The 72089-nt window shown below is 38.8% G+C and overlaps 5 protein-coding genes across 5 annotated transcripts; 2 read left to right on the top strand and 3 right to left on the bottom strand.

Moving 5' to 3' along the window:
* Window positions 1-10184: 10184 nt before the first annotated feature.
* On the top strand, window positions 10185-11404 carry LOC104448891. The gene is made up of 2 exons (XM_010062829.3): window positions 10185-10427; window positions 10638-11404. Exons 1-2 carry the CDS (start codon window positions 10241-10243, stop codon window positions 11402-11404), a joined length of 954 nt encoding a protein of 317 aa, XP_010061131.2. The 5' UTR covers window positions 10185-10240.
* Window positions 11405-12221: 817 nt separating this feature from the next.
* On the bottom strand, window positions 12222-13268 carry LOC120294369 (pentatricopeptide repeat-containing protein At5g40410, mitochondrial-like). The gene has a single exon (XM_039314423.1). The coding sequence runs from the start codon at window positions 13266-13268 to the stop codon at window positions 12222-12224; it is 1047 nt and encodes a 348-aa protein (XP_039170357.1).
* A 486-nt stretch (window positions 13269-13754) lies between these two features.
* On the bottom strand, window positions 13755-17117 carry LOC104448888 (pentatricopeptide repeat-containing protein At5g40410, mitochondrial). The gene is given in 3 exon segments (XM_039314198.1): window positions 13755-14286; window positions 14517-16173; window positions 16175-17117. Coding segments are annotated over 2 exon segments (1902 nt in total). The 5' UTR covers window positions 17081-17117; the 3' UTR covers window positions 13755-14286; window positions 14517-15177.
* On the bottom strand, window positions 17030-20281 carry LOC104448889 (mechanosensitive ion channel protein 6). Its single transcript, XM_010062828.3, has 5 exons — window positions 18859-20281; window positions 18609-18726; window positions 18172-18465; window positions 17884-18086; window positions 17030-17696 (listed from the first exon to the last, which is right to left on the bottom strand). Exons 1-5 carry the CDS (start codon window positions 20136-20138, stop codon window positions 17348-17350), a joined length of 2244 nt encoding a protein of 747 aa, XP_010061130.2. The 5' UTR covers window positions 20139-20281; the 3' UTR covers window positions 17030-17347.
* An 18488-nt stretch (window positions 20282-38769) lies between these two features.
* Window positions 38770-47370, top strand: LOC104448887 (serine/threonine-protein kinase STY46). The gene is given in 16 exon segments (XM_010062817.3): window positions 38770-39346; window positions 39941-39965; window positions 39967-40056; window positions 40705-40802; window positions 40906-41025; window positions 41671-41725; window positions 42290-42400; window positions 42495-42542; window positions 42881-43056; window positions 43133-43240; window positions 43703-43776; window positions 43905-44080; window positions 44800-44895; window positions 46345-46425; window positions 46695-46748; window positions 46907-47370. Coding segments are annotated over 16 exon segments (1785 nt in total). The 5' UTR covers window positions 38770-39020; the 3' UTR covers window positions 47054-47370.
* The last annotated feature ends 24719 nt before the right edge of the window (window positions 47371-72089 follow it).

Genomic DNA, 72089 nt, shown 5'->3' with positions numbered 1-72089 from the left:
TAAGAGAGAGAGGGGCGTACAAGGGGAGAGGGAAATGAGAGGAAATGGTGTGTGAGGGATGATAGGTTGGTGCCTCTATTTATAGGCAAACCTCCCATCATTACTCTTCCAATTGGACCAATAAGAATTCTTGAAGTGGCACCCTAGATTGAGGAGGTGGCGTGCCTAGGTTTTAGGAAGACACTTGCCCTCTTTATATTGAACCACCTAAGGTACGAATCATCTTGTGGTTAGTGAAGGATAATGATGTTGAAGACACATAAGCCTTGTGACTCATCCTTCTCATTTAATGCCTAGATTTGGTGCAATCATTGGCTTTGGATTTGTTCTTATCCATTGCTTACTCTCCAAGATAAGCCTTTCCTTCTAGAATTTTCTACTAAGTTTTTCCATTGAATTTTTATTTTCAAAATCATTTATTGATTGCTTGAGACACCTAAGGAAAACTTGTCTTCCAAGGCTAACTCTAGGGTCATGATACCCTAGGTTTTTAGGGACACCTAAAACCATAACTCATCCCTTTTATTGAATGAGCATTGGACAACTAAGCTCATGAGTCACCTTCTTGCATTTATGGTCAAGACAACAAGGCACATGACTCACCCCCTTCATTAATAGACAAGGGACAACAAACATATTGAGTCATCTTCTTGCATTAATGATCAAGGGACAACAAGGCTTATGATTTACCCATTCATCAAATTACAAACTTCCAAAAGTCATTATGGCATTCCTAAGAATTAAGCTAATATGGATGCTTCTACTATTGGGTGAGATTTTTTCGCGTTTATCTACGATCAACTATCTTATTTAGGCCGAAGTTCGAGACTAATTCATGGCTGGGCTCAAGACTGGTTCAGAGGCCATTTTCCTTGACCAATTGGGGGCCCGAATTATAAATGTCACAAGGTTCCTCGGTACAATGTGAATCACGAGGCTCTTGAGCCTCTTTAAGGGCACCGGGTTTGGTGGTCAGTAGGTCATATGTAAGGTTGAGATAGGAGAGTAGTTCCCTTTATAGAGCAATGAAATGACAGTCGTAGTAGGGAGAAGAGGAGGAGAAAGAAGAAGATTTTGGCACCATTTCGATTTGGTGAAGATGCATAAAGATTTGACGGCTGAAGTGGTGGATGGAAGTCTAGCGGCCACGAACCACACTATTTATAGACCGAGTTTATAAGCCAAACAGTCACAACCTTTGATGAACCAATGTGATAAAGGAACGGATGAACATACATAACTGTAGTATAGCCGGGAAAATAAGAATTTGTGCATCGTGGAACAATGGATTAATATGACGCATGTAATTAAGATTATGTTGGAAATCGAAATGATGGAAGGTTAACCAATGTAGATTGTGCTCCTTCATTAAAGTGTCACAATTATTGAAGGATTGAGATAAGCGAGGAACCTCTGGTCATTAAATGCAACAAAGACAGCCGATTGCAAGTGATTTAGATGAATCTTGATTCATGATGAAGGATAAGAATATGATTACTTTAATTACAGTGACAGGATGTCGGAGATATTATGGAAAGTCGAACAATGCTAGAGATACTAAAATTGTGATAACAAGGAGCCAAGGGATAAAGAAAAAGGTACAATAAACGGGTGCCAAAATGGAAATTATATTTACAAGATAGAGCTAAAATATAAAGTTTATGAAAGCCACAAATACGAACAAGAATATATGCAAAATTACATTAAGTGTTGCCTAATCCCTAGCACAAAGCTATGGAGTTGCACTTTATTGTTACAATTGATTTCAAAGTACTCATCCCTTTTGCTCCCAAACTCTTATAGTATAAGCTCTGAGGAAATGCAGGTTGCCTCCAGGTCAGTGATTAACCTTAATTGAATTAGTAATGTCTGTAAGGGAGCATGATCATTCACCTTCAAAATGTCGAAAATGGTGCGGTGCCGAGACAGCTCCTCCCTTTTGAAGAAGACTTTCTCCTCTCACTTTTCAATGTTCTCTATATACTTTAACCATGCCTCGTATGACTCTAAAGTGGAGTTAAAAGAATTAGAATCTACCCTTTCTTATGAAATAGCTGGGAAAAGTAAACACGTAGCCAATCATGTAGAATCCATAAAGGACCAAAGAAGGTTTCAGGATGACCTCCAGATAATGAGGTTTGTGCATCCATTAAACCTCGATATAACGCTACAAGAACCATACAACCTAATCCTATGTCGATACCTTTCGACAATACATAAGCCATATCAATGAATTCACAAGATACAGTTAGCAAAGGGTGACAAAAGATATATCGACAAAACCAACATAACAAAAAAATGACATGTTCTTTAGCAAAGTTGGGTCTACTAGTCTTGGTGAATCTATCCATGAACACATCATAAGAAAAATCCAGGCAAGGAATTTTGTCAAAGAACGGACAAGTACTTATATATTGACCGTCGAATTCCATGAAAGGAGATAGGCCAATCAAAGACCATATGTCTAGCAAAGTAATGGTCACTGCACCAATTGGAAGGAAAAAAACAATTAGTCGAAGGTGACCAAAAACAACAGAGACTACCAATCAATCTGTACTCCAAAGGATCAATAGACACACAACAAAACTTCAAACATTCATCGATCTTGGCATTATTCCACATGCTTGAAACTTCCTTCTTCAATCTTTTATATCAGCTAAAAACTTGACCATCGAAAGGAAGATAGGAGCTGAGATTATTGGGAATTGACCAGGCAAAAGTACATATTGAAGACTAGTGTATGGGCATAATTTCTCTATGGTAGCAAGGAAAGCACTCTGCAAGGAGAGATGGAGGAGGCAAGAGCTTAAGATGAGGACCCAAGGTAATATAACTAGTCCTAATACTTTGGTCCATAAACATCAAGGAAAGCTTTTCCATCTTTTCACGGACATGGAGTGCATCTCAGCGTAATAAGTGTAAGGGCGCCTCGACATCCATGGAATTTGAGAACAGCCTACCATTGTATGTAAGTAGAGGTGTTGGTGAAAGAGCATGACTATTGGGTAAAATAGGCTATGAAGATAACTAACTTAGCCCATTATCCTACATTTGACAAACGTGGATGAGCTCGTGACATTTGAAGATCTTGCCATAGTTTTGTTTGGTGTGCAATAGAGGAAGTTAAGAATGACGGCATTGCAAAGTAATTTTTTTTTAAAGGGATTGAATATGTCAATTAAATGATTCTCTCTAAAGATTTTGGGTACAAGAATGATTTTACATCCTGCTGAAGATAACACATGAGTTGGTTGAAACCAAGGTTCTGGTTTAAATATTCATTTATGACATGACGACATTTTGAATTTAATTGCTTTTGATGAGCATAGTCTTCTATCTTCGTTCCCCTGAGGATAACTACAGATTTGCACAGTCGATCTTCACTCTAAGCTCGGCCATTGAACTTGATTTCTAACGTCTGGCGAACTTCCTGCAATCTCATTTCAATGGCTACTTTCTGTTTCTCAAGAGTACACTATTTCCTTTCAAGGTCAACAATTTCATTCATGATAGCTTGCAGAGATTGGTGATCTTCTTTTACCTATTGTTCTACCTCTTTCACTTGATTACTTAACTCAAAAGGAGTTTCTTCAGGGATGGTTAATGTTGTCAATTGAGTATAGTTTATATATAAAGAGAATATTTTGTAAAAATCCCAAAGCTTAGACTTAAGATTTGAAGGCAGGAGATCACCAATATCATCATCATTCAATTCACCCATCAATGACTTAAGCTAAGAAAGGATAGGCTGGCCATTCATTATCATAAGTAATACACCATTGAGAGAAATAGAAATTGTGCTAGCTTATCCTTCGGATTATTGAGTTTGACCACTTCTGAGGAAATTCCTTGGGTCAAACCACCAGTATCAGCAGCTAGGACAAGAATGGCTTCATCCAAAGCATTGATAGTACGAGCTAGAATGGCTGGAGGAGTCCTGTTCTCTTTGTGGGTGAATGACTCAACGAGAATGGAAAGAGAAATTTGGGGCAGAGTGACATCAACTATCGAAGATGCAATGGTTGATTAAGGAGTAGATATTGTCATATTCAAAGAAGTTAAGGTCAGAGTTAAGCCATTTGCTAAAAACAGAGTAATGAGACCTCATACATACCAAGTTGTGTAATAGCATCTTTGATTAAAGGATGAGGAGAAGTATACTGGGGTGAGTCCCTGCCATTAGATAATGCATTAGCAGCTGTCATTTTAAAATAATGTCAATACCTAAAAGTAGAATAAACAAACAAAGACATGACAGAAATCAGAAACATACTTGCTACAAATTGCTAAAGGAACATGGGTAGGCACAACTCCAGCATTCTCAGGAGTCAAAAGGCGGGGCTTCTGCACCTTGGAAGTCTTCTATTATGGCCTTGAGTGAATTGTCGAAATTATCAAGTTCGTTCGGAGACATGAGGCTATCCTGGACACTAACTAAGGCCAGATCTTCAATAGTTAGTCGATGTTGTTTCCTCATCAAAGGGGGAGAAGTATCTTTCTTCCGCTTGAGTTGAGACATTATAATACTAAGCATATCTCCATCATTGATATGCAATAAAGGATCAAACGTATCTAAACAATAATGGAAGAGGAGTAAGCAAAAGCACAACGGGACTAAAGAAGAGCAACCGAATATACCTTTGACAGCTCTAGGCCGATGCTTGACTAGCCTATCTCCAATGTCTTCCTCCTATGGTTCTTCTTCTTCTTCTAGATCTTCTTGCTTTGGCGCTAGATTCTCTCCTAGATTTTCCTACTCTGGATCTTCTTGTGGTGATGGAGTTGGTATATGAACATCAATCCCTTCTTAGGCCCTAATTTTGAGTGTTGTAAATACAATTGGAAGATCAAGTTTGAGAGGATATTCCAACACTTCTTTACCTTTCTTAGTATACCTTGATAAAGACAAAATTGCTTGACGCAATATTGTGGAGAGTAGGCTTCATACCCACGGTAGAATCTCCCCTTCTTACAGAGCCATATTCGAAAGGTCAATCGAAGTAAGTACACACAACTGAAATGTATCAAAATCATCTAGATATTGACTATATGCATAGAAAATGTAATAGAACTAAGGAGTTTCATAAGAAAAGATTTTGAAATGCTCACGATCGAAATTTAAAATCTCCTGGAGGTAGTAAATAAATGGAGGATTGTCATCAGGGACCTTCCTAGGAGATAAGGTGAGTAATTGACAATCCAAGCTTTGAGGCTTTGACTGTTTAGATTTTGATGATGGACCGAACAAAAAAGCACAAGGAATTTTGCTAAATAAGAAGGCAAAATGAGGGCCATCTATGCTTGTAAAATTCAAAATGGACTAGATAGAAATCTAGTTTCTTTAGACGTCATTGAAAGGGCAGCATGGGTGAGACTCTTGTACGAGATATCTAAGACGAGTGGACCAAGAGCTACTTCCTTTCCACTTGCAAGATTGACAGCAAGTTAAAGAAATCCTTTCAGACTTTAAGAGCTGGACAAAAGAATACAAATTTTGACAGCTAATAAAGCAAAAAAGTAGTTTGTTCTTTGAAGCGAATAAGACTTGAGATTTTATGGTATTCATCGAGGAAAGTCCCATAAGCGAGGACATCATTGGGAATTGGAAAGTCCTCGAGGGCTTCGATTTCATTTATAGGAATACCATCTAGAATAAACCCAGAGACAGTGAAAACATCCAAAAGGATTACAGATATGGAACCCTAAAGGAAAAAGAAACAATTAGTAGATGGGGACTTGAAGTAACGACAAAACCCACTAAACCTCTACTTAGGTCATGAGATAGCATGCTAACCTCCAGTGCCATCTCTATGCCCACATTCATCCATGTTAATTGGGTCAGTAAATCGTCTTCCAATTGCAAATACCAAGCATGGAATTTTTTTTCGAATGTAAGGAAGCTTCGAAGCTTGATAGGAGTAGATGTCTAGATATCCTTGATGGAGGGAAACTGTATCGGGAGTTTCTCATTCCTCCCGGTTGAAAAGCAAGGCTTGAGAGGAGGTGGAACATGATTGTGGTTCAAAAGGATAGGCCTAAGGAGTAATGCTTTTGTGTGCTCTTTTACAATGCTCAACAGTCGAAATTGACAATACCTGGCTTCCTCAATATGAAAAAGGACCGAGGTTCGAAATATAGAATTTATATTTGAATTTGGGAGCTTTAGTAGACATGGAAAGCTTACAAGCAGAGTATAAAGGATAGAGGGTTTAAGAAAAAAGACAAAAGTACCAAAAGAGACGATGATTCTTCTATTTGGAGTACGAGATGACGATTCCAAATTAAGAATATCTACCAAAAGCCAAAGCGATGTGTTAACATACAATAGGAGCCGTTGATTCGTATCAGCTGGGAGTATGTCAGAGAATAGAAATATATAATGATTATCTGTAGCGGACTGTGCATAGAACAAGGTATGTTTTTTTAACGAAGGCATATGTTGACACCCAAAAATACTCCTGCAAGCACATGTTGGTCATATGGAGCAGAAAGTTCTAAAATCACCCTCATTGTCATATGTGGGCTATAATTTACATCAACTTAGCTTAAAAGTGGTGATGAAACAAAGGATATTCAAAGCAGTTGGTTGCCATGTGTCGAAGCCGAGGGTCACTATTGAAGACACAACATTCACAGTGGAATTAGGCGAGAACGGTTGAAAGGGCGCCAAATTCAAGAGGAACATTCAATCCTTGCTGATCAAGCCATGGGAATATTGTCAAATAAGATATGACTAAGGTAGTTCAAAAAAGAACGTGAAGCGACTCTTAAATTAACCGGCCATTGATGGTTATCAAATTGGCCTATAAATATCGCAGGCATTCCAACAAAGGACTCGCCCGAACAACACACAAAATTACTTTATCTTTACTTAGTCTAGCTTAGCTGTAACTTAAGATTTCCATCGTAGATTCAATTTCGATGAGTGTCTATATCCCAGGTAGTGCCGTCAATTAAATTCCAGTGCTAACTCACTGTCTAGCATCGTTGATTAGATTCCAACGTTGCATTCTCATATGCATCTAGGAGCAGTGTGTGCTAGGTGTTATTTACTATTATCCAATGACGTCGATTACATTTTGATGTTGTGTCTTCATACACATCTAGGAGCAGTGTGTACTAGGTGTTATTACTACTATCCAACGTCATCGATCAAAGTTTAATGTTGTGTCCTCATATCCATCTAAGAGTAGCGTCTACTAGGTGTTATTCTCATTGTCCAACATCATTAATTAAATTTTGATGTTGTGTCCTCGAACTTAGTAGAGAGTAGTGCTTTCTATTCATTCTATTAATATCCAGCATTGTTAAAACATCTCTGATGTTGTATAAACCACTTTAATTTTAATGGGCTTCCATCATTATGTTAAAGTGAGTTTAGATGTCATCACTGATTAGGTTTCAACATTGATTATCATTAATATTAAGCTCGTGTTAAGTCAGCGACTTCTTTGAATTCGAGATTATGTGGTGTATAGTCTCATTTGTATTTGACTCTCTCTGTCCAAAACTAATATAGAACCTAAGCCTTATTTAATAAAAACCAAAATATAACACTTAGTGAAAGATATTTCATTGCGGGATCCAAAACCGACGAAACAACTAGTGAATGCAAATAATACCCTTTAGGATAATGATCATCTTCATGCATCTAAAGTATTGTCTGCTTTGGCTTGACCCTTATCGAACTTCACAGTTTTGTCAAATGATTTACAAACATACATTTTTCTAGGAGGTCACCCATCCTGGTAGTTCTCTAACTTGGGCTTGCTTAACTTTGGAGTTTTAAAGCAAAGCTCGTCGTTACGTTAAAAGGCGTCTCCGTGAATTAATTTTAATTTTCAACACACACACATACGCACACACACGCGCGCACACACACACACACACACACACACATTTCAAAACCGCTCTTCTCTTATTCGATGCATAGTTTGTTTCATTATTGCTCCCTTTGCCATCCTAGAAGTCCGATAGGAGTCGCTCCTTGTCTGGGCCCTCTGATTCCAACAACCACTCCCTGCCCTCATTGGACCAGGTTGTTACAAGTCCACTAGCTTTCGCCTGATTCGTCCTTAAACCACACACCTACTAGAAGGGTTCCCACTCTCATGCCATAATGTGACATCCCTAGATTAATTCACTTGAGGTATTGTCCACTTTGGCCTAATTTATACTAAGCCTCACGGTTTTGTCCTTTGATGTACTAATAGGTACGTTCCTAAGAGGTCACTTAGGGTGCGTTTGGTTCAATATTCCCAAAGAGCTTTCAGCTTTCAAAGCCCCTTAGGGAAATACTAGTTCGTTTGACAACTATTTTGAAGTAGCTTTCAAGTAAAAGTCAGCATTGGGAAAGCTGAAAGCCCAATGCTAGTAAGGACTAGCTTTGAGCTTTCAGCATTTGGCCAAATATTCAAACTTATTTTTTTTTTCCAAAACTATAATCACTCATTCTTTAAATGCCAAAATAATGCTAAAAAAAAATCAAATTTACATAAATGCTAAAAAAAATTAAAAAAATTTGGTCTTTTAAAAAAATAATTTATATATTTGATTTTTTTTTTAGCATTATTGTCAAATTTTATATTTAAAAAGTTGCATACATTATTTTTCAGTTATAAACAAATAAAAATTTAAAAAGTTCCGACAAAGGGTTTGGTCTTTTTAAAAAAAAATTATATATATGTATTTGATTTTTAGCATTATTTTCAAATTTATATTTAAAAAGTTACATACATTTTTTTTTCAATTTTAAAAAATAAAATTAAAAAATTTTGACAAAGGATTTTTTTAAATTATATATGTATCTGATTTTTTTAGCATTATTGTCAAAATTTATTTTTAAAAAGTTGCATACATTATTTTTTCAATCTTAAAAAATAAAAATTAAAAAAATTCCAATGAAGGGTTTGATCTGTTATATAAAATATATATATATATATATTTTAAACAAATAAAAATATATATATATGTATTTGATTTTTAGCATTATTTTCAAATTTATATTTAAAAAGTTGCATACATTATTTTTTTTTTTTCAGTTTTAAGCAAGTAAAAATTAAAAAATTTCGATAAAGGGTTTGGTCTTTTATATATATATATTAGTGTTATTGTCAAAACTTATATTTAAAAAGTTGCATACATTATTTTTTTTTTCAATTTTAAACAAATGAAATTAAAAAAAACTAATATTAAACACTAAAAGGGCTTTTCAAATATGTTTTTAACTAAACAATATTTTTCTCAAAGTTACTTCTCAAAACATAATTTATCAAACGGCCTTTGCATTTACCTAAAGTCCTTTAGGTTAAACTACTTTGTATTTTCCCAATGGGTTTTCAAAATGCTGAATCAAACGTACCCTTATCCTAGTTGTGCTCTAGCTTGGACTTGATTAGCTTTGGACTTTGAAAGGAAAATTTGTTGTTGCATCAAAAAATGTCTTCAAGAGTTAATTTTAGTTTTCACACACACACACACACACATATATCTCCAGATTGCTCTCTCCTTGTTCGGTGCATGATTCAGTTTGTTCCTACCCCATTTGCCATCTTATAAGCCTGTCAGTTTGGTTCAAACCCTTTGGCCCCGACCACTACTCCTTGCTTTCATTGGACTGGGGTTATTACAAAATATCTAACCAAATGCTGAAGTCGGGATTGACGCGCAAGTTGTGGCATATTACTAGACAAGAGGATCGATTCACTAAGAACATGTCCACATAAGTTCCTTCGAGAATTTCGAGTGTCAGTACACATCGAAACTAGTTCCAATCTACGTACACTGATCACAATGAAACCATGGAAAAAGTCTGGAGTGCAATAAATCCTCGCGAGGATCCCACATGGAGAGAGTCGTCCAACTCTCGTCCCTAGACATTGGATCCATCCAACGGCGGACGAATGTTAAAATATACAATTGACAGCTTTCGTAACACCACTGGTTTTCTGCTCATGGAAGACTGCGAACATTGACTACAGCACGCTCAGAATCTCGATGCGTACTCGCAAACTGCATTGCTTCCATGTGCCCGATCGAATGCTCAGAAAAACAAGGGAGTTGACCTCGTTCCAATTTATCAGAGTTCTCGCGCAAGCAGCCACCTAACCTCGCTCTCCTACTTCACAGTATTAGTTCAGTGTTTAGTGCTGCCAAGCACTTCAAGTGCATCCGATGGTGTTTAAGTACTGACCCTTCTCTTGAGCTGAACTCAGGCTGCAAGGAAGAGAGTGAGGAAAACATGGGAGGCCCGTCGCTGCTTTTCGGCATGCTGTGCTTCCTTGGTGTCATGACCATCGGAGCGAGCGCGGGGAAAGCGGCGTGCCACGATCCGTTCTTCGGCCAGTGTTATGGAATCCTCCACACTTGTCCGGCCGCTTGTCCTAGACTCTGTGAAGTAGATTGCAGACTTTGTAAACCTTACTGCGGTAAGAAATGGATTCTTTGCCGCTTCACCATCTCTCTTATGAAAGTTCGTGCGTAATTGGTACCTATTTGCACTGCCTATTTCCTTGGAATGAACAAGATTCACTAAACTCATTACGTTCTCGCATTGCTGTTCCTAACTTGTTATAGTCCCAATCAAAATATCGCTTACATAGTAATGTTTTAATGAACTTCTTTTGGATCAAAATTAGCTTGTGATAGGCCAGGGGCTGTCTGCCAAGATCCACGATTCATCGGAGGTGATGGGGTCATGTTCTACTTTCACGGCAAGAAGGACAAAGACTTCTGCTTGGTTTCTGATCCTAGCATTCACATCAATGCCCATTTCATTGGCAAGAGTAGCAGCAGGGGAAGGGACTTCACCTGGGTTGAGTCTGTCGGCATCTTGTTTGGGTCCCATAAGCTTTATATCGGGGCACGGCGAGTTTCAAAGTGGGAAGAGCTGGCGAACAATATGCTGATCCGTTTTGATGGAGAAGAAATCAAGGTGCCGATGGACGAGGGCCAAAGATGGTGGTCACCGGAGACAGGACTGGAGATCCGACGGCCCGTGACGAATAACAAGGTGGAGGTCAAAATGGAAGATTTGTTCGCGATAGTTGCTCGGGTAGTACCCATTACAGCAGAGGAATCTCGGGTGCACGGATACAATGTGACAAAGGACAACTGCTATGCCCATTTGGAGCTCAACTTCAAATTCTACTCGCTGAGCCCGAGCGTCGATGGAGTGCTTGGCCAGACCTACAAGACAAATTACCAGAGTAGAGTCAAAATAACAGCACCAATGCCGATTATGGGAGGAGCGGACAGATTTGCTGCTTCTGGTCTCTTCGCAAGGGATTGCGCAGTTTCGAGCTTTGGGTCGGAAGTGAAACCTGATTTAGCGGGCAATGAAGAATCATTTGAGGTTGCATGTGGAAGTGCACATGGAGGGAGGGGAATTGTATGCAGAAGGTAAGCAGTGATGTAAGAAAATAAAATGACTGTTAGATCTGTTTGGATCGCTTATCTTCTTCTGAAAACCAGTGAATTGTAATCCCTTCCAAAGAGACTCTTGAGTTTTTTCTTAGATATCTTCCACATATCTCATTGCTCTAAGGCTACGACAGGAAATGATGCCCAAAGACATTTTTGGAGATCATCTCCATCCATGAAAACCCAGTTTTTTCGTTTGCTATGGTAGTTGAATAATAAAGGTAACTTGTCATTAGAGGAAGACATCTAGGATTTTTTATTTATTTATTTATTTTTTTTTTTATTTTTTGTGAAGCTCAATGAAACATCACTCATTTCTACCTATCCTTTTGCGGAGCGGTCAAGAAGTTTCGTTCTGTTTCCAACACTAAATCAATACACGACAGCGACCTGTCTAAGTTAGAATACCACAAAGCTTTGCATTGAACTGTACATCTGTTGTACAGATTCTAACCTCCTTATAATTTAAAAAAAAAAAAAAAAGAGGATAAAAGTTACTCGGCCGAATTTGAAAGTGAGTCACCAGTAGTCAGCGCACGAACATATTCCGTCAGTAAACTGGTGAAACGGCTTTGGATCTCGAATTATAATGGTGCGCTTTTCAACGATATGATCTTGGCAAGGCAGTGACAGTCGCCACATATTCTTAGATTCTTCCTTGTTATTAACGTTCTTCCTGGGTGAGTCACCAAAATCCCAGATAAGATTACTAACTTCTCGCAGTGCTCATTGATCGTATCCTCTTTCAACTCCTCATCAGCATCATGCAAGACAAATTCTGTTTTTGGGGCGAGTCCAGCCTAGCGAATCTTCCTGATCAGTTCTATCAATTTGGTGTATATCCTATGTGACAATGGATGAGACCGGTCGCCCACAACAAATTGATGGATCTTATTTCCATGTTCAACATAACTACATCCAGGCAATCTAGCTGGACAATTTTCCTTCATTAATGCTCTCATTTCTGAAGCATCTTTCCAAAGACCGACCGCTGAGTATATATTTGAGAGCACAATATAATTTCTTGCATCCGAAGGGTTCAGATTAATCAAGTGCTCTGCAGCTTCCTTTCCAAATTCAGCGTCTCCGTAAATTCTGCATGTACCGAGAAGAGCACCCCAGACCCCAGAATTAGGCTCCACCGGCATGCTTTTGATCAGCTCATACGCATCCTTCAAGAAGCCAGAACGACCGAGCAGGTCAACCATGCATGAATAATGGTCTAATGTAGGCTCCACGCCATGAAGTTCAAACATAGTTTGGAAGTACCGTTTTCCTTCTTCTACCAAGCCTGAATGGCTACAAGCATGTAATAGGTGAGTAAATGTGACATGATCAGGCTTCATACCTTTCTTAACCATGAGCTCAAAGAGAGTGACTGCTTCCGACCCATATCCATGAGCTGCAAAGCTGGCAAGCATTGCAGTCCAGGCTATACTATCTGGATTTCTTACCTCAAGGAAAACTCGGTGTAAGGCATCCAACCTCCCAGACTTAGCATACAAATCCAAAAGAGAAGTCACAGTCGATATCCGTCCATAGAACCCATGGCGACATATTATGCAGTGAACAGACTCTACTAGTCTAATAGAACTTACACTTTCACATGCTTGAAGTAATGCCACCAGAGTGGCATCATCAGGTTGAATTCCATTCCTTCTCATTAATTTAAAACAACTGACCCCTCCCATTGGTGACTCGTTTTCAGCATGCACAGCAATTATCGAATTCCATGAAACTAAGCTCCTTATAGGCATTATTAAAAACAAATGACAAGCGGCAGCCAGTTTCCCACATTTTCCATACATGTTAGTCAGAGAATGAACAACCTTTACCTCCATCAACATGCCTAATCATTCCGAGAGCCCATGAATGGACCTACCTTCATCCAGAGCTTTCACATCAGCACAAGATGAGATGACTGATAGGAGAGTAACCTCATTGGGGTTCATAGAAGTCTCATTTCTCATCCTATGAAATGCATATAAACACTTAGCCAGGCACCCTTTATGCAAAAACCCAGAAATCAAAGAATTCCATGACACTAAACCTTTCTCGGAAATTTCATCGAACAACTTCTCCGAGCGTTCCTCACAGCCACACTTTGAACGACACAAGCGGTAACTCACGGATTTGATGACTTGAGCGTGAACTGCCTCACAGCTAGAGGCAGAGGAGCATTTGCTCAAGGCAAATATCACAAACGGAGTCTGCATCAGAACAAGAATGGATCTGGCAGGGCGGTGTGCACGAGAGAGTGCTTCGAGCCCTCAATGGGCGATTGCAGTTCTGGGTTTTGAAGTAAATGCGGGAGAGATTGGAAACAGCACCAATGAAGGAGAGCATTTCGTTATCATGTTCCATCACTGAGGTTCAAACATCCAGAACAAAAAACAACAAACGGCAAAAAGTCAACTCATATACATCATGGGCTCCCGCAATTTACGACATTCATTTGGAGGAAAATATGTAACTTCAGGTTCTTTCTATAGCTGAAGGACAAACTGTTGGATTAAAGTCAACGGATGCCCGTTGGACAGTTAGTATTATCCACAGTCAGGTTACAGTTATTATGTCAATGTCTGATCGGTCTTGATTCAACAGATCACGCCTTCATTTAATTGTTTTCGAACGCGGCAGGAATCATGCCTTGCCTCCATAAATTAGTTTCTCTTGATCGTCCTGTCTGATGTCTCAATCAAGTTTTCAATCAGGACGGCTCTCCAGATCCACCTCTCTGAATTTTTGTGGTGCTTGATCCTGTGCACGAGCCACAGCGTCATGGTTATCTTGTTCATGTCCTCTAGGTCCCTTATTAGGACCAGCAGACCCGGGTGCCAGTGGTCACTCTGGCTTTCCACATGTCTGCAATTTCCAGCGACAAATCAGCGTGAATTAGTTGAAGTCATCAAGGAAACATGAGACCCCATGACCAAGCAGAGGATGCTCTGATACTGCACTCTAAGTTCTCTAGGCTCTGTCCTAATTCAATTTTGTTGCTATAGCACAGATCAACCTCGTATTATGCAGATGAAAGACAACATTAGTATAATAAAAGTTCCAACGAAATGAAGAAAATGAATTCATATACGTACTGTACAATCTTCGTTTTCAGCTTGTGGATCTTTTCCATGGGAGTGGAGATGTGCAGGCAAAAATTAATTCTCCACCATCTCCGTGCTACAATTGTAATTGCTTATAGCATTGTGGCTAAGATGCTGTTGGGGTGTCCAATCTTCAGGTTGTCGAGCTTCCAAAACACAGCGGTCAGTATATTCATCTCTTCAACAACCTTCTGAGAACCAGAACAAAAGTGAGCACAGGAAAGGTGGTCACAAAATTTAGCTGGTGAGTACAGATCTTTCTGTCCCTCTGATGCATACTGGCACTCCATCCACTTTGCAGAGGTTGCCAACGTCGTATGGGTGCATCACAAATAAGAAGATAATTGCTTCAAATACCGTCTTGCCGCTGCTCCCAGAGACGAAGGCAAACAAAAGGAGCTGCATCAAATCTACGCCACGTCTCTGTAATACTAAGCAAAACAGATTCCTATTTTATTCAAGTACCTCTTGTTTCTACCAATCCTTTTGAGGAGCGGACAAGAAGTTTGTTCTGTTTCCAACACTGAAAAATACACAACAGCGACCTGTCTCAGTTAGAAATTGCCAATTAACCACAAAGCTTTGCATTGAGCTATACATCTGTTGTACAGATTCTAACCTCCTTTAGGAAAATGGTGAATTTGAAACTGAGTCACCAATAGTCAGCACATGAACATATTCCACCAGTAAAATGGTGAAACCGCTTTGGATCTCGAATTATAATGGTGCGCTTTTCAATCAATGATATGATCTTGGCAAAGCTGTGACAGTCGCCACATATTCTTAGATTTTTCCTTACTATTAATGTTCTACCTGGGTTAGTCACCAAAATCCCAAATGAGATTGCTAACTTCTCGCAGTGCTCATTGATCATATCCTCTTTCAATTCCTCATCAACATCATGCAAGACAAATTCTGTTTTAGGAGCAAGTCCAGCCTTGCGAATCTTCCCAATCAGTTCTGTCAATTTGGTGTATATCCTATGTGACAATGGATGAGACCGGTCACCCACGACAAATTGATGGATCTTATTTCCGTGTTCAATATAACTACATCCAGGCAATCTGGTAAGACAATTTTCCTTCATCAATGCTCTCATTTCTGAAGCATCTTTCCATAGACTGACTGCTGAGTATATATTTGAGAGCACAATATAATTTCTTGCATCTGAAGAATCCAGTTTAATCAAGTGCTCTGCAGCTTCCTTTCCAAGTTCAGCATTTCTGTAAATTCTGCATGCACCGAGAAGAGCACCCCAGACCCCAGAATTAGGTTCCATTGGCATGCTTTTGATAAGCTCATACGCATCTTTTAAGGACCCAGAACGACCGAGGAGATCAACCATGCATGAATAGTGGTCTAATGTAGGCTCCACCCCATAAAATTCAAACATAGTTCGGAAGTACCATTTCCCTTCTTCTACTAGCCCTGAATGGCTACAAGCATTTAATAGATGAGTAAATGTGACATGATCAGGCTTCATACCTTTCTTAACCATGAGTTCAAAGAGAGTGACTGCTTCTGACCCGTACCCATGAGCAGCATAGCTGGCAAGCATTGCAGTCCAAGCAATACTATCTGGGTTTCTTATCTCAAGAAAAAGTTGGCATGAGGCATCCAACCTCCCAGTCTTGGCATACAAATCCAAAAAGAGCAGTCACAATCGACATCCGTCCATAGAACCCATGGCGACATATTACACAATGAACAGATTCTCCTAGTCTAATAGAACCTACACTTTCACATGCTTGAAGCAATGCCACCAGAGTGGCATCATCAGGCTGAATTCCATTCCTTCTCATTAATTTAAAACAACTGATCCCTTCCATTGGTGACACATTTTCAGCATATACAGCAATCATCGAATTCCATGAAACCAAGCTCCTCACAGGCATTATGTCAAACAAATGACAAGCGGCACCCAATTTCCCGCATTTTCCATACATGTTAATCAAACAATTAACAACCTTCACCTCCATCAACATGCCCAATCTTTCCGAGAGCCCATGAATGGACCTACCTTCATCCAGAGCTTTCACATCAGCACAAGATGAGATGACCGATACGAGAGTAACCTCATTGGGGTTCATAAAAGTCTCATTTCTCATCCTACGGAATGCATACAAGCACTTAGCCAGGCGCCCTTTACGCGAAAACCCCGAAATCAAAGAATTCCACGACACTAAATCTTTCTCAGGGATTTCGTCGAACAACTTCTCCGCATGTTCCTCACAGCCCACTTCCGCGTACTTCGACACGAGCTGATCGCCGATGAACCCATGGCGGTAACTCACGGATTTGACGACTCGAGCGTGAACCGCCCCGCAGCTAGAGGCGGAGCAGCATTTGCTCAAGGCAAGTATCAGAAACGACACAAGCGAGTCTGCATCGGAGCAAGAATGGAGCCGGCGCGACGGTGCGCACGACAGAGCGCTTCGAGCCCTCAGTGGGCGATTGCAGTTCTGGGTTTTGAAATAAACGCGGGAGAGATCGAAGAACAGGGCTAATGAAGGAGAGCATTTCGTTATCATGTTCCATAACTGAAGTTCAAACATCCAGAGCAAGAGCAACAAACGGTAAAGAGTCAACTCATATACATCATGGGTTCCCGCAAAACCTACGACATTTATTTGGAGGAAAGCGTAATTTCGGGATCTTTCTATTGCCTGAGGATTTATTGTAGGATTAAAGTAAACGTATGTCCGTTGGACAGTTAGTATTGTCCACCGTCAGATTAAAGACACTTAATATGTCAACCGTCTGATCGGTCTCGATTCAACGGTTCACGCCTTCATCTTAATTGTTTTCGAACACAGTAGGAATTATGCCTTAACTCCATAAATTGGTTTCTCTTGATCATCCCGGTTGGTTAGCTTTCTGTGTTCGGTGGCACAGGCTGTCCAATTGGAAGGAAGCCGGTCCGAGGTGGGGCTTGGCAGGTTGCGGACGTTCACGTCGAGAGGCAGCATCCGATATTCGATCTCCTCCTGTCTGAATATCTCGATCAAGTTTTCGATCAGGGCGGCCCTCCTCATCAACCTCCCTTTGTTATCGTGGTGCTTGATCCTGTGCACGAGCCACAGTGTCATGGTTATCTTGTTCATGTCCTCTAGGTCCCTTATTAGGACCATTGGATTTGGGTGCCAGTGGTTGCTCCGGCTTTCCACATCCCTGCAGTTTCCAGCGACGAATCATCGCAGGTTAGTAGAAGTCATCAAGGAAACATTAGATCTTGAGGCTGTGTCCTAATTCGATTTTGTTTCTCTAGCATGGACCGACCTCATATTATGCAGATGAAAGATGACATTAGCATAATAAAAGTTCCGACAAAATGAAGGAAATGAAGTCATATACGTACCGTTCAATCCTCTTTTTCAGCTTGTTGATCTTTCCCATGGGAGTGGAGATGTGCAGGCAAAAATTAATGATCTCCACCATCTCCGTGCTACGGTTGTAATTGCTTATAGCCTTGGTGGCTAAGACGCTGTTGGGGTGTCTGATCTTCAGGTTGTCGAGCTTCCGAAACACAGTGGTCAATATATTCATCTCTTCAACAAACATCTGAGAACCAGAACGAGAGTAAGAGCAGGAAAGGTTACAAAATTTAACTGGTGAGAACAGATCTTTCTGTCCCCCCGATGCGTACCAGTACTCCATCCACTTCGCAGAAGTCACCAACGTCGTACGGGTGCATCACGAATAAGAAGATAATTGCTTCGAATACCATCTTGCAGCTATTCCCGAAAACGAAGGCCAACAAAAGGAACTGCGAGCTTATGAAGACAAGGAACTGCATGATGGGGACTCCAAGTATGATAAGCCAGATAACGGCAGTGATGATAGCCACTAAAACGTTAAGCATGTTGTGGAGGTCGTCGACAGCTGTGTTGGTGTCGTTGAGAGATCGCGCAAGTGCCTTGCGCTCTTTAAAGGCATTAATCTATGACAAAGCAAACTCTCAGTATTTTCACATGGCTTTAAGATATGTCACAGAGGGAGGGAGGGAGGGAGGGAAAACTGATCATATCAGTTGTACTTGATGACTTATCCTTTGTAGTTTATAGAAGGGAAAATGTTGCTCACCACCCAACTTTCAAGAGATGTCTCGTCAATTACGCGTTTTCCTGGAGCAGCACGGTTTATGATTTTCGCAGCTTCATCCTTGTTCATGAATTGCATCAGGTCATCCTTACAAATCTGCCTGTTAAATGAGGAAAATTAAGACACTGAAAGGTGAAAGTAGGAACTGATCACTGAACATCTTCAGGTGGTTTTTGCAGTTCACAGATAAGAATGTTACTCCCCAACAAGAAGAGCAAAACCTAACACTTACTTGGACCCAGGTTTGGCCACATTGAGAAAAATCTTCTTGGCCACCTCTTTTGCCTGGCCCTCATTTCCGATCTCCATCGAAGACCCATCTTCCAAGTTTGAATCCAGTATCTTCTCATCCAGAGTCGATAGAGTCTCGTGCTGAATGATATCCATCATCCTCCCAATATTCAAAGCCAACGCGCTCTTCTGATTAATCCTCCTTCCAGCTAAATCTGCGCTTCCTCCGATCTTGGGATGGTCTGTTGATCTTCCACTCTTCATCGATCTGTCACCTTTCGGTAGAAGTCTCTCTCTGAGATCATTTGAAGGAGCGTTGACATGCTGCAACTCTGTTGTCCTGGAGGCATCGCCACATTCCTCCTCCCCTGCATTGTACCTTATTGCTGCTTTCGCCGAGAGTGTCTCAATGACGAATTGATCGAATAGAGCCTCGTGAATCCGTTCGAAGTAGGTATTGACATGGAAGGATGAAGCGAGGACCTTAACGAGGAGCGTCTTCAAGAGCCAAATCACTGATGCCACCAGGAAGCACCCTAAAACCCTGGTCACATAGGGCAATGCCCGGCCACCAGCCTTCTTCTCCATTTGGGGATGGAAAGCGAGATGCCACACGAGCAAAACAAGGCCCAACCAGAGGCAGTTTCGCACCGCCCTCCATAGTCCGTAGATGAAGTACAGAACCCTCCTGTGCAGTAGGAAAACCCGTTCGACCACTTTGACGACAACCCGAACCACACAACTTGATACTAAGTGTCCTGATACTAAAGCCAAAACCATTGCTTCCCATTTCCATATCGGAAGATCCCACAGGGTTCGCTTCTTTAGACTAGAAATACTGAGGCTGCAAATCAAGGCAAGCACAATTATCAATAGAACCAAGCATTGGAGAATCAGGAACGCGCCAAATGTCATCTTCTTCAGTTCCTCGGGGAGATCTTCGACCAGATCGTCCTTGTGCTCATCTGGTTGACGCGTTTCCTTACCATGAAGGTGCGTTAACTGAGACTTCACCTTGCTCCAAACAACTTTTGTCCATGGGCTCTCGCGGGAAGAACCATCTGGACTGGATCTCGATTGATAGCTAAGCCGGTCGGATGTGTCTTGGCTCTGTCGGCGAAGCGCTTCATTTAGTACTTCATAGAACGAGGGTCTGGGTCTCTCAAACGTTCCGGGAGTGTTGCTTCTATTCATAACGGTCTCTTTACTCGAGCTTTCGCTGCTTTCACAATTCACTGCAATTTCTCCTCCCTGGCTGCCAAAATTGATGGACCGATCCATGTGAAAATCCTGGAAAACCAGTATTTCTACAAGAAGTCGTGCTTGTTTCTCTCTTCAGCTAGTTGTGTGCTCTTGCTTGTGTTTTGATGGACTTCCCAGGAAGTGACAATGATTTTAAAAGTCCTGAAAAGTGATCTGCAACCTTTTGTGGTGAATATATGCTCCATGGTCATAACATATATGCTCCACTTGCTTAATATCAATGTCTGATTTCTGAAATCCACTGTTCTTGTGAATGACACGCCAAAGGGATCCTTGTTTAAGGTATCAACACTGCAGAGCATAGAACTTCGACAAGCAGAATTGATTCCAACGGAAAAGAATGGTGTAGATAGAATCTAAATGTCATCAAGAAGATCATGATATGAACTCGAGTGACACAAGATGCGAGCATGGCACCATGACCTGCACGGGAAAGCAGATCTTTGAGCAGTTAAGTCAAGATCTCAAGCAGACGAAGCTTCGAGTTTGGACGGCCATAAACGCGGAACTGCAACTCCATTCGCCATCATCGACAGATATATTGCCAATCGGGAATTGAATGATCTAGGAATTCGCCTCTCGATGGGTACCTTACACTGGATCCTAAATCAAAGCTATTTCTTCAACAGTATGCAGATCAGTCTAGCGGAGCTTTTTTTTTTTTTTTTTTTTCCTTTTTCTTTTTGTGGTTCCATGAGCAAGAGTCTTGAGAGAATAACGCACTTCTAAGCATCAATCTCTAAAGGTTCTCTTTTTTCTGTCCTTCCTCTGTAGAGAATGAGCATCAAGAATACTCAAAAGGAGGATAACGTCCTAATTATTTTATTGTGTTCACAACTTTGATTCATTTTGTCTTTCCTCCTTCCCATGAAGTGATACTTCAAATTATTATTTTTCCCAAAATAGTCAAATGGATTCATTAGGAACCATACCGAGCAGGAACTGAACATGGAAAGTCTTGCTCATTTTACCATCGGAATTTCATCGCGATAAATTCAATCGTTAGAGCTTTCAATTCTTTTGCCTCGAAATGGGTGGACCGATTTGAATTTCCACGAGGATGTAATCTTGTTGAAAGAAAAGACCTGTATGATTTCTCTCAGGCGGGCCAGGTCAAACCGAAAGATAGGCGCGAATGGCTTTTTAGATATGCAGTATCGTCCCCGAGGCCCATCCATTTACGTCTCGGTCTTAGTGGGCTTGGACAGATTATCAAACTCGTGTTGGCAAAATCTAATGTAGGATTTTGGACGTGGCCTTGTAATGTTCTTCTAGCCCAAATTCTTTGGATTCTAAGTCAACAGGCAACCTTACAGCCAGAAAAGAAAAGTTGGACTTCTCGAAACCCATCTGGAAATTTATACTTTTATTAGAATAGGAAATGACCCTTTTGCCTTTAAAATGATGATAGAGTTTTAGATAGAATTTGATTACTAGAGAACATAGATACATTTACATTTACGATATCAACTTAATCCAAATATGTAAAAATGCTATAAGCTCATGCCCTCTTCGTCTTCCATGTTTTATTTTCTTGAATCATAGGATTCAGATATGACATGATTAAATTGGATAAAACAGTTAACACCTTATTTGGCTACTCAAAATAGTTATTTTAAGGGCTTGGCCTACATGTGGATCGATCAGATCATTGCATCTCCATCAGTGGGAATGAGCGTGCATTTCACTCTTTCACCTCCAAAGACCAAAAGATAAAAATGCAGAGACAGTTCTAATTTTTTAAATACGTCTTCCTTGTAATAAAAAGGCACTTCGAATATATTTTTTTAATCTCGTTTCTATTTCATTTTTCAAAAGCTCTAGATCTTGAGCATTTAGGCAAAACCTCTTTCTATTTTGCCTTTCTGCAAAGCCATAAATTAAGAACTAGAAAAGGTATTCAAATATCCACTTCAACGCTACTTTGTGTCTAGTAGCGAAAAGAGGTGACAAGAAAGAATATGCGTTTGAACTCTTGATTGTTTAACAAAAAAAAAAAAACCTTGATTGTTATCATCGTGTTAAATGTGGCGTTGAAACGGAGGCCCTCTACCCACAAAATGAGATGCCTACTGCGAATGGGACTGGAGTCTTGGTGTTATGAAAAAGATAGGGCCATGCCATAGAAAATCTCAAAATGATTTATTTATGCAACATTTATCTCATGTCATAAAAACTCATAAATCGACACATGCATGCTATATTTATCGTCAAACTAATTTTGCATTTAAAAAATTTCAAATTATTATTACGTCACATCTATCTCAAATTAATATGTGGGTGTCACATTTCTCCACTTCAAATTGTAATAGACTTAGAGATTTTTTTGGACTTAATATGACAATGCGGTACTATTTTAGAATATAGCAGAGATGTACAATTTCGGAAGTTGAATGTGATATGATTGCGCGAGTTTGAGATTTTTTTTTTTTTTTTTTGTGGGTGATATTAAGATATTATATGGATTAAATCACATCCTTGTGCGCGTGACGTAAGTTCCACGTGGATCACGCAGCGCCAGGCTTTGACCAAACGATTCCCTCGTTCTTCACGGAGGGGAGGCCGGGCTACTCCGAGTCTCCGACTAGACTCGAGGCCCACCCGACATCGTACCACCACCACGTCTTTTCATCATTCCCCACGAGGACCCCTTCGCAAAGAGACAAGACAAAAATGGGCAGGAGAGGCCACGCTGTCTCCCGATCTACGTCACGGGGGTTTCAGTTCAACTCTCGACCGGTCAACACCCCCAGCTCCAGCCCCCGCACCCCGAAAAGAACCACGTTCGACGTGCGCTCCCGTCGAAACAGGGGCAGGCGATGGCGCCATCCTTCCGTTCGCCCGCCCCCATCGAATTAAAAAGCAGCAACGTCCCCCTCCCAGGTCCCCACCGAGATCCACGTAATGGGATTGCTGTGATCGATCCGATCCATGCTGGTCCCCACTTGAGCGAGATTTTTGGAAGGCATGCATCCATGCTCACGCTTTCGGGGAAAGAGCCCTGAATCTTGCATGACTTGTGTCGAGCTAACGAGTTACGTGAGCGAGGAGCATGAGACATGACGACGTACTTAGCGACGTGGCCACGTTGAATCGTGGTTTTCGAGGTTCTGGGAATTGTATCTAGAAGGGAGTACATACGCTTGGTAGAACATCGAGCAGAGAGGTTGAACACTTGCGATGCGGTTATCCCGATTGATGAAAAGAAAACCCTAGTATTCCCGGACAATTTTAAAGATTTGTTGAGGACTTGCGCGTCTTGTGAATATCCCTAGTGTTTCAAAGTAAAAACTGCTCTAAATGTAAGTCGGGTGAAAAACACGCCTGAGGAAAAATATGGGTTCATTGTTGTTTATGTGTGGTCAATTGCGAATCGGATTCAGACTAAATAAGGGACGACAAAATGTGTTGTTTCATCTCTTAAAGAAATTGAATAAAAAACATAAAATCGGATATTGTTTAGATTACTAGACTAATTAGGTAGTCTATGAGTCAATCTTCTAGGCAAATTGATAGTTTTTTGTCGTCTTCATTTCATGTTGTTTACTTTAAATAACATTGATTAAGTCCATTTAGCCTTCTAGGTTCTTCCTATATACTTAACAAGGGCTTGCCGGCCCTCACCTTCTCATTCTTGCCAAAAGGGTCATTGGCCTTCATCGTAGCCCATAGGAGGGCTGCCCTCGCTGGTGAATGTGGGGAGGCAAGGGTGCCCCATTCCAGTTAAACACTCGGATGGATTCATTGTGCAGTGCATTTTTTTATTGCTTTTTACAGTTCTTTTCCCTTTAATTGGTTGTATTTGTCTTCTTTTTTTTTTTTTTCTCTCTCTCTCTCTCTTAATGTGAAGCCCACTTGTTATCACGTGACCTCAAAAAGTATTAAGAAAAATGATGTCGACATTTTTCATTACTCAAATCAAATGGAGTTGAAGGAAGTTCTTAATTGCACTTTTGAGACAAATTGCAGAACTTGATCGCGATTTTTGATACATATTATTTTTGTATAACAAATATTGAAAAACGACTTCTGTATTATTTACAAAATACAACGAAATCTCTTTTCATTCTGCTTGGTGATTATTCCCTTTTCGGCACGAGTCCTTTTCTTTCCCAGCCCAAATCAAGGGTGCTGTCCAGAATATACTCGACATCTTACTTCTACCCTCCAACAAAAATGGCGTCTTTTCTTTAGTAAATGCCAAAATCAGCTCCAGTTCGATGCGAAAATCCATGTCGCGACCCACTTCAAAGTCTAAAATGTATGCTCAAGAAACTCATCGCCTCCCGATCAATTCTCATCACATCACAAACATCTATAATAAATAGGGAATCTTTTAGGTGAGGGCACATTGACGTCAATCACGCAATGTTTAAGTCCAGTATGATCAGAAGATCCCAAAAAAAGAGAAAGCGACACCGTCTCAAATTTATGTGGTTGACGGCTAAAATAGTTCTCGCGGCTTATCACTATTTTAGAAGACTGTACGTATTTGATTGTCTCTTGGCAATTTGGTCAATGTTCAAAAGAACAGAGCCAGAAGATCCCGTTCCCACCTACCGGCAAAAAATGACAAGAAACTTGCTTAGCATTAGAAAAGCTCAATTTGTCATATTTATATTGACCTCGCGTGTGAGATCATCTTGGAGACATCACAATTGGTTATTCTAAAAGTTTACGCTGTTAGATGGACGCGTGATTTATTATTTAAATATTCTAATATATCAAAAAAACAAAAAAAAAATTATGCAAATTGACATAATTTCCAACCGCATTGATCCAGATAAGATTATAATAGCATATATCGATAAAATCATAGAGGGGGCGACTATAGGGAATCCGGCCGGGAAAGGGACGGGGGGGTAGATGAGTGTCGAAATGAGCAAACGAGGGAGAAAAGATAAATTAGAATGAGCAGGTGGGCGCCCACACGAATGACGCGATTTTCCAATTTCTAATTGGGCCCAAAGGCGACGGAGAGGTCGTGCATAAGGGGAGGGGAGGTCAACATAAATGAATTCGCAATTTGCCAATCCCGTGAGTCGTGACGTCGGCATCGCTTTCTCTTTTGGACCACCCGCCTCCCCAATTGCGGTCCGGCACGCCTGCTTGCCCCTAGAATAAATGTCTCGGCCGCGGTCGCTTTAGTTTAATAGGAGATTTTAAGTGTCCGTTCGGAGGAAAAACCGGTTTCCGGGATATATATATATATATATATATATATATATATATATATATATATATATATTATGATTTTCCCGATGTTTTTAGATCACAGAAAGCTAATTCAATATGCGGACGATCGTTGTATGTGGACCGAAAGAAAGTAACTTTAAATTGGGAGAAAACGACTTCTTCTTCTTCTTACAAGAAAGTAGTCGCTTTCCCTGCATCATTAGATAAATGAGAAACTACTTATTTCACGGAAGATGAATGATTTGAAAAAAAATTCGTGAAAATAATCGCTTGCATTGCATACAAAAATGAATGAGTAGAAAATCTATTAGTCATCTACGAAAATATTGAGACGTAACAAGTTGTTGATGGCACTCAACGGAGCCTAACTATTGGGATTAAGCACTCAAACACAACGAAATAGAAAGTAAAAGCGAGAAAAAGAAATCAAGACACAAGATTTATCTTAATTCATCTTTAAACTATGTCTATATTTCCAGCAATTGATTTCACTAAAATAAGCACATTCCATCTCATTGTTATAACATTCAATTAGAAAAGAAATAGATTATATAAACCCAATTTTTCATGGGCACAAATCTAATTGATTTTTGATGACTCGGGGCATTATCCCGGTCATCAAGGAGAGGGACCTTTGTGCCTTTTTATCAATGGGAGTATAAATCACATCCCAACTCTAACTTGCAGTAATTGAGCAAAAATGGAGCTCGAAAAGAGAGAGAGGCCATGTGGTTCTAATAGGAAGCTGAGGAGAGTCTATATTCGTTTTGTGGAGAAGCATTTCGGGTTGCTGATGACATTTGATGGGAACGTTATGTTGGAAGTGACGATGAAGGGCATTTCTTGCCAGTGTTATTTCTCCTCGTTACCTTTTTTCTCTTTTTCTTTTGCAATTCTTTTTCACGTCCATTGAAGGTCATCACTATTTTTAAAGAACCGAGATTCTCTCCATCGTCTTAAAACCCAAAAAAAAAAAAAAAAAAAAAAAAGGACAACCCTTTGGTTGATGCGATGACTTCATTTAATTCGTCACTGTATCAATTGGCTTGATAGTTAATTGGGTCGTCGTTTTTCACAAGATCATGAATTCGATTTGTGCACTGAATGACTTGTCCCCATGCCACCAGAGAATATTGGATGGCTTTGGACGTATCTCACCTCAAAAACTAGTTTAAAGAAGCCTAGGTCAAAGACGCAAAAACCCATAACTCTCACGTGACTATTGAGTCCAAATTTGTTGGTAAATTGAGCTCTGATGTCAATGTTGGGTGGTCTTAAGTCTCTCTCACCCTAAAAACTGAAGAAAATCAAATGAATTAAGAAAACAATGATTCAAAGATAAATTTCCCAGGAGAAGAATGTTCTTTACTAAGGGTCTGTTCATTTCGCGGAAAATGAGCCATTTCCAGAAAATATTTTCCCGGAAGTCATTTTCTAGGAAAATGACAATATTTTCTGATGTTCGGCTAAAACCTGAAAATGTTCGGTAAAGAAAATATTTTAGATTTCACCACTTAGACATGCATCACTTACCAACTTATAAATCCATCAAATATGAACTTGCCTTTAAATTCAAGCAAACTTACTTTATATATTTGTTCCCTCATTGTCGCCAAACGTTTATCTACTCTAAAAAAATGTTCATATAGATTTTAAAAATAAGCAAAAGAGAAAAGAAGCAAAGCATGTACAACCCTCATGAGAATCTTCTAATTGAGTGGCCTGTTCTCCCCTTATGTCTTTTGTGTTCTAATAAACAAAAGAAAAAAGAAGCAAAGCATATAGAGCCATTTGCTTGAGTAATATACAATTGCATGGTAGAATAAATAAAGAAAATTATAAGCAAGAGTGTAGAGTGCGAGCTTGAGATCGACGAGCTCGAGGTTCGCTTAGCAACGACGACGACTGGCCAAGAAAGAAGAAGTTGGGAAACAAAGAAAAGAAAAAGAAAAGAAAAGAAATAGAAAAGAAATAGAAAAGAAAAAGGAAATTAAAAATAATTCAAATTAAAAAGAAAAATAAAATTAAAAAATAATTCAAAAAAAAAAAAGAAAGAAAGGGGAGGAGAAAGTGGGAATTTGTAGATGTGTGAGATAAAAGAGATTAAGTGAGGAAAATGTTTTCCACTTTTCAAAAGTGAAAAACATTTTCCCTTAATTTAGAAGACTTTTTTCCTTTCACGAAAAAAAAAAAAATTTCCCCAAGGAATTCATTTTTCATGAAACGAATACCGGAAAATCTGGAAAACATTTTTCCGAAAATTATTTTCCGCAAAATGAATAGAGCCTAAAAGGCATAATATACTCTTTGCTTTTACTGTACATACTGCTATTTATATTAAGAAGACAACTAGATGAAATAATAATATTTTCTATTCAATATTATGAATATCTAATCTTATGAATTGATCGGATCAATTAATATGCAATTAGAATAATCATAATCAAATCATATCTCCTACTCTAATATAATCTTCTGATGGCAGAATCAACTTTTATCTCCTCATCTAATCTAATCTTCTGATTGTTCACCAACAATATTATTAACTTTATCAGCCTCCCTCAAATTCGGATTAGGTGGAAAACCTAGTCTCGGTTTGTATCGTAACCTGCAATGATCAAAGTGCAGTAAAGCTTTAGTAAATATGTCAGCAATTTGATGAGTAGTAGGGACATAGTGGACTTCATGTGACTTAAAGAGCAACTTTCTCAATTGAATGAAATGAAAATCGATCTCCACGTGGTTTGTCCTCGCATGAAGGATTGGATTCGTTGCCATTGAAATGGCTGAGCAGTTAGCACTATAAAGCAAAGTTGAACTTGTGAGCTGAATATCCAAATCTCTCAATACAAAAGAAACGTATGTAACATCCACTGTGGCAGAAATTAAGGCCCTATATTCAACCTTTGTCGATGAAACTGACACCATCACTTGCCGTTTTGCAGACCATGAAATGATATTCAATCCCAAGAAAGTGCAAAACTCGATCGTTGACCTCCGAATCTCAAAATAGCCAACCTAATTAGAGTCCTCATACTCATATAAATACAACGTGCTATTAGAGTGAAGATAAAGCCCCAATTGCTGAGTTTCTTTCACATATTACAACACCAGTTTTAACAGTTTGAAATCGCCATTTGTAGGATAATGCATTTTCTAACAGATTTGATTTATTGAATAAGAGATGTCCGATCTTGTGATTGTTAGATATAGTAAACCACCTACAAGACTTCGAACGGAGTAAAGATTATGAAAAGGTTCCATGTATTGTACCATTGAATGAGTTATGATTAACAATGGGGTCTCAAGCGGCTTATTGTCTTGCATGTTTACTTTTTGCAACAAATCACCAGCATATTTATATTGTGTTAAAAATAGGTTTGGACTAGTAAACTTGGGTACAGAAAAATAGTGAAGTCATCCAATATCTTTCATAGAAAAATTTCTACTCAAGGCTTCTATTAATTCCCAAAGTGGGGATGATGAGTTGCCCATCAAAATAATATCATCCACATATAATAACAATAATACCAAGTTGTGCTGACTCATGTAAAGAACAAACAACAATAGATATCCCCATTCCAGCAAAAAGTTGTTGAATTTTTACACCAAGCTCGCAGAGCTTGTTTTAAACCATATAATGCATTCTTGAGTAAACAAACTGAGTTAGGCATTTTAGAACTCACAAAAACCGATGGTTGTTCCATAAACTCCGTCTCATTCAATGACCCTTGAAGAAACACATTCTTCACATTCAATTGATGGATAAAGCATCCTTTAACAATTGCTACAAAGAGGACAAATCTCATAGTTGCCTGTTTAACGACGGGATTGAAAGTTTCGGCGAAATCAATATCTTCCCCTTTATGGTATCCTTTCGCCACTAATTGTACTTTCAGTTTATCAAGATTTCCTTCCACATCCAACTTGGCTTTGAACACCCACTTAAATCCGATGATATTTATTTTTGAAGTTCTTGGTACTAGCTCACATGTTCGATTTAATTCAAGAGCTTCCAATTCTTCTATCATAGCTTTCCTCCAACCCAGATGACTTAATGATCATTTAATTGTTTTCAACTCCTTTGGGATCTCATGGGTTGTAGAGAGAACATACTATGGATTGGGCTTCCTTATTCCCAATTTCAACCTTGTTTGCATTAGGTGAGTAGAGTATTGTTGAGTAGATGGAACTATAAATCATTTGAGGTAGAGACTGTTGCTTCTTCGTGTGTTTCACAATTTATGCATGGTTCTTGTGAACCAACTGTGAGTGTTGCACGTTTGTTTTATTAGGCAGCTCATAATTTTATTGTCTAGAGCTATTATGATGCAGCCCACATTGAAGACCAGCTCTCTTGACCAAGAAGATCGGCCCGCATTCAAGCTTGATGAAACCGAGAAGCCATATCAACATCTTGAGTCCATCCCGAAAGCTGGAAAGACACCTTGGGAGCCATGAAGACGTTATGTTTTTATTATTTCTCATAGTTTTAATGTTCGATCTTTATTTCTCCTAGTTTCAATGCTCTGACTTTTGATGAATAAAAAAAAAACTTTGCTTTGAAGCAAGTATCGTGAATCTTGTAGAGTTCATCTCTTTGAAAACCTAGAAGAGTTTTCACTTCGTCCTTGAAGAATCAAAGCTTTTGAAATCTCCATCCTTTAAGAGTTGCAGTCATCGATCTAGAAGAACCGGTATCCCCTCAACTTCCTTGGAGGCCTAGAAGAGCAACCAATGGAGTTTCTACCTTTTCCTATTCTGTTCGTTATTTCCAACCCAATTTCGACCATCCTTCAGTGCTTATTTTAGAAAACCCAAAACATAGAAATTGTAGATCCAGAAGTCTTTGTTCATTTGGCTTTGGAGTCAGGTCGATCCGATCTGTATTGACAAAGATACGACTGTTCTCCTGATCTTGCGCAGTGCTGAAATTTCTGTTCGCCCTGTTTTCCCATGTGCGAGTCACTCTCCCGATTATATTGTTTGAGAAAACCTACCTTTGGCTTGCATCATTTGGTATCAGAGTCTTGGAGGAGAGGACAATGCCTCCGAGACAAGCTAGATGTTGTGGCGGCAGAACCATTCCCCTCGATGAATTGCACACTCGCTGAGAATATGCAACAACAAATTGACGAATTGACGCAAGAAGTTCAGCGTTTGAGGGTTGAAGCAAATAATTCTCCACCCCGTTCTAGGACTGAAGATTCCCATGGTGACTCTTCCTCTTTGGAGAGTGTTCAATCTATTCACGATCGGAGGCATGTTCGACATCGTTTACAACATATTCGTGAACCAGATTGGGAAAAGGAAGTCAAGAAAGATGTTCCAGAATTTACGAGTACTGAGTCTCCTGATGAAATTGTTGATTGGCTAACACTTGTGAATGAGGTGTTTGAGCATCGAAATATTCCGGAGAATCATCGAGTTGGGATCATTGCCATGCGATTTCGAGGCAAGGTGATTGCCTGGTGGAGATGTGAAAAACAAACTCGCCAAGCCGTTGGCAAAGCACCAATCACTTTGTAGAGAAAGATGGAGGGCAAGATTCAAAAATATTTTCTTCCCAAAGGATATAAGAGAGAGCTCTACCAATGGTACCAAAATCTAAAACAAGGTATGCAAACGGTGGACCAATACACCAATGAATTCAATGAGTTGGTGATTGATAACAATATCCAGGACCCGGAGGATGTGCTTGTGAACAAATACTTGAACAGTCTTCAATTTTACATTCAAGACACCTTGGAAGTCCTCGACATTTGGGACTTAAGAGATGCATGCCAATGGGCACTCAAAATAGAGCGCTCTCATTCTCGGAGACAACAATCAACTACCATGGCAAGTCAGGCCACTAAGAGGGCCACTAGCACTGTTAAAGTTGCTGAGGCTACAACACAATCTGCTAGTAAGCCTTCTACTCAGCCCCATGTTTCGACACAACCTGCTATGTCCGAAATACGTTGCTATTCTTGTGGGGAGTTGGGTCATTGTGCTAGCAATTGTCGAATCAATAAGAATCGACTAGCCGGTAAAGCCTTTTTGGTGGATGATGATTCTGATGAGAATGCTGAGGATCCACTTGAAGAGGAGTTGAACAATGATGAAGAAGTTGTGGATGATGAACAAATAGTGCATGCTGACACTGGTAAACTTCTTATGGTGAGGAAAATTTTTCTTACTTCTCGAGACAACACTGGAGATAGGTGGTTGCGTACCAATATTTTGCATTATGCTTGCACAATCATGGGAAAGGTGTGTCAATTAATTATTGACTCTAGTTGTTGTGAGAATATAATTTTGAAGTAGCGGCAAACAAGCTGAAGTTGGAATTAAAAACGCACCCTATGCATTATAAAATGTCGTGGTTGAAGAAAGGCGTTGAGGTAACTGTTTCAAAATGATGCATTGTTAATCTATCCATTAGTTCTATTTATAATGACAAGATATGGTGTGATATTCTGTCGATGGATGCTAGTCACATTATTCTTGGTTGACCATGGCAATTCGATAGGAGGACTATGCATGATGGCTATCGAAATACATATTCTTTTGAATTTGGATGTAAGAAGATTACGTTGGCACCTAGTAGGGAACCTTTAAAAACTCCTGTAGTTGAGAATTCCTTCTCCCTTACGTTGTTTACAATGAAGGATATGAAGGATGCTTTGAAAGGAGTTCGTATCTTGTATATTTTGCTTAATAAAACAAGTGAGAAGAATGAAGTTGCCTCTGTTGTACCTCATCGAGTTCAACCTCTTTTAAAAGAGTTCAAGGATGTCTTCCTGATGGATTGACCCAATGGTCTCCCTCCTATGAAAGATATTCAGCATCAAATCGACTTGATGCCCGGAGCCTCTTTGCCAAATCTCGCTCATTACCGAATGAGTCTGACCAAACATGAGGAATTGCATCGACAAGTTATGGAGCTATTGAATAAGGATTTTATAAGGGAGAGCCTCAGTCCGTGTGCTGTTCCAGCTCTTTTAGTGCCTAAGAAAAATGGTACTTGGAGGATGTGTGTCGGCAGTAGAGTGATCAACAAGATCACCATCAAGTATTGATTTCCTATTCCTCGCCTTGATGATCTCTTAGATCAACTTTCTGGTGCAATTATATTCTCGAAGCTAGATTTGAAGAGTGGATATCATCAAATTAGAATCAAGCCCGGAGATGAATGGAAGACAACATTCAAAATGAAAGATGGGCTATATGAGTGGCTAGTCATGCCATTCGGATTGTCGAATGCACCATCGACATTCATGAGGTTTATGACTCAGGTGTTGACGCCTTTTCTGGGAAAGTTTGTTGTTGTTTATTTTGATGATATCTTGATTTTTAGCAAGTCTATTGAATAGCACTTGTCAAGAGCCACATGCAATTAACCACTAGGATTCGCCCCAGTGGCCACCCTTCCAACATGGAAGGAGGGGGTGAGGGGTTCAAATCCCCACCTTCTCAGGGGGAGATGGGGTGGGGACGCGTAAGTTTCAAGAGTGGGTTTCGACTCCCACGCCCTACAAGAGGCAGGGCAAAAGTCTGAGAGTGAGTGTAGAGTAGGAATAGAGTAGACCTAACCAAAAAAAAAAAAAAGAGCCGCATGCAATTGTCTGCCTCAACACACATAATACTTCTTGAAGATGCTGCAATAGCTCAAAGAAAAATTGAGCACAGCCTCGATACTTGCATTGCCTAATTTTGATCTTGTTTTTGAAGTGCATTGTGATGCATCCGGTACTAGCATAGGAGGAGTTCTAAGTCAAGGAGGTCAACCCATTGCCTTCTTTAGTGAAAAATTGAATGGTGCCAAATTTCGTTACAGCACCTATGATCTGGAATTCTATGCATTATTTCGCACACTTGAGTATTGGCGGCCATATCTTATTCATCGAGAGTTTATTTTATATACTGATCATGAAGCTCTAAAGTATATTTCCGGACATCAAAAGCTTAACTCCAGGCGTGCAAAATGGGCTGAATACATCCAGGAGTTTACTTTTATTATTAAGCATAAGGCTAGAGCTTAGAATCAGATTGCCGATGCCCTTAGTCGAAAGAAGAGCTTGCTCTCTACAATGCACTCTACTATTCTTGGATTTGATTCTTTTCAGGAGTTATATCAAGAAAACCCCTACTTTTCCAAGATCATTCCTGATGCACACGAAAAGAAGCTTGCTGATTTTACTGTATATGATGGTTTTCTTTTCAAAAGAAACCGTTTATGTGTGCCGGATTGTTCTCTTTGGCAACGGATGATCAATGAAGTTCACCGTGAAGGACATTTTGGGCGTGACAAAATTGTACAACTCATCTCAGCCAAATACTTTTGGCCTCATTTGAAACGTGATGTACATTGACATGTGATGAGGTGTCGATGTTGCCAAATTGGAAAGGGACAAGCTACTAATGTTGGCCTTTATTTTCCCTTGTCGATTCCACATGCCCCATGGGAGGATATCTCTATGGACTTTTTCCTTGGACTACCACACACAAACAGAGGTATGGATTCGATCTTTGTTGTTGTCGATCAATTTTAAAAAATGGCACATTTTATTCCATGTCGAAAAACTATGGATGCTTCCCGTATTGTTGACTTATTTTTCAAGGAAGTCTATAAGTTGCATGGCATTCCGAAGACCATTACTTCGGATCGGGATACAAAATTTCTTAGTCATTTTTGGTGACAACTGTGGAAGAATATCGGTACTAAATTGCAATATAGTACTGTGTTTCATCCCCAAACGGATGGACAAACTGAGGTCGTCAATCGAACATTGGGAAATCTATTAAGGACTTTGATCGATAATAATCCCCGTTCTTGGGAGATGCGGTTGTCACTTGGAGAATTTGCATATAATTGTGCTAAGAACCGTAGCACTGGATATAGTCCATTTATGATCGTATATGGTCGATAACCAAACACTACTCTTGATCTTGCACCAATTCCTTTTGCTGAGAAGTCAAGCAGCAAAGTCGACGATATTGTTTCTCAAATGAGGACAATTCATGAAGATGTGCGCCAAAGACTAGAGAGCAAAACCGAATCCTATAAAACAACCATTGACAAGCAATGGTGTGAAGTTATCTTTGAAGTTGGAGATTTTGTTTGGGCTTATTTGCCACTGGAACGGCATCCCATCGAAAGTTATAACAAGCTTAGTGATTGAAAGCTTGGACGTCTCGAAGTTCTTGAGCGCATCAATCCTAACGCGTATCAATTAAATCTTCCTTCTCATTTGAAGATTCGCGACGTATTCAACGTTCGACATTTAACACCTTATGTGGGAGATTCTTTTGATGATGATGGCGAGAATTCGAGGACGAATTCTTTTAAAGATGGGGAGGATGATGCAGCCCGCGTTGAAGACCAGCTCTCTTGACCAAGAAGATCGGCCTGCATTCAAGCTCGACGAAATCAAGAAGCTGTATCAACATCTTGAGTCCATCCCAGAAGCTAGAAAGACACCTTGGGAGCCTTAAAGACGTTATGTTTTTATTATTTCTCATAGTTTTAATGTTTTGTCTTTATTTCTCCTAGTTTCAATGCCCTGTCTTTATTTTTTTGACGATATAAGCCATCCAATTTATGGTAGAAGAATAACGACTTTTGATGAATAAAAAAAAAACTTTGCTTTGAAGCAAGTATCGTGAACCTTGTAGAGTTCATCCCTTTGAAAACCTAGAAGAGTTTTCACTTCATCCTTGAAGAGTCGGAGCTTTTGAAATCTACATCCTTGAAGAGTTGCAGTCATCGATCTAGAATTGAAAATAGATTGAAAGTCGATAAAATTTGAGAGGCAGAGAAGTTCGGAGTAGAATTGAAACTAAACATAGGGTCGGAGGCTTTTCTAGCAAAGTAGGCCATCGATTATATCCAAAACACGAGACGACGAAATTGCGCGACAGGTTGCGTGTGCTGATTGGTCAACAAAGGAGAAAAAGGTATCGACGTGAGGACGGGATTAACAAGGGCCAATGATTGTATCTCCATAGGCCCTAGGGAGGCGACATAAAGAATAAAGAAAACATAAGAAATAAAATAAGAACCAAAACTTTTGCCCGATTGGAGGCATCCACGTTGGACATATTGGAATCGCCCCAGCGAAAAGGAATCTCCACGTCTGGATAAGCTGATTGCTAGATTCAATAGGGGAATAGGGGGAGAATATACTTTTCCCCCCGCTCCCCTCTAATGCAACTCGTGACCTATTTAAATAACATCAGCTTTTACCCTTTTTTTTTTCTTTCCTTTTCCTTTAAATAAATAATAAAAATAAAATAATAATTATAAGTGGTGATCCGACCATAGGAACCCCCTATTGGATATTCAGTAGAAAAATCTATATATATAAAAAAAGAGAATTCCCCCAAAAGAAGTCGTACATTTGACGGGATCCGCCTCAGTTTGGATCTGTGTACAAATCGTCATATTTATGTACCTTTGTTTATGAGATTGCACATGATAAATAATTATTTGCTTAGAGAAATCGAAAAGGGAATTGATTTTTAGTGATAATGTTTGTTTCACGGAACATAAATGATTTGAAAGATGTTTTTATCTAAAAATAATTACTCAATAAAAATTATTTTCATTCTTACATACATTTTCGCAAATGATGGAAACGCTTTTTATTTATTCATTTTTATGAGCGATATAAGTGATCAATTTTTAAAAAATATTTTAAAAATCATTTATTTCCGATTAAACAAGCGGAATCTTTAAAAATGTGGTGGTGGGGAAGGGGTGATGAAAACATAACAAAGCATTGTTTAAATTTGAATGTTTAAACTTACGCACGTCTCTATATTACTTCCGACGAATTAGATGCCTGCCCAATCAACCTAACTCATCCCATGGATGTTGATATATCCTTTTATTATAATCAGTTTATGCATATATGCCCCGTTCCTCCATCTAGAAGTTCAACCCTTTTGAGACAAAGCTCCCAACACATTATTAGGGAAAATTGAGTTCTACTTCCTGACCGATTCCTGCTTGCGAGGTTCCCCGCTTATTGAATTCTCACATGTCATTCCCTTGATCAAGGCTCACGTGCAAGAAGAGTTACCGCCACAGTTGTCCCCCCCCACCCCAATTTTTTTTTTGTCAAAATTGCTATGTGGTTTGCCCACTCTTGGGGATAAGTACTCTAATAGTGCTATAAGTTGTGTATGTCGCTCACTTTTGTGCCAAAAGTTTACATCGAATCACTTAAATGCCAAATCGAAGGAAAAATGATCACTTTGTGCCAACATATTCTAACCAAAATGATTATGTGGCTTTTATATTAAAAAAAAATCAATAAGCCTTTTAAACGACATCGTTTTCCATCTTCCTTAAGAAAACGATGTCGTTTTGCCGTCCTACGTGGATAGCCTCACAAAAACAACGTCGCTTTTTTTTTTTAATTTTATTTTGAGATTAAAATTAGGGTTTTTTTGTTCGCCATTACTCGTATGCCATTGCTCGGCCATCGTCCCTCGACCACCATCACTTGGCCGTCGTCCCTCGGCCACCGTCACTCAGCCGCCATCCCTCAACCTCCATCGTAGTTGCTTGCCACAACAAGATAAAAGAAAAAAAAAACGAACAGAAAATCCCGAGAGAGAAGGAGGTGTCGACGATGAGGGCGGAGGAGGGGATGGCAGGGCCACGGCCGCCGCCTTCGTCGTAGCTGGCTTCGCCGACAACCTCCGTGGTGTTCTAGATCTTCACGGCTACCATTGGCTGGATCGTTTGTGCTTTTGGAGATTCTTCGAGCTCGCGTTTCCTCTGCACCCAACGATATTCCTTGGGAAAAGGTGGTGGTGGGGCTAAGATTCGGGGATTTAAAAGGTTGATAAGGTGATTGAAAATGGGGGAAAACTACTGGGGGAGGGCGGAGGCGAATGCGTGGTTTCTTTTCTGGAAAATTACTAGTGTTGCTGGTTTTGGGCTGATGTTCCCGGGTTCGGTCTTTGTTGGTGTTGCTGGATCTGTTCGGGGAAGAAGACGACACAAAATGACGTCGTTTGGGGATTTAGGGTTTTGAATTTGGGGGAAAGACACAAAACGGCGTCGTTTTGTTATTTAAATGTTGACTATACTCTCCAGCAAGCCACATCAGCTTAAAAAATTAATAAAAAAAGGGTTAGCACCAAAGTGAGCGTTTTTCAAATTTTTTGGCATCCGACAGAAACTTTTGGCACCATGAGCGCCATACACAACTTATGTCACCATTAGTGTACTTATCCCCCCACTCTTGATATTAGAGGTGAGCAATTTCAGGTTCCGTATAAGTCACTATGAATGTTGATGTATCCTTATATTGGAACATGTTCTTCATTAACCTACTATGCATAGATGAAACTTGGAACCTATGTCATAGCTTTTAAGGTCTACTAAAGCTTTCCCTTTTATTATTAATTGAATAATTGTAGTGAATTATCACATTTAATGATCATCACCGGTTACTACAATTCTAGATATCATGGCTTAGATTTCTTAGCTGCGTATCAACCTATTCTGCATACCTAGAACCTAGAACCTTTGTCATAGCTTTTAAGGCATACTCAAGCTCTCCCTTTATTATTAATTGAATAATTGCAGTGAAATCACATTTAATGACCATCACTCGCTGCTATGATCCACTAATCATAACTTATATTTAGACATACAAAAAAAAAAATAGAAACTTGATTCATCGAAATGTCATAAGATCACGCAAAAACATAGACAAAAAAAAAATACAAAAATTTGTTAAAGATTCCACATATCCAAAATTTGGAATGTACTTATTGAAACATGTTCCCCAATTCTTGAAATCTGAAATTGGACAGGTTCCCAACTGGACACCTGTCCAATTCTCCGGTCTTAGGTTCTACCTAGAGTCACACTCATCCATCACCTTTACTTCATACCTCTCTCATCCTCCTCTTCCCTACGAAGCTTCGTGGGTGGACTTTGGGACGAAAATACTGACCAAAAAGAAAAAGAAAAGAAAATGTCGTTATACGAGGAGGGAGGGGGAGGGGGCGGTGGTGGTGCCGGGTGACGCAAGGAGGCGAGCCCAAGGTGGTCTGTCCGGGCAATTGCTCCGACGGAGATTGACAGGGATCCATCACTGTTCCAAGCCCCCGCCCCCCCCAAAAAAAAACCCATTAATCAATCCCGAAACCAATGGGGATTAAGATCAGAATCCTCTTTTTTGGTTCTTTTGAATCCTCGGTAGAGACATGTAGATTGAAAAATATATATAATTAAGGAGGGGCTGGTGGTGAAGGCGGGGGGGTGGTGATATAAGCAAAGGCGAGGCGGCATCGTTAGAATCCACGTCGACAAGCATTGGGGGAAAATGGGTGACTCGGGGGGGTGCGCATTGCGCACCGGCACTTAAATTAACGTTCCTCTAATCCCTCCCTTTTTTAATCTCTCCCTCTCAAAACTAATCACACGCTTACGAGAAAACGAGGGAAAGCTCCCCGGCACGCAGCGAGAGAGGGAGAGGTTAGGAGGCCATTTGTTTTGCCTTTATAATAACATGCAAAGACAGGCTCAGCTCCAGCTCTAGCAAATATCATTCTCTCCCTCTCTCTCTCTCTCTCTCTCTCTCTCTTCGCTCTCTGGCGTTTTCCTCGTGCGATCTTTCCCGGCGGTACGACCGGACTCGACCGGTGGGACGGACGGACGGACGGACCCGCCGGGGGGACGCGCGAGCTGTGTGCATGTCGCTGATCAGCGCCGGCCTTGGTTCGAAGACGGGACACCGTGCGGAGCAGGAGGAGGAGCGGCGGCCGTGGTCCCCCCCGATTGGAGCTCCCTTGAGGCGCGCGCGGGGGGCGACCGGGGCGATGGAGCGGGAAGGCGCGGATAGCTGCAGCAGCGGGGTGGTGGATTGGCGCGCGCTGAGCGGCAGGAGCAGGAGGCAGCTGCGGAAGGTTGATGTCTACAGCGAGGTCCTCCGCCGGCTCCAGGAGGCGGGCCCCGAGGAGGCGTCGCACCCTGGCTTCGAAGGCGATCTCTTGGCTCATTTCAATCGCTTGCCGATCAGGTACCGCCGGCGCTTTGGCTCTTTTTGAATTTTTTTATTTCCTTTTCGGTTGGTTTTTTGCGGTTTTCTCTCTCTTCTTTTTTATCTTTGGTAACTGAGGGAGCGAGGGTTATTATTTTTTTTTTTTGTGAGCCGTAGATGGACGGAATCACGAGCTACTCGAGTGTTTTTGCTTGAATTTGGTAAAATTTGTTCGTACGACGATCGTTCTTTTCCTTTCGTGCGCCATTTGGGCGGTTCAGAAACCGATTCCCTGTTTCGCGATCGTTGAGTATCGAATTCATGATTCTTGGTGATCAGTTTGATGATGAATCCTGAAGTAAGGAAAACTTCACATTTTTCGACGAATATGTTGCTCTCTACTTGCCTTAACTTGGGCCAGCTCTTAAGAGTTGTGAATTATTTGACAGTGAGCTCGACAGAGTCGTGGATTCCTCCTGGTCCATTGATTGGAGTGCACTTGTGTTATCTGTTTTCATATTTTATTTCCGTTTTCTTTCTCTCCTGACTGCTTCCTCAATGAACTCGTCGTGTTCTTGTGCGATTGTTACCTCATGCGTCCCCTGGTGGAATCTAATAATATGTTGATTGTAGATATGCTTTGGATGTGAATATGGACACGGCCAGAAGATGTTCTTATGCATAAAAGGTTGCTTCACATGGCGCAGAGTCCTGAGACTCGACCAGCAATTGAAGTCCGCCTTGTGCAGGTAATGGACTATAGACCTTCGCAGACTTCATTCACAAAGTCAATCGAATGGTCATCAAGTTGATGCCTCATCATATCTTACATTTCGATCGATGCCTCATCCGATGTGCTTTTGTTAGAGAGAGTAAATATGAGTCTTATAGCTCTTTAAAGGTCATTTCTTATGCTTCCACTGACACTGCATATGTCAATTGGTCATTTGATCAATAAGAATGCAGATAATTGTCATCTAGCTGCATCCCCGTGCGTTTCTATGTTACTGATAAATTCGTTCTCTGGAGCGCATGCTTGCCTTGTTTATTTTGGCAGCTTTCTATTCATTTCGTGAAAAGCCATGCTTTGCTTATGGTTGACAGCAAGTGCCTATGTTTGAATATTATGCTCCTTTTATCACATTGTTTTTCACTTTTGGAGTGAGTTTTGAATCGTCAGTAAATAGGCACAATTCTGACCTGGTCTTTATGGAATCTCTCAAGAATCTTGTCATAGATTGTTAAGTTCTACTTATGTTGCTTCCCTGTCTAAAGCTTCTCATTCCCTGCATCTTTCACTTTAATACGTCTGAAAACAATTATTGTATTCATTTTGTTCAGTTATGGTAGCACCTTGCAGTTCGGAACATTCATGCTCTTCACGATATTTTATGCAGGTCCCTTCTGTTTCCAGTGATGACTGTGACGACTCTGTTCATTCAACCTCCCCAAGAAATGTTGATGCGCATTTCTTTTATTACAAAAGAAGACAAAGGTCTGCTTAAATGGCCTTTAGCAGAAATTTCCCCTCTTTAGTCACTAGAATGTTTTTGTCAGATCCTTTCTATTTATGATCGTTCCTTATTTTCCTCCCTCAGTATCCATCCAACTCCTGATTTTGGGTTGTCCTCTAAAATGGAAGTCAAAGTTGAAGGCACTGATTTACCTACTCAAAATTGGGATAGTCCCAATTCTGGTTCTCAACATTCAGTCATTAGGTGAGTTTGCCTGGAAGCTTAGCTACTGTTAATGAGATCTCCATATGACCTTGCTTAACACGATATTTGGTAGCATTTAATTTAGTTGTCCCTTTCACCATCTTTAAATCCACTAAGTTTCCTTGAACATGAACTATCTGCTAAACTGCTTAATCTGGGTCAAATGCCACCTGCATTTTTCTGTTTAAGCCATACGTTCCCTGTTCCACTTGTGGAGTGGCCACATAAATTTGGATCGACACTCTTTCAGAAGATTCCAGATTAGGCTTGATCAATTTAGCGAATTTTCCATCACCATTCAAGAGATGGTCGGAGACAGCTTTAACTTATAAACAGCATGAGGATAGCAAACCCCTATAATTCTTAATTAAGGGAACGATACCGGTCCCATTTGAGGGAATTAGACTGAAGCTAAACTGATTCCTCATCATTCTTTATGGTAGAGAGAACATGGTTTTGTATGTCTTTCTTAAATTGTTATGAACTAGCTTCCTTTACCAATGGAAATTGATGGTTTGTGATCATTCCATCTATCTGAAAGAATTTGGTTGACTGTGTAACAAAGGAAATTGTTTTTGTGTAGTCTTGAAAACATGCCATCCTTTCTTACTGGGATATTCTGCTCTTATTTGATCAATTCTTTAGGACTCTGCATGAAGTGACGATTTCGACAAATGACCAGCGGAAATTTCTCAGCCAGGTAGCCAAAAAGTGTCAGCTCTTCTGCAAGAGAATCTACTACATCCAGATTTTTAACTAAATCTTAAATAGATTGAAGAATTACTCTGGAAGAGCATGCCACTGAGAAATAGAGTTTAGAGTAGTACTGCATGTTGACATGTGTAAGGAAATAACCAAGATGCTTTACCAAGTTTAAGATTGAAATCAGAATTGGACTAATCAGGTATAAAATAAACCAAGGAGTGAATTGCCTATACCTTGAGAAGGGCCAAGGGGATAGATCATCTTTTACTTGTCAAAGCAGTGAGTATGGAAAATTATATATTGCCATTCCTGCGTAATTAATATCATCGACCAAATAAAAAAAAGAAAGGAAGGAAGAAGGCTCATCATATTCAAAGATTATTCAGGCATCATTACTTTATGTTGGCATTCGTGCTATTGCCCACATATAACTGTGATCGATTCCAGCACAGGCTGCAATCTGAGAAAAAGTACTTCATAAGGAGAAGACTGCTTTAGAGGGTACAGTTTGTAGAGTTCACTGACTTGTGTTTCTTCTCATGCTTGTTTATGAGTTCAGCTGACATCCTCAATGTCTGAGATTGGGCTGAACATTCAAGAAGCACATGCCTTCTCCACCATAGATGGCTATTCCTTGGACATTTTTGCCGTTGATGGTTGGGAACGGGAGGTACTCTTATTCATTTTCATATGGAAAGTTTCAGTCATGAACATCTTTCATCGAGTCTAACTTGCTTTTCCTTTGTATTATGTCGTTAACAAAGACCGAGGAGCTTAAGGAGATACTGAAAGAGAAAATGTTGATGATTGAGGTAACACATTTGGCTCCTATTTTTAGAGATATGTTCCATCTTGAAAGAATATTAGCATTTTTCATGTGCTTGCTACACCACTTGGCACTTATGGAAAGCTACAGCATTGATAATTTACAAGTATTCTTGATTCCATGTTTCTTAGGATCAACATGGTATGTTTAGTTCAGAATTATTTTCTTTTGCAAGCTTTCTCTTCATCTACTTCCATTTAGGCTATTGGTTAAGAAGCATACACGATTTCATTCTAGTGGGGGAAGTTTGCCAAGCTCTGCTGTTCTGAAAAATCTTGATTTATCAAATCTTAGCGTCAAGTGATCTCTTGAATATTGGTGCAGAAGCATTCGCAGCAGAAAAGCAATGGCAGTTCTGACACAGACAAGCAAAAGCAGAATGGAATCAAGTCCAACTGTAACAATGTAAATGTCTCCAGTGAAGGAAAAGATGTCTGGGAAATTGATGCAAACATGTTGAGCTTTGGAGAGAAAGTTGCATCTGGATCATATGGCGAGTTGTGAGTAATTGTCTTCCTTCTGCATTCTTCCATTGCTTACAAGTGGTTATTAAGTGTTATTAGTTCACTGATATAGGTATAAAGGCGTGTTTTTAAGTCAAGATGTAGCCATCAAGGTTCTTAGGACTGAGCATCTAAACAAAGCCGTGCAACGAGAGTTTGCTCAGGAAGTCTACATAATGAGGTTTGCTTTCATAATATTCATGATTTTGGCAGGAATGTTGCTGTTTCCTTTTCAAGCTTTTTTTAGGATGATGCCCATTTATGTAATGTTCATTCCCCTATTGTGGGACCTTGTCTGATTCATTGAGTTGCACGCTCTTATTAGTTATTAGAAATGTTGTCCCTCTGAAGGATTTCGTTAGTTCAACATAAAATTAGTGAACAAACTTCAGTGTTGTATCAAAATCATTGCCTTTATTATTTCTATTTATCTTTTTTCTCTGTGAAAAGCAAGTGAGGCTAGCTATTTTCCATTTCCCACTCTTATTTTCACGTACATGTGTAGAAACACATGGCATGTAGAGAGAGAGAGTTTGAGAGTCATCTAATTCCCTCATTGACTGTTCTCTTGTCCTGACTTATCACCTTCTTGCACTGACATATTAAGAGGTCGTGTTTGTTCATTCTTTGTCAATTCTTGCAGGAAAATTAGGCATAAGAACATTGTGCAATTCATTGGTGCATCCACTAGACCTCCAGGACTATGTATTGTGACAGGTTATTTCAGTTCCACATATGGAAATATGCAATCGTAAAGCACCATTTTTTGTTTGCTAGAATTGAAATTCGATAAGAAATCTGAAATTTCGACGTTCTGTTGTCTGTAATCTACCTTTTCCTCACAGAATACATGGCTGGTGGAAGTCTATTTGACTTTCTGCATAAGCAAAATGATGTTCTCAAACTTTCAACTGTTCTGAGACTGGCAATTGATATTTCCAAGGGAATGAACTACTTGCACAGGAATAATATCGTCCATCGGGACCTTAAGACTGCTAATGTTTTGATGGATGAAAATGAGGTAAGATATTTATCTTTCAAATCTCATTGTCTTGACAGTTTTTCTGTTGGGCTAGCTTTCTTTCTTGTCATAATACAGTTCTATTCAATGTTGAGTGTTAAGATTTATTTTTGTCATTTTTTTACTGTTGATATCTTTTAACTTATGCAAAAGACAACTAAAACCAAGATCAAGATTGGTTTCTGGATGATGAAGATGCAAAGTTGCTTATGCAGTCGCTTATCATGTGAGGTAAAAGTGAATGTGCAGAAATAGAGCCACACTAATGAAAATCAGATGGGATGAACAATAACAGGTCTGTTCTGAAATGAAATTTTTGAAATGAATTTGTCACGCCCAACAAATGTATAAACCATTTGACAAGCCCAGTTTTCATGGATGTAAGCCCAGTCATAACTAATGTCGTGCCAAATGTTTACATTGTGGAAGTTTTCCAAGGAGACTGCATCGTGATAATGACTTGTTATGCGTGCTTAGCTTTGTGATGTTTCTGAAAAATGCGTTTCATCATTTTGTTCAGTAAAAGGACGTGTTTAGGCAAGTGCTGGGGTTGCCTCACAGGAATGTAAGCCCTGCTTCTTTTGAGGGACAATTGGATGACTCTGTGCATGACTTATTTTATGTCACTGGTTCCTCAAGAGATTTTGTCATAGACATTTCATCAGTTGTTGAAGGTTTCTTTTCGCTCAAACCAAGTATTTAAAAAACTGCTGCAGCAGGTGGTTAAGATTGCTGATTTTGGTGTTGCTCGAGTTCAAACTCGGTCTGGTGTGATGACTGCTGAAACTGGAACCTACCGTTGGATGGCTCCGGAGGTAGGCATTTTGCAAAAAATATATATTGTATATTGTTTCTAGTACTTTCCCTTTGTTTTTGGGTGAGGCAATTTCTTTCAAAATAAAGTGATAGTAAGGAGGACTGCATTACTGATGTTGGGTTTTAAGAAGTTTGATATTAATCAAGAAAAAGAGTTCCCTGGGTAGAGGTCAAAATTGATTTCGATTAACTTGCATTGTCAAGAGAAAAAAAAATTATCTCCTTTTGTCACAAAAGAGAGTGCCGCAAGGGTTCAACCAGAAGGCACGCTATTATGGAAATAACAATAGTCATGATGTATAATGACTCGAATTCTCACCAAGTAAAAGGGAGTTCTGATGCCGGACCAGATATGCACATCCCTTATAGAGACAACAATAAGTTTTAGATGTTCATATGGATTTTCCAAAGAGATGTTTCTGTGACATGAAGATAAGGATCGTCGCAGTGTTTGAATCCAATGATCAATATACCAGATAATGACATGTTGCGACTCCTGGTATAAATCTGTGCAATGGAGTGAAAGAACAGGACTGTATATTGAACCTCCCCTCAAAAGTACTCCAATTTCCTAGCAGAAGCTTGAGTACATCATTACTTTGCCTGAAAGAGTGCATTGTCACCCTCCCAGTTCTGCCACTGTTTTGCCACCTTTCCTTGCCCACTTCGTGTCTGTAGGCACAATAGTTCCTCAAAAGAAGTATCCTTTGGAGGACTATTTTGATGTTGGAGACAGCCGAAGAGCCAGATTATTAATTTTTTTGTGCATCGATACATGTAAACCAACTATATAAATCATTGATACTGTTCTAGCTCATTTAGATTATCCGAAAAAGTCATTATCTGGCTTAAATCATTCACTTTAAATGTCAATTTAGAACCTTGTAAATATGCAAGCTAATGAAATCCAACTTAAAAATTCATAATTCCTTTGCCTTACATAAACATCTATACAGTTTATTATGGACCGTAAAAGATTTTTCATAGATTCATCAAGGCAAGCTCATGTTGAGAGTTATATAAATAGACATGTTGAGGAACAGGTATATGTTTCCCTCGGAGAAATGTAGACAGATCTCAAAGGTGCTAGTATGTGTGATTGGTGATTATAAGAATACTCAGGTTGGTAGGTTGGGAGAATGCCATCAATTGCTTCATGCAAGCTGCCAGGAGCTGTCTTCAGGTTTATCTCACAGTACACAGTTCATTTAAAAATGAGAAATTTCAATGCAAGCTCGTGTCATTTTTTTATCTTTTGTTTACATTTTACTGCAGTACTCATTTGCTTTTAAGTACGGGAACATTACAGCAGTAAATGTCGCTGGTCTTTACGTGTAATATGCATGGTAATGAGTTGGATGGATCTCGAAATCAGTCTTAATACTCTTCTCAAGTATTTTCTGCATTGCACCTGTGACATATTCGTTTTTTGTGTTGATACTTGGAAGGTTATTGAACATAGACCGTATGATCACAAGGTTGATGTCTTCAGCTTTGGAGTAGTGCTGTGGGAGCTGCTTACAGGAAAGGTAACATGATTGACACAAGTTCAAGCTGTAACTGATAGCAGGCTTTTTCCTTATTTGCACGAACTTGCACCTACACGTGCACCTGAGCAAATATTTTGTTATCTTTAACGTTTGATCTAGTGGCCCCCTTAGAGGATGCCACTTCGAGTCAACTCCCTCTTCACACTCAATTAGCAGTTATTCTGCTACGTCAGTCCTCAAGGGATGGTCAGATATTTCTTCTTCAGGAATTCAACGTTTACTATTTACTGTAATTGGCGTTGATGCAGCTTCCTTATGAAGACTTAACGCCATTACAAGCAGCAGTCGGTGTGGTGCACAAGGTAACTATGGCATCCCAACAAATTGCCCGTCTTCTCCATCCTGTTCCAGTCTATCCGAATCTTAGAGGAAGTAGATAATACCAAATTATGATGATAAAATTCTTAGTCTCTTTTGAAGTTCACAGCAAATATACTTTTTAAACGAGCTTCCATTTTAGGGTCTTCGGCCTACTATTCCGGAGCATACTCATCCAGACCTGGAGAAGCTGCTGAACAGGTGCTGGGAACGAGAGCCATCCCTGCGACCCGAGTTTTCTGCAGTTGTGGAAACCTTGCAGCAGATAGCAAAGACAGCACAGGATTGACCTTCCACTGATTATTAGTTGTCCACGACAGCAAGGAATCAAGGATCGTCGGGTTCCCAAACCAGAACAAAGGTGAAATAGGTAATTGTAAATATTTGTAATGCAAGTGGTCACTGCTAGGTTTTGATTTCTTTCCAATTTCGATCCACGGGGATGTTGTATTTGCTTTTGAAAAGGGAAACGATGGGTTTATCTAGCCATAATCATAGTGTTGTTTCGAATAACTTAAATAGTAGCATAGGTCACAGCGTTTGAAAAAAGTTCGATGTTTTGAGACAATTCTGAAATCTAGAAGGTTGAGAAGACGAGAGGATAAATACATCTTCTTCACCTCAAGTACCAAACGCACCACAGCCATGAACCCTGTTTAATCTTCTCTTGTTGCCACCACTGACCATGTCGACCACTGTCACGACTTCATTGGAGATGGTTATACCTTCGCGGTGGATCACTTCTTCAAGTTTTAAGAACTCAACAATATTAGGATTCGTCATATAATCATGAAGAAAATAGAGAGTAAAAGCGAGAAAAAAGAATTTGAGATGTGAGGTTTTATTTTGATTCACCCTTGAACTAGGGTCATGTCGTTAATGATTTTACTATAGTCAGTACTTCGCATCTCTTTGTTGCATCTCTCTAAGTACAAGAAAAAACAATAGTTAGATCGTTCGTGGGCCGTGTCATATACAAGGGCTGCCCGGAAGCAGCCCACGAACGACCCATGAGCAAAACGAGCGGAAGGCCCATGCGCAGCCCATGAGCGACCCCTGAGCGATGTTCGAGCAGCCCATGACGGTTCAGCTGGTCGCGTGTCAGACGGACCTGCAACCCCGATCTTGCTTCTGACACACGCCCATGGTCTACCCAAGGCTTGACGCGCGCGACCCATGGACTTCCCAAGGGCCTGCCGGATGCAGACCATCGAGTAGCCTTCGAGTAGCCTGTTGTATAGCTTGTAATGATTATACGAATTCAAAATGAACTATTGGATCGAAGGGACGATCCACGGCCAAGATGCGACCCACTCTTGTATAAATAGGGATCCCTCTCCCACCATGTAATCAATTCGTTCACAAGCAATATACACTCTCTTTGCCCATTCGGTTCTTGTGTTCGAGCGTGTGTGTGTGCAAGGCTGACTTGGGATCACCAATCCTAAGGCCGCGCGGTGTTTGATCGATTGAAATTGATTGACCCGTGACAAGTGGTATACAAATTATCAATAAAATAATATATATATATATACAAATTATCAATAAAATATATATATATATATCCGGAAGCTATTCATGGGTCCAAATTCAAATTATCAATAAAATATGAGCTCAATCTCTAGAGTCACAGGAGCACTGCCCTTATATAGTTGATGAGAAGTATGAACCACACCTCAATATTCTCTCACTTGGTAAATACTCCACGTGCTTCTTTAAACCCAATATGGTTGTACACCATTCAAACTTTTTTGCACTTGTTGTCTTGGTAAAAATATCTGCATTATTCACCTTAGTTTAATTTTCTCCAGTATTATGGTTTTCTATTCCACTTTCTCTCGGATGAAGTGATATTGAATATCGATATGCTTTGTTATTGCATGAAATTCATTATTCTTTGCCAAGAATATAGTACTTTGGCTACCACATTCAATCTTCACTTCTCTTTCCATAAAACCAAGCTCTTTACATAATCTACACATCTAGATTACTTCCTTAATAGCATGATTAAGGGCCATGTACTTAGCCTCAATGGTAGATAAAGCAACTGTGCTCTGTCTCTTACTCATTCAACTCACATCTCCACTAAATAAGGAAATAGCATGTCTACTGGCTAACCTCTTATTGTCAATATCACCTCTCCAATCAAAATCCACAAAACACTTCAATTCTAATGCTTGTCATTTCTTTGAGCTTTTCATACATGCATAGCATAGCTCAAAGTCAGATGTAACGTGAAAATAACGAAGCATCCGCTTTGCTGCTACCCAATGCTTTTTCCTTGGATTGGACATATATTTGCTTGATACTCTTGCTGCTTGGACAATATTTGGATGGGCACATACCATGCATACATCAAGTTCCCAATTGTGTTTGCATATGGTGCCATTACCATTTCTTCAGCTTCCTCTTTAGTCTTGAGACACTGAGGCGATGATAACTTGGAACTTGTGGACATAGGGGTTTTCACCAATTTACAGTATGTCATGTTGAATTTCTTCAACACACTTTCAACATATTTCTTTTGACTTAACCACAAATTCCCATTCTCACACTCCCTTTTTATTTGTATGCTCAAGATGAAGTATGCTAGGCCTTGATCTTTTATCTCAAACTATTTTGCTAATAGTTTTTTAACAGTGCTAATCATTTCATACTATTCTCAACTAGTAACATATCATCAACATATAAGGTTGGGATAATAAAGTCATCATCTAACCTTTTCATGTAGACACAATGATCAGCATTACAACAAATAGAGCCAAGTTTCAATCCATATGAGTCAAACTTTTGATACCATATTCTTGGAGATTGTTTCAAGTCATACAAAAATTTGTTCAATTTGCAAACAAAGTCTTATTTTCCTTTAACCACAAGCCCTTCTAGTTGTTTCATGAAAAATTTGCTCCTCTAGGTCATTATGGAGAAACGTTATTTTCACATCAAGCTACTCTACCTCCAGATTATATGCAACTACTACAGATAAGACTTATGGAATTTAATTTTGCAAAAGGAGAAAAATCTCACCATAATTGACTCCCTCTATATGTATGTATCCTTTCACAACCAAACTAGCTTTGTATCATTCTATCTCTCCATCTGCAGATATTTTCTTCTTGAACAACCATTTGCAACCAATTGCCTTTTGATCTGCAGGTAGTTGTACCAAACTCCATGTTTCATTTTTATCTAGTGAGTTTGTCTCGTCTTTCATGGCTTTCTCCTGCTATTCAGCATTCTTTGCACTTCTTGCTTCCTTGACAGTACTTGGATAATCACCTATAACAGTTAGAGCACAATTTCATTATCGACAAATAGGGTGTACCTCTTAGGTGGTCTTCTCAGCCATGTGAACCTTCATAAAATTGGTTCAGGTGGTGCTTCATCTTCAAATTTAGTTTTGGAATCTACGATCTCATCCATCCCATCGGGCTCATCAGCTTTAGAATCTGAATTTTCTATTCTAGTTGGTATAACTTCTTTCTCTTCTTTCAAATTGACATCTAACTCAACTGCATGTAGTTTTTTAGGATCTTGTAAAACAATATGATTTGTCATGGATTCTCTAAATACCACATCTCTGTTATATTAATTTTAGTATTAGAATTCCACAGCTTAATACCCTTTAACAACATCTTTGTACCCAATGAATATACATTTCTTTGATTTGCTCTCAACCTTGTTTCTCTTTTCCTTTGGCACGTGCACATATGATTCACAACCAAACACCTTAACATGGGATATGTTTGGCTTGTTTTCGAATAGTGCCTCAAATGATGTCTGATCCTTTAAAGCTGATGTGGGGCACCTATTCTTCAAATAACACGCAATAGCCACTACTTTTGCCCAAAATTCAAATGCTAAAGCTGCACCATTTAACATACTTCTTGCTTTTTCCATGAGAGACCAATTAAGCCTTTTTAGCCACCCTATTTTGCTGAGGTGAAAAGGGTGTTCTTTTCTGCCTTGCAATGCCATTGGTCGCACATAATTTATTAAATTTCACTGAACATAATTTTCCTCCATTGTCAGTCTGCAAAACTTTAATTTTTCTATCAAACTAATTTTCTACAAAAGCTTTGAACTCATGAAATTTTTCAAACACATCATCTTTCCTTTGCAAGAAATAAATCCACATATCTGGAATAATCATTAGTAAAAGAGACATAATACCTTGATTTTTCAAATGATGCTACAAGTGTAGGACCAAAGACGTCGCTATGGATTAAGTCTAGAATTCCTTTAGCTCTCCCTCCTATAGTTTCCCATGTAGACAATGTTCACAATATTTGAAACCCATTGAACAACTTGGAAATCCATCCATCATCTTCTTTAAAGCAAGGGTCATCAACTCTTTCTCACTGATATGATCCAATCTCTGATGCCTTAACATTGAATGATCTTCTTCCACCTGCTTCGAGATATAACTCTCACCACTTATTACCATGCTTCCCAATAACTTTCACAGTTTTCCATATCGTTCACCTTTGGCGATCACCATAGATTCACAAGTTAGCTTGCATGAATACTTGTTGTTGGTGAAAGTAATGCTAGCATCTGCCATAGTTCCCATAGAAATAAGATTCCTAGTAAGACCAGGAATATGCATCACTAGGAGATTTTTGATTGTCCTATCTTTCATCTTCCATCTTTCCGCAACCAACTGTATCAAGTGTCATGTCATCTCCCATTTGCACCGTACCTCCTTGATACAGCTCATAACAATAGAACTAATTTCTACGAGGCATTATGTGAAATGATGCTCCAATATCAATTTTCCATGTACTACGGTCACTTTGTGATGAATTGCAAACAAGATACACGTCTCCTGTGAAATTGTGATCATCATTCTCTATACTAGAGGGTGATGCATGCTCTTGCTTCTTTGGACCAAAACTTTTGCTTCTGCAATTCTTCTTTAAGTGTCTAGGCTTTTTGCATTTCTAACACATTATTTTTTATCGATCTTGGCTTTTAGATCTTCCTCTAGGTTTATTCCTATTACCAAATCTGGATTTGGATCATGCACCATTCCTTCCACTTACGAAAAAAAGTCTCTTGTGTTACACTCTCAAAACCTGCTCTCCTCATCTTTCAGATAATAAAGTAGTTACAACGCCCTCAATGGCTAACACACTAACACCAGCGCCAATCAAAACAATTATATGTTCCCATAAATTCGGCATTGAACATAGTAATGTTCATGCTTCATCTTCTTTATCCATATAGACATTGATCGATGCAAGTTGCCCACAATTAGTATTAAACTCGTTTAAATGTGCAAAAAAAGGATCACCTCACTCATCTGAAGGTTGTACAGTTGCTTCCGTAGAAACAATTTGTTCACAAGTGACTTTCTCTGATAAAAGTTTTCTAGCTTCATCCAAAGATCTTTTGCCATCTTCTTAAAAGTCATGTTTATCAGGATGTTATCAATAAGCCATAGCCAGCGCCCTCCAATCGCTAATATTCCACTTCTTCAATTTGGTAGATGTGGATTCCTTTGCTCGTCCTCCTTTGACTTTCGCTTGGATTTTTCTTCGATTACGTGCTATAGATCTCTATCCACCAACAGAGCCTCCATCTTCAATTTCCATAACTTGAAACCATTTTCTCTGAATTTCTCTAATTCAATCTGTGATTCACATGATGACATCTTCCCAAAATTCAATTTTTTCAGATCTCTCTTTACCGAGAAACCCTAACCTCAAAACAAGCTCTAATACTAGATGTTAAGATTTGTCGTACAATCATGAAGAAAATAGAGAGTAAAAGTGAGAAAAAAGAATTTGAGATGCGAGGTTTTATTTTGATTCACTCTTAAACTAAGGCTACGTTTAGTTGAGAAATCCATTAGAATTATTACCTTGCACTTCTTTGCCATATCCCTCAATTATAAGAGAAATAGAACATATATATAATAGTTATTTATGGACTCAAACCCAAACTACCAATAAAATAAAATAAACAAAGCAAATATATATCCAAACAGAATATATATGTGCGCGCGCGGGAGTTCTAGCCTAAATTATCAAAAAAATATGAGCTCAACTTCTGGAGTCGCAAGGACATTGTCTTCATATAATTGATGAGAAGTATACACCACATCCTAATAAACAAAACTTGAGATTTGACGTCAAGATTTGATTGAATTTTTTTAATGAATGATTCAAGTTCGGCGCAACGACATGCCAACTGTATGGTCATTCTTTGTCAATTTAGACCTTGTTTGAAGGACAATTACTTTTTATTTAATCTAATCTGCAACTTTCATATTTTGATTTTCTTTCGTAATACCTGAAACTTTCAAGGAATCCACGTACGAGACCAGTGAATTTTCACATGTGATATTTTCACAATATATTGCAATATCAAACAATATTTTAAATTTTGAGTAGAATATAAAAGGAAGTGCTCTTTTGCTTTTTTGTTTTGTTTAATCTTAAATTGCACTTTCGAATTGTTGTAACTACATAAATAAGAAATAGACCTTCCAAACTGTGCTTTGAAGCTTACTGGCTCGAGCAAATCTTGGGAAGCCCGCCGGGCCACTAGGCCCACGATTGGATCTAATATCAAGCTACCGTAAATATTTCATTAGACTTCGATTTCTATTCAAAATTTACTAAGGTGTAGTTAATCGGTAATTTACTGTGACATTCGGATTTTTCGCTCGACAAAATAGTGAGATTGGAATGCTTAATGGTTAACGCCACATCAACGAGCTCGTCATCGGACTATGCTGTTTGTGCCACCATAAGATCTGCCATCTCAGCCCATCTTCGTCACCATCAAGACACCTCAGTCTGCCAAGTTGACGTCACCCCAACGCATCACTACTATTTCATTGTCCCATGTTGCGTTATTAAGCCACCATCCGAATAAGTCACTATGTCTAGACATTGTATCACGTCGCCAAGCTCGCCATTGAGTTTCACTACCGGATCTTGTCGTGCCTTGTCTCAACCATCTCTGTCATCGTCGAATCACATCAGCTAACCACGAAACCAAGCCAGCACCCCCGCCACCTCAGCCGCCGATTGTGCCACGTCAACCTTAAGTCACCTAGTATCTTCTCAAGGCGTCACCTACTGATTTCTCTTGCTGGCACACGTTACTCCCCACGGAGTCAACAGCGGTGACTAGCTCCGTGTCGCCTCCTTCTCAGCATTCTCTCCAACGGGCGACATCTCAGCAGCGGTGAAACGGTGGAGGATGAGTGTAAAAGAGAAAAAAACAAAGTTGCTCGTTCCTCCTTGCTTTCACTGCCAAATCTCTCCATTTCTTTTAGTTTTCATTTCATTTCACCTCTACCACACGCAGAAGCCAACAGCACCAACCGTTACACCTCATTTCCTTCCTCCATCTCTGATCGTCTCAGTTCTCTCCCTCATTTCATCCTTACCCGTACCAAGAAGCGGCCACAAGCCTCACTCTCTCTCTCTCTCTCCTCAACTTAACTGCCCACTTTGCTGTCCGTTAGTTGCACCGCCGCCTTGGCTTGGACAGCAACAGCTTGGGAGCTCGCCAAACCACGACTACAGTTCCTCTAGGACTAGAGGCAAGTAAATATCCTCCGTTTTATCTTATATTGATTGATTGTTGTTTGGCAATGAGAGCTTCCTCAGAATTTTTTGAATTACATAACCTCATATATGCTCTTATCTAGTCGAAAGTTTCAGGAAAGTCTACCTAGCTAAAATGTTTGAATCCGTAGTTACTGGGTCCGTATGTGTGTCATGGAAAGTATTATCCACTAAATCTTGTACATACTCGAGGGTTGAAACTTGAGCCAAAAATCATGGATATTGTCTAGGTCAGGTTCGGACTCGGCGCAACCTCAGTTTTGCCAATTTTGTTCTGACTTGTGTGATGTCAATTCCTTAGGGTGTTTTTCACAAAAGCATCTCTTGTTGGTTGTTCTACGAAATACTTTAAACTCTGATTTTTCGAAATTTGTATGATAAAAATATATTTGAAAAACAATCGGGTGTATAATTTGTATTTGCGGACATGAAACCGACCTTTTTCCTAATATCCATTTTCCATAGAATCTTGGGTTAAGAAATTTAAGGGTGTCCCATGAATGTTGTAGAGTACATCCTAAACTACCATATATAAAATTTTCAGGATTTTTTGAAATTGTTTAGTTGGCAAAACAACTTTCTTTTTGGTTTTGTTATGTGTAAGAATACCCTATTGTTTCAGTCCGGGTTTCTAAAAATTATATAGTGACGTATAAACCGAATTAGACATCTGTTACTTCACGGAAAGTTTCCCTTTGATCTTATCTATCTTATGTTAAAATTTCATAATTTTTTAAATCCATTTACCTACACAACATTTGCAATTTTCAAAGGCGTGCGGAACACCATTATAGGGCAAGTTTGGGGACTTTGGGATGGAATTTCTTGCAACTTGTCTAATATTATGTACAAGTGAGTTTTTATTAGTCCAGTGGTTCATAAGCAAATGAAGATTTGTTAGATTCGCACTTGAGTTTTCTTGGTAGTAATAAAGCCAATGGTATTCTTGAATTGAATTATGGAATTGCTGCACCATAGTATGAATGTGTGACTTGGGAATATCGTTGGCCTCAGGACGACGATGCCCTGGGTTGTATTAGGGATGCCTAGAGAGGTAACTAGGTTCCTTCATATGCTTGGGGTAACACGGTTCCCTCAGATGTCCTCACGATGCCGGATAGGTGCGAGATGCCCTCGGGGGGAGGGGAGGGGGGCAACGGAGTTTCCTAGAAAAGGGTATTAGCATGAATTCATATCGAATACAGGCTTAGTGCTTTTAAATTCCATTTGAATTACTAGGTTACCTATTTAAAAAAAAAAAAAAAAAAAAAAGCTACCCTTTTTATTAATCTGCTATGTTGCTTTTGAAAAAGGTTCTCAAGCAAGTTGATTTAGAAATGATTCCCTATTCTTTATATTGAAACTCTCCTTGTCAATACAGTGATTGGTTTATGTAGTATAGACTAGAGAACTTTCTACTTGCTAGTTTTAGGCTTATTGGTTGTTGATATCATTTTTCAAATCAGTAGTTAGTATACCGATCCTTCTTGCCTCTACCTCCACCGGCTATGGTCTCCTAGCGGACCTCACCTGGGATTTTTTCGAGTTCATAGATCTAAAATTTTCCAGATGTCACTATCATTCAATGCATAGTGATACTATCCATCAACATAAAAGCCCTAATGAGCCTATTACTCATGGGTTTCTTGGCGTTCTACGCATGTGTAGGAGGACAGCTTGTGGGGCATATCCTATATCTAGGTAGTGATGGAGATGACAATGGTAGTAGTACAATCAACTGAGACGAGAGCAAGAAGGTGAAGCAGCGTTTTTGGGATCCAAGCAACAACTTTTGGATGTACCAATGTTGAAGAATAGGTGGCTAGGTTTGTGTAAGTAGTCCTAAGGTCAGAGTGGTTTCGTGGGTGTATGTGTGATGTAGTTTGGGATGAGAAGTCCTTTTGAAATCCCCAGTATACCTGATCGTGTCACCTAAAAAGAGATTAAATGTGTTAGCTTGGTTTATATTTCTGCATGTGTTCTTTGAGTTTCCTATGTTCTAGATTATCATTGGTCTAAAAACACTTCCACATACTTAAAAAGTGGAAATAATTGGATAATTTCATTAGGCGCGTTGTGTTGGGGATGCTACAACTCTAATGGTATCAGAGCATAGGTTTAACTGGAGTGACAAGATGCGTTAGTGGTAAAAAGGGCTAGAGTGAACGCTCGCAATAAGACACTAAATGCATATTTTTGATTTGTTTTGAATAACAAGTGATGGACTGTCATTGGTAAGGTAAGGGTAACGATTGTAAGTTACTAGTGTATTCTAGTAACATGTATATGTTACTGATGCGATTCCATTAACATTTACACGATTAGTGACACCGAGTCACTAATTGTTTACGTAGGTAATGTTTTTCGAATTGTTTTCCTAGAATTGTCATTATATCGAATCAATTCATGATCATTGGCAACATTTTAATATAGCAAATATTGAATAGAAATTTTGAGAATAAGGTTGTGTTTAGTAACCATTCTATTCTCACGGGAAAAATTTCTGTTGAGAAATGGTATTTTTTTTTAATTTATTCCTTGAAAAAGTTTTTGAGCATTTGAAGACATTTGGTAACTGTACAAAATTTCTATCCCTGAAATTAGAAATGTGTTTGATTCAACTCTCAAATTATTTTATAACTTAAAATTTCTTTTATTTTTTTAATAATTTTATTACATTTTACTCTTTTTTTTCTTATTTTTATTCTTTTTCTTTCTTGAGCTGGTCGTCGGCCTTAACCATGGCCGACGACTAGTTAGATGAGGATCGGCAACCTCCTTAGAGTGTCACTAGCCCTCACAAAGCCGAGCTTCGCCTTGGCTAGGTGAGGTCGACCTTGCCCAACCACTAGCGAGGTTGAACCTCGCCATGGCCAAGCGACGACAACCTCGTGGTGGCTCGATGAGGTTGAACCTCCCGATGGCTAGGCGAGTTCAGCCTTGCTAGATTTAGGCAAGGTTGACCTCACCCAACCAAAGCGAGGCTGAGCCTAGCAAAGGGCTGGCAACGCTCTGATGAGATTGTCGGCCCTCGTCTAGTCGGTTATTAGCTATGATTGAGGCCAACGACCGGCTTAAGGAGGAAGAAGAAGAAGAAAATGAGAAAAGAAAATAAAAAAAAAAGAGGAAAGAAAAAGAGAGTGGACTTGATTGGAGTTGTTCCTAAGAACAAATAAATAATTTTTTTTCTTTTTGTTCCAAATCTATTTCTGGAAACATTTGTTCATGAGAACAAAAAAAAGTTACCTAACTGATTTTTGGTATTTTTTTGTTTAGGAGAATAAAAGAATAGAATCAAACGTTATTTGGATGATTACCAAACAAGGCCTAAATAAGAGTCCTAAGGTCACTTATTTGAGGAACTCTTATCTTCAAGAGTATCACACCGCTTAAAATTTGAGATCAAAACTTTTGTCAATTCTTATCGGTTGTATCATACTTACGTAGTATAAAATACATACTACGATATTAACTCCTTCCCTGTAGAGCATATGTCTTTATTTTAAATATCGTACAAATGACAGTTCAAACATTTTTAATGTCTAACTTGAGTTCACAAATCTACTCTCTTTAAAGAATTCATCAAAAATCACATCTAGCATCAAAGACAAATAAAATAAAATAAAATATATGGGCTATTTTATTTTTGAACATAATAAGTATTAGGGGTGTGCAACGGAAATCGCCCGAACTGGGAACCGGTCGAATCGGATCGGACTGGTCAGTTTCAGGCGGTTCTAGAGGGTCTCAATTAGGGGTGAGCATCGGTCCAAGGTCAACCCAGGACCAATCCTGGACCGGCCCAACTTTGCTGGTCCTGGTCCTATTCTCAATGGGACTGGGTGCAAGTCGGTTCTCGGTCTTAAAAGTTTTGGGTCGGTCCAACCCGGACCAACCCTAACTATATATATATAATTTTTTTATATATAGAAAACATTAAAATAAACGGTATCAACAATATTAAACAACTCTTTAGTGAAAAGTTCAAGTAATTTTACATTGTTCATTAATAACTTAGGTTTTTAATATCTTTTACGGCGTCAATAATCATAATTTACGAATGAGGAAAATACTTTTGTGAGAAGTCCTCACGGCATCCAAAAAGGCACCTTATGGCATCCTCCTCTAGCATTCGTTCTCTTCTGTCTTATTTGTCCTCTTACTCTTCAATTTTCCAAAATCGAAAGAAACAATTTTTCCGCTTACCACTCAACACTCACCTCGCTCACTTTAGGTCACCCATGCTGCTCGCCGCTCAATGCTTGCTTGGCTTGTTACTCCCTGCTTAACATTTGATACTCATTATGTTTGATGCTCACCCCACTTGACCCTCATCATCGAATCCATTGGGTCGGTACGATCCCCGGTTGCCCTTTCAAGGAGTATAAAAAATGAAATAAAAAATTATTGATTGGTCCTGGGTTGACCTTGAAACCATACCAAACCCATTGACTCAGTCCGATCATCAATCGTTTTTTTAAGGAGTACAAAAAATAAAATAAAAAAATTATCGATTGGTCCCGAGTTGACCCTAGAATCGGACCGAACCCATTAGGTCGATTCGGTCCTCAGTCCCAAAAATTGAGGACCAGCATTGTGTAGGTTGGTCCTAGGGTTAAGGGGTGGACCAGCCCAACCCTGACCATACTCACCCCGAGTCTCGATTTGATCTCAAGTTCCTATTTTTGGAACTGGTTGGTCCAGTTCCTAGTTTTGAGGTCGAAACCAGACCGACCGAATTAATATAAATATATATATATATATATATTAGTTTCTAAATTAATCTACAATACCCATTACCATCATATTCATTTTTCCTTTCATAACTCAAAGCTAATCCCTCCCATTTTTGGCATTTCTGAACTAATCTACAATAACCATCACATCAAGTTTTCTTTTCCAAATTTTGCAATTCTCACTTTCCCTTTCCCTCTTGAAACCTAAACCCCCTCTCTCTCTCTCTCTCTCTCTCTCTCTCTCTCTCTCTCTCTCTCTCTGCTCTAATCTACAGTAGTCATCACATCAACTTCCATTTTTTCCCAAATTTTGCAATCTAATTCAGCGGCAATTGTCACAATTCTCACTTTGCCTTTCCCTCTCAAAACCATAACCCCTCCTCTCTTGCTCGCTCTATGCCTCACCCCCAACGCCTCACCTCACGCCCCACTCGCTTCGACACTCGGCTCTCTTCCTCCGAGTGCCTCATTGTAACATCCCGCCTCACACCTCGCTCCCTCAGACGCTCAACTCTCTTCCTCCTTCGAGTGCCTTGCCGCAACATCTTGCCTCACACCTCACTCACTAGGATGCTTGGCTCTCTTCCTCCTCCAAGCACCTAGCCCCGACACCTTGCTTCACACCTCACTCGCTCTGATGCTCAGCTCTCTTCCTCCTCCGAGTGCCTATCCGTGAGGTCTCGCCTCACACTGCGCTTGCGGACACTCGACTCTCTTCCTTCTTTGAGCTACTGGCCTCGATGCCTCACTTGCTCTAACACTCAGCGAGTGCCTCACCTTGACGCCTCACTCGCTCTGACGCTTGGCTCTCTTCCTCCTCTGCTTCACTTGAGATCTACGCATTTAGGCTTGGCTCTCTCCCTTTTACACTTTGCTCAAGATCTGTGCATTCCTGCTCTTTGGAGTGACGTTTGCCTCTTGACTGACACAGGTGCGTTTCTCGGCTTCACTTTTGTCAATTTTAGATCGCTATCTTTTTGTAGCGTTTGTTTCAGTATGATCTCACTTGATATAGGTGCGGCGGTCTCATTGGAGTTTGCTTGGTTGTTTAGTCTCTAAATGTGTCTACTGATAGGTCGTGAGAAGCATGTAGATCGCTTGTATGCTTTGACTAGTTATGAATTGATGGAAGTCTTCAATTTTCTTTTTTTAAGTAAGTTTGTGTTGGAGGAGTTGTAGTTTTGGAGTATTCATTCAGCCATTTTTCATTAGCATTCTCTATTCGATCGGTTTAAATATATGAAATTCCGTTTTTGGTCTCTCTATGATCCATTTTGGAGGAAAAAGTATCACTTTGGCTGCTGGAAATCTACTCTTGCTCAAGTTGCAACTTAATATCTGCTTAATTTTTTAGTATCTATTTTGGTAGGTATAGTTATATGATAAATATGAACATGACATTAAGAAGTAAGGCTGCAATCATATCTTTAGTATCCCTATTACTGTAAATGAATATGATGGTTTGATGACTCATTATAATGTTTTGTTTGATTCAGGCGATCTATTTATATGTCAATGGAAGTGGATCAATCAAATGTTGATATGAATCCTATGATGGACTCACTAGAACATAAAGGTGAAGAAATTGAAAACCTCGAAGTGGCATCAAACACAAACAAGATATCTAATACTTGTTTTCCTAGTTCTGGTAAATAAACATCAACAGTCTGGCTTCATTTTCGTGAGGGCAAAATCAATAAGGAGAAAACTATGGTGATTTGCAATTATTGTGGGGCCAAGTATACGTACTCTGTTGATAATGGTACTTCCGCTATGTTGAAGCACTTAAAAATGTGCAATAAGCATCCTCGCAATATAGATAAGAAGCAAAAAAAATTCACCCCACGTAGAGCACAAGGGATAATAATGGGACATACTAGTACTGATGGTAATGCAAATGTCTTATCAGCATGGGAATTCGATCAAAATCGTTGTAGACCAATACTTGTTCAAATGATCATAACGGATGAACTACCTTTTTCGATGGTTGAGCGTGTTGAATTTGTGATTTTATTAATCAGTTACAACATTTCTTTCATCACATCTCACGATTTATGGTGGCTAGAGATTGCATGAAGTTATATCTTTGTGAGAAAAAAAAAGTTTGAAGACTTACTTTGGCAAGCTTAAGTCTAGGATTGCACTCGCGACTAATACATGGAGTTCCATTCAGAATTTGAATTATTTATGTCTCACCACACATTTTTTTAATGACGACTAGAAATTGCATAAAAGAATAATCAATTTTGTGGTGATACCTAGTCATAAAGGCAATGATATCGGGAAAATAATTGAGAAATGCATTTATGAGTGGAGAATAGAGAAAAAAAGTGTCCACAATCACTGTGGATAATGCTAGTTCTAATGATGTTGCCATTGATTTTTTAAAAGAAAAATTATCAATAGATAAGCTATTGATCTTAGAATGTAATGTTTTTACACATGAGGTGCACGGCTCATATTTTAAACTTGATTGTGAAGGATAGATTGACTGAGGTACGTGATTCTATTAAACGTATTCGAAACATGATTAAGTATGTGAGAAGTTCTTCCATGATAGCTAAAACATTTCAAGGTTGCATTAAAAGTGCGAGGATCACTTATAAGGATTCGATTTGTCTTGATGTCACAACTAGGTGGAACTCTATTTATCTCATGTTGGATATTGCCTTAAAATTCAAAAAAGCTTTTCAAATGATGGAAGAAGATGATCCTTCTATCTTAAGTGAGCTTGACTATGACACTCCTACACATGAAGATTAAGAATATGCTAGAATTCTTTCAGAATAAGTACAGCCAAAGTGCCAAAACTTAGCACGGAAGGACACTTAAATGCCAAAAATTAGGAAAGTGACACTTTTAAAAAAAAGTGGGACACTTAAGTGTCATCTCCGACGAACCCCACCGGAAATCCTAAGTGGCAATTTTTTTTTTTTTTTTTTTTTTTTCGTCTACGTGGCTCACCGGAATGCTGACTTAACAAACAAAGCCAAAAACGATGTCGTTTTTAAGCAGATTCAAATGTTAATATAAAAATAATTAAATTAAATTATAAAAATAAATTATTATTATTACTTTAATAAAATAATATTTTTTTTTTTAAAAAAGGTGGGGAGAGGAGGCAGCAGCTGAGGGCTGAGCCCTCGCCACCGCGCCTCCCCGCCGTCGCCAAGAATGACCGGTGACAATGGGGGGGGGTCGGCCGGGTCGCCGGCCCTCGACAGACCGGCGGCAAGGGCCAATGAGCCCTCTCCCAGATCTGGGGCGAGGGCTTGTGAGCCCTCACAGCCTCCTCGCCGTCGCCGGGAAGGGCTGGCAATGGAGGGGGAGGGTCGGCCGGGGTCGCCGGTCGTTAGCCTCGGCCAATCGGCGGCGAGGGTCGCGGCCCACGCCCAGATCCGACGAGGGCTCGCGGGCCTCGCCGCCTCCCCGCCACCACCGAGAAGGGCCGGCGACAATGGCGAGAAGGCGGCGATGGCAAGGGCTCAGCCGTCTACCTTCCTTCCTTTATTATTATTATTATTATTTATTAAATATTTGAATGTATTTTTAAATATTTTAAATAAATTTAGTTTTAAATTTAATTTAATTAAGTTTTATATTAAATTCTTATCACATCAAAGGCAAAACAATGTCGTTTTTGCATTTTTAAGCCATATCAACGTGCAAAACGACATCGTTTTGCACTTACCTTGCCGAAAAATCTCCACGTTAGCATTTTGGCTGGATTTTGGCCTGATTGGCACTTAGTGATCTATTTTGCTCCGATTTTGGCACTTAAGCATCACTTTCCTAACTTTTTGCACTTAAGTGTCCCTACATGCCAAGTTTTGGCACTCCAGGTATCCGTGATTCGAATTCTTTCAGTATTTTTAAAGAAGTTTTATGATGCCACCAACAAGATGGCCGAGACTCCATAGATCACTGCGAATGATTATTTCAATGAAATAACAACTTTATATAAAACTTTGAAACAAACGGAGAAAGCTTCGGATCTTAGTTTGAAAGTTATGGGTGCAAAGATGAAGGAGAAGTTTGACAAATACTATGAGAGTTTTGAAAAAGTGAATATGATGGTGTTGATCGCGGTGATATTGGATCCAAGAAGAAAAGATGAGCTATGTGCAGTATTGTTATAGATTAATCTATGATGATAGTGCGAAAGTTGATGAAATATATGATAATGTGAGAATTGCCCTTGAAAGATTGTTTCATTTTTATGAAAAATCTTATCTTAGTTCTTATGATAGAAGTTTGGGTATTAATATTGATAGTAGTTGAGATCCTAATAACCATGAGGAGGGTAAGAAGGATGATCTTGATTTGGTTGAGGATTTCAATTCAGACAAGGCATTTGATATAAAAAAAGTGTCAGTAGGTAAGCTATCTAAGCTCGATAAGTATCTTAAAACCGAACGTGAAGAAAGTCGTGATCTTGACCTATTGATGTGGTAGAAAACTACTGACCAAAAGTTTGAAATCCTTTATTTGATGGCTCGAGATATTTTATCTATTCCTGTAACAACCGTTTATTTGGAGTCGACTTTCAGTACATCCAGTCATGTGCTTGATGGCTTTCGAAGTTCTTTAACTCCTACAGTGATGGAAGCTTTGATTTGCACTTAAGATTGGTTAAGAAATGTTACCATGCCGATTAATGTTGAAGAGTGCATTGAGAATGCGGAAAGAGTTGAATGGGGTAAGTCGTCGATGTATCTTTTTATCTTGTAATTCTTTTGTATATCTAATAAGTGAATGCTCTATTTAATATTTTGTTTTGTTAGATATGAATGATGTTCATTCGGAGCTTACCGGTAAATGGAGTATGCAAGTTCAAGTGGAAGAAATATATATTATGAGATTTTTCATTAATTATTTGAGTTCAATTAAAAGTAATTCTACTTTTAAAACTAATGTTGAGTTATGATATATACTTATTACAGGACTATTAGCAAGTTTTGGGCTCTCGGCTTTGATCATATTTTGTTTGCTTGAACAAAGAATCTATTCCTCTCGGACCATATAACATTGAGTGATTCAGCGAGATGTATAGAGTTTGGTAGTTTAATGTTGAATGCCTTTCTCTTGTGCTAATTTTGGAATTTGATTTTATTTTCTATTCCATGGAGGGTTTGTTCTAGATTAGTTATGACCGCTAACGAATGGTATTGAACAATGGCCAAACTATGTGTTGAATTTTTGTTGAGTTCGGATTCTGTTTTTTCTTTGTTTTTTGCCTCTCTAATAACATTTATGTTCATGAGATTGAAGGTGAATGTGTGAAGTATGTTTGGAAAGAAAAACTTCTTTGATATTTCAAATTTGTGTGGATTTTTAACTTCTTTTTTTTTTCATAATAGCGCAAGGACATAGGGTATTATATAGGATTTTAATTTTTGTTTCCACAAAGTGGGCGTGTATAATTTAATAGGGCGTCACTTTGCTAGTTACAAAGGGTGCGCATGTTTTCATTTCTGTTCCTTTTCTGTTCCTGGGAACATAAATAAAAAAGTGTTTCTGTTCCGGGGAACGGTTTTTGAACAAAAGAACGCGTTTGATAACGTTTGTTCCGGGAATAAAAATGAATAGAAACACGTTTGGTAAATTTTATTATTTTTTGTTTCTTTTAATTTTTTAATATTTTTATTTTATTTTATTTTTCTTTCTTTTTTTTTTTTTTTTTTCGGCCGGTCGCCGGCCTCCGCGACCGGCCGACGGGGCCGGCAGCCTCGCCCAGCCACGGCGAGGCTCCGGCGAGGTCGCCGACCCTCGACGGCGTCACCGGTCCTCGACGACCGGTCGCCGACCATGGCCGAGGCCGGCGACCGACGAAAGAAAACAGAGGAAAAAAAGAAGAAGAGAAGAAGAAGAGAAGAAGAAGAAGAGAGAGGAGAAACATTTCTTCATTTTTGTTTTTGAAACAAGAAGTAAAAAATTTTGTTTCTTTTTTTTTGTTCCTATTTTGTTCCGGGAACAAATCTCGTGCATTACTTTACTAATAATTACTATTTATTTTTTTTTTGTTAAATGAAATGAAAACAAGTGATGGTTCATTGGAACCGGACCAGACTAGACTGGTTGGTCTGATCTAGTTCTCGATTCCAAGACTAGCCGGTCCAGTCCACGGTCCAAAAAAGTGGGAACCGATCCTCCCAGTCCGATTCCCAGTTCTTGGGTGGAACCGAACCGAACCGGGAACCGATCACCCCTAATAAGTATTATGACTTCATCTTAACACTATGTTTATGAGACATTGGTTCTTTAAATTTAAGCTCTCAATTATCTTCTAAATAATAAGCTTAAAATTGTCTCATCTCTATCTATCACATAATAAATAAAAGCAATTACATGTGTGAATGGGGCTAATATCTTATTTGTCCAATATACTTTCATAATATAATGCATCAAGCATCAAGATGCATAAATGTCAAATAAATTCATGGACACTAATAATGATAGAAAATTTCATTAATAGTGAGGGAAATCATGATATTCAATAACAACCTCTACGTAGTCTTAGAGATAATATATGACCATGGAAAACATATCTAGGAATTGGCTTCGCATAATATATATTACCATTCTATGTGTAAATATGTACAATAAGTTTGGATCTCTTTATGCAACTATACCCTTGACAAAGTTGTATTTAGTATTTATATGTATTGTCTTACAATGAAATTTTGAATCCTAGGTGTAAATTATTGCTACTTAGCTATCACAATTTATTAACAATAAGTTTGCAGCATTCTTAGCAACACTTAAGTGATTCAAATTTTTTTTTTGAGCCAAATATCCTCTTATACTGTTGTTAATAATGTCACGAATTCGACTTCCATCGTGGATAAGGCTATGAGGGTGCATGACAACCATTCTGTTCCAGAAATAGTTTCTGGAACAGAAATAGATTTTTCTATTTCTATTTCTAGAAGAGTTTCTAAGCAAAAATAACCGTTTGATAACGAGACAAAATTTCTACTATAAAAATAGAAATTCGTTTGATAACGACACAAACGGCGATCGGCGACGGTCGGTGGCCGACGGTGACCGGCGGCGGCCAGCGGCTTACGGCGGCGGCGGCGGAGAAAGGTGGCCGATGGCAGGTGACAGCGGACGACAATCGACGGAGGAGGAGGAGGAGGCAAGACGTCGTAGAGGAGATGAGAATTACCGAAATTAGGGTTTGTGGGAGAAATTATTTCTGATTTCTGTTTCAGAAATAGAGAAGTAGATTTTTTCTATTTCTGATTTCTCTTCCAAAACTATTTATGGAATATAAATCTATTCCAAAAATAGAAAAATGGAATAAGTTTATCAAATGGATTTCCTTTCCAGAAATAGGTCTGGAACAGAAAAACTATTTCTGAAATAGAAATTTTGGTTATCATGCGCCCCCTATATATGTTTATTTAATATTGCTTCAATATATGGTGTCATTATTCAGTAATAAAATAAATCGAAAAGTGAATTTCCTTTCATCAAAATCCCTTTCCCTAGTCAGCATCTAAATAGCCTTTAAGCTACATATCCATTCTCTGATAACTCGACGAATAATCAGTTGTACTGTTCAAATACCTTAAGATTCATTTGAAGGTTGTTTAATGTGCTTCACCTTAATTAAATTGGTATCTAATGACCATTCTAACTGCAAAACATACATAAAATATTGTACACATTATAGCGTATATTAAGCTTCCAACAACACCAAAATAAGGAATATGTTTCATTTGTTCCCATTCTTGTAGAATATTTATACACAATCTATGACTCAATCCATCTCCTTTTGTAATGGTATCTATGGGTTTATAGTCTTATAAACGAAATCATTCAAGAATTTTATTTATATACATCTCTTGTGAAAGAGACAATGATATTTTTGAATGATCTCTTGATATCTTAACTCTAAAAATATATATAAGGGATAAGTGCATTAGAAGTTTTAAAATTTATCATGAAAATGCAATTAAATATTAAAACTTTCAAAAAGTACAATTAAGTCATAAAATTTGTCATAAAGTGTAATTAAGTCCTAAAACTTTAAAAATGTACAATCAAGTCCTAAAACTTGTCAAAGTTTGCACTTTTTGAAAGTTTTAAGACTGTTACACTTTCGAGACAAGTTTTAGGACTTTATTAAATATTTTGAAAGTTTTATAATTTAATTGAACTTTTGTGACAAGTTTTAGGACTTAATTACACTTTTTGAAATTTTTAGGACTCAATTGCATTTTCATGATAAGTTTTAGCACTTTTAATGTATTTATTCCTATATATAACTTCACTCATATCTTTCATTTTAAAATTGGAAGATAATCAATTGTTAATAGTATTAGCAAACTTCATATAACTTCTAATAATATATATCATCCACATATAATGATAAGACCACAAATTGGTCTTTGGATCTTTTGACATATACATAATGATCTTCATCAATTATTGCAAAATCATACACCATTATGACATAATGAAAACGTATATACTATTATCTCGAAGATTGCTTGAGGCTATATGTTGATCTTAAAAGTTAATATACCGCTTGTTCTTGATCTTTTGCAATGAAACCAACAAATTGTTCCATGTAAATCTTTTCTTCTAATATTCCATTGAAAAAGCATATTTACATCCATTTGATATAATCAAGATCTATACTCATCACAATTACCATAATACGATGAATCGAAGTAAATCTCACAACATGATAAAAAGTTTCTTCATAATCAATTCATTTTTGTTGATTATAACATTTCATGACGAGGCGAGCCTTATGTCTTTTTATTGAGCCATTAATTTTATGTTTTATTTTGATAATTCACTTATTCCCAAAGGTTTTACATCCTTTTAGAAGATCAACTAACTCCCAAACTTAGTTTGATTTTTATTGACTCAATTTTCTTCTTCCATTACATGTATTCATTTTTCCTTATTATAGCAATTTAGAACCTCATTTACATTCTTTGACTCATATTCATCTTGTAGGGCAACTATAAAAGCTCCATCTTTAATGTCAAAACATCGATGAGGAGTACTTTTGCAACTTGTTTATCAATAAACACATATCCTTTCGAGTACTTTGAGTATCTTATGAAAATAATATTTTTGCCTATATGAACCAATTTTCTAGACTTGTGAGAGGGTTTATTAGTATAGATAGCACATCCCCAAGATTTAAGAAAAATTTTAGGTTTTCTACTTGTCCATAACTTATATAGAGTAGAAATAACTGATTTGTACGGCACATTGTTAAATATATAGGCAAAAGTTAATAAAGCATCACCTTAAAAGGTGATTGGTAAGTTAGCATGTATTATCATAGATTTAACCATTTCTAATAGGTTCTATTTCTCCTTTTTGCAATATCATTTTGTTAAAAAAATATATGAAATAGACAATCATTTTTCTTTTCCTTTTTCATCACATAAATTTCTAAACTCATCAGATAAATATTTTTTTATCTCAATCAGATCTTAATCATTTTATGTTCTTATGTAATTGATTTTCTATCAAGCTCATAAATTTTGAAAGCAACTTAATGCCTCAAATTTACAAATAGAATATCCAAATCAAATATAATCATATATAAATGTGATGAAATATACAACCTAATGTCTTGCTCTTACATTTAGTTGATCAAAGATGTCAGAATGAATTAATTGCAAGGATTATTGTTTTTTCCGCTAGATAATGCTTACAAAAGGCAAACCACTTTTTCAATATTGCCCAATAAGCCCTTTTTGACCAATTTATTTATTTGTTGTTGGCTAACATGACCAAATTTAGCATGACACATGACATATATTCACATAATTATCATAAGACTTTAAAAATGTAAATAGGGAATAATAAACATCAATATTACCACAATTGATATCCATTACAATAAAACCATCTAGAAAAAAATCCAAAACCATGGTACTTTTACCTAAATACAAGTCAACACTAGCATTATGAAAATTCAAACTAAAACCAAGCTTAACCAACATTAATACAAACACTAAATTCCAATGAATTTCCGAAGCATATAGTATGAAAGTGCGTCCACTGTGTATAATCAATTAATAGGTGTAATTCCTTTTAATTTCAATTTTGGAATTGTTTCTTACATAAATCCATTTTGTTTTAAGTGGAACTTGTCGGAACTCCACAAAGGCATCTCTGTCCTTCACTTCATGGTTTGTTGCTCCCTAGTTTATGGTCCACAAAAGATTCAATTCAGTTAGAAAAACTAAACTTGATACATAAGTAGTACTCTTAAGAACATAAAGGGTATTTACCTTCTTTGGCCCGCCATAGTGGCGAGCATAGTGATCATTTTTGTGACAATTGAAACATTTCACCCTTGAAATGTTTTTCATGTGAGGATGTTTTCCTTTCTCATGTTGGTTGATCTTCAGTTTCGTGCTTGATAAACCTGCTCTCTTACTTTTCCACCTCTTGAACCTATCCAGGCGCTTGTGCTTGGAGTCCAAAGCCTCGTGTGAGCTAGATACGGCAAAATAAATGTTTGTTTCTCGTTTAGCCGCTAGGAGGCAATCCTACTCTAACTCAAAGGTAGTGCATAACATTCTCAAAGGTCTTTATATTCTTATTGTGAGTCAAGTACACCTTCATAAGTTCCTAGCTTTGAGGCAATGAACGAATTACTACTTGTACTTGATGCTCGTCAGTCAAAATGTGGCCGACATCCTTCAACTTACTAATCATGTTTGACATACGCTTTAAGTGTTGTTTCATGGTTTGTCCATGAGGGAATCGAACCTTATCATGAGTTGCCTCAATTTGGTCACAAATGTTTGGCTACATCTCGCTGCTAATGCTACCCAAATGTCTTTGGCATTTTCAAAACATGTGAACTCTCATATGATATCATCCTTCACGTTACTCAGCAACATTATACAAGATATTGAGTTCTTTTCTTCCATGCAGCAAATACATCCTTATCCCTTTTGTTTTGAGTAGTAGTGCCTTATTCAAGTCTTTTCATAATCTGGTTACGAGCTTCAAGTGCTTATTGCTCTTCCAAAACATATTAGATTTTCATATTTTAAATCTCATAATTACCATCATTCAATTTACTCATTTGTTCAACTCAACCACTATATTCTTAGATGCAAAAGCCATTATATCTTAACATTCTAGGCATATATGCATGAATTATTAATACTTATCAATTATGCATTTATTTTGTGTAAAATAATTAATGAATAATTTCAAATAAGGTTTCAAAGTCGAAAAATCACTTTGTTGCCAATCATCATCCAAAAAATCCTAATTTGAAATTATTATTAATATAATTATCTATGTAAATAAAAAAATCAAAGTTACTAAATCTCTCTTAAACTTCCCTCTAGAAATACATATAAAATAATAATAACAATAAATAACATTGAATATTCACAACTAAATATCCCATCTATAAAGTACAAATCCAACAAAAAATATCGACATGGGAAAATATTCACACGGAATAACAAAAAACTAAAGATATAACATCAGCGCCACTAATGCTTCTCATAAGTCGGGAAAGACTCATAAAATCTTTTAGAGAACTTTATGATGCTATTTGGCAGCCAAGGAAAAACCCTTGAAAATTCCTTAGGTTTCTGTCATGGCGCATTCCCTTTGCACCAGGATGCATTCATCCCAAGGGCTGACGTCTTCCTTACCCCAACACTCATATATTTTCTTAGAAAATCCTCCACAAGTTTTTGATAATCTGGAACGACGTTGACTTCCCATAGACCATCTAACACTTCTTATTATACAAATGGAAGGGTGTTTGTTAGTGCTTCAATCTTCACAAACTTTGGCATAAGGTAACCATTCCAAATTATATCTTGTATCATCTTGTTAACCTTGACAATGTGCATCACTATGTCATAACCATCCCACCGATAAACAGCTAACTCATTTCTTAGCCTTAAAAGTCTTGACATTTGTTTATCTGTCCTTGGGAATAGAGGTGTGCATATAAAATGTGGTATTGTTCATGCAACTATTGCAAAATAAAAGGACTACTCATAATCCATGGCACAACACGGTAGAGAACGCTATTTACATACATGTTGACACCTAAATTTTGGCGACCTAATTAGTCATTTATTGCATTAAAAATTAGGGGTCAATTTTATCCCTGAAAAAATAATTAATTGCATAGCATATAGATTTAAGTACATTTGCATTTTTTGCATTTGTTTATTGGATCGGTGGCGGATGAGTTCGAATTAATGGTTCTGAGCTTTAAATTGACAGGCTAGACTAAGCCCACAAAGAAAGCAAATCGGTCCAAGCCCGTATCCTTGGAGATATTTTACAGATTTATCTTTGTGAGATTTCAATTCAAAAGCAAATATTACGTTTGGAAAAAAAAAACAAATATTGCGTTTCGAAAAGAAATCTTCGTGGATATGGATTTAGAAAATTTAAAAACCCTAATCCGTGCCCTATAAATAAGTAAACATACGTAGGGTTTGAGGAGGCCACATATATCGATACACATGGCCGTATGGAGGGGGAGGCTTCGTGCACACACTGAGAAAAAAGAGAAAGACGAGAAGTCACGGCCAAGTCCCTTTCGCGGCCGTGACCTTGTTATCTCTGCAATCCTCACGTAGCCTCACCACTACGCCTACCCTCACGTCGCTATTGCTGATCCATCAAGAATTCTGCCACCAGCGACGCACCTCAGGTCGAGGTCCAGGGAGTGTCCAGCGGTCTCGGCAAGCTCCTCTCCAACACAACTCAGGATCGTCTGAGTCACTTTCATCATATTTTAGAGCCACCGAGACTCCTGTGGAGTTCCATCTATGCCCGATGGATTCGCCGATGTCCAGCAAGGCCAATATCTCTCCACATACGTGAAAGTCACGCCAGATTTTTGTGACCACCACTCGCGAGCCTGAAGTCCGAGCTGCATCTCTCGTTGCCCTGAAGTTCTTAGGCAAAACAAGTACCAAGATTTTGATGAAATAAGCCCAAGTGGTGGATTTGTCTTCTTCTGGGT

The sequence above is a fragment of the Eucalyptus grandis genome, chromosome 6, assembly GCF_016545825.1.
Source record: "Eucalyptus grandis isolate ANBG69807.140 chromosome 6, ASM1654582v1, whole genome shotgun sequence".
Lineage (NCBI taxonomy): Eukaryota > Viridiplantae > Streptophyta > Magnoliopsida > Myrtales > Myrtaceae > Eucalyptus > Eucalyptus grandis.
This window is presented reverse-complemented; position numbering and strand designations above follow the sequence as displayed.

Coding starts and splice junctions, on each gene's coding strand:
- LOC104448891 (XM_010062829.3), top strand. CDS start 10,241: ATGGGAGGCCCGTCGCTGCTTTTCGGCATGCTGTGCTTCCTTGGTGTC. Junction 10,428..10,637: donor ACTTTGTAAACCTTACTGCG/GTAAGAAATGGA, acceptor GATCAAAATTAG/CTTGTGATAGGCCAGGGGCT.
- LOC120294369 (XM_039314423.1), bottom strand. CDS start 13,268: ATGTTGATGGAGGTAAAGGTTGTTCATTCTCTGACTAACATGTATGGA.
- LOC104448889 (XM_010062828.3), bottom strand. CDS start 20,138: ATGGATCGGTCCATCAATTTTGGCAGCCAGGGAGGAGAAATTGCAGTG. Junction 18,466..18,608: donor CATCTCTTGAAAGTTGGGTG/GTGAGCAACATT, acceptor GCTTTGTCATAG/ATTAATGCCTTTAAAGAGCG. Junction 17,697..17,883: donor CTGAAAAAGAGGATTGAACG/GTACGTATATGA, acceptor TGGAAACTGCAG/GGATGTGGAAAGCCGGAGCA.